The 71,445-nt window shown below is 47.5% G+C and overlaps 2 protein-coding genes across 4 annotated transcripts; one reads left to right on the forward strand and one right to left on the reverse strand.

Annotated features, from left to right (window-relative positions):
- The first annotated feature begins 30,637 nt into the window (after positions 1 to 30,637).
- On the forward strand, positions 30,638 to 38,864 carry LOC123110773 (uncharacterized). 2 transcript variants are annotated; one of them, XM_044531380.1, is made up of 11 exons: positions 30,638 to 30,925; positions 31,058 to 31,452; positions 31,536 to 31,732; positions 32,010 to 32,459; positions 32,686 to 33,043; positions 33,122 to 33,207; positions 33,398 to 33,489; positions 33,914 to 34,130; positions 36,710 to 37,465; positions 37,570 to 37,765; positions 38,111 to 38,864. In XM_044531380.1, the coding sequence occupies exons 2-11, from the start codon at positions 31,131 to 31,133 to the stop codon at positions 38,647 to 38,649; spliced, it is 3,213 nt and encodes a 1,070-aa protein (XP_044387315.1). In that variant the 5' UTR covers positions 30,638 to 30,925; positions 31,058 to 31,130; the 3' UTR covers positions 38,650 to 38,864. The 2 variants fall into 2 exon arrangements, with proteins under 2 accessions (XP_044387315.1, XP_044387316.1); XM_044531381.1 differs by having other exon boundaries at positions 31,140 to 31,452.
- A 1,360-nt stretch (positions 38,865 to 40,224) lies between these two features.
- On the reverse strand, positions 40,225 to 44,900 carry LOC123110774 (calmodulin-binding protein 60 B). 2 transcript variants are annotated; one of them, XM_044531383.1, is made up of 10 exons: positions 44,546 to 44,900; positions 44,293 to 44,392; positions 43,629 to 43,681; positions 43,002 to 43,486; positions 42,752 to 42,912; positions 42,469 to 42,666; positions 41,803 to 41,959; positions 41,595 to 41,710; positions 40,876 to 41,071; positions 40,225 to 40,638 (listed from the first exon to the last, which is right to left on the reverse strand). In XM_044531383.1, the coding sequence occupies exons 1-10, from the start codon at positions 44,641 to 44,643 to the stop codon at positions 40,505 to 40,507; spliced, it is 1,698 nt and encodes a 565-aa protein (XP_044387318.1). In that variant the 5' UTR covers positions 44,644 to 44,900; the 3' UTR covers positions 40,225 to 40,504. The 2 variants fall into 2 exon arrangements, with proteins under 2 accessions (XP_044387318.1, XP_044387319.1); XM_044531384.1 differs by lacking the exons at positions 44,293 to 44,392; positions 44,546 to 44,900 and adding an exon at positions 43,905 to 44,033.
- Between the last annotated feature and the right edge of the window lie 26,545 nt (positions 44,901 to 71,445).

The following is a 71,445-nucleotide window of genomic DNA, read 5'->3' on the forward strand; positions in this document are numbered from 1 at the left end:
AATCCATCAACATGGAGCTTCTTCATGCATTTTATACCAATATGACTTACATGGCAGTGCCACAAGTAAGTGGTGCTATCTTATATCTTTTGGCATGAAAATGTGTATCACTACGATCGAGATTCAATTAGCCATTCGTTTCAGGTGCAAGACCATTGAAGGCATTATTCAAATAAACAGAGTAACCATTATTCTCCTTAAATGAATAACCGTATTGCGATAGACATAATCCAATCATGTCTATGCTCAACGCAAACACCAAATCTCGATGGTAGAGGGAGCGTGCGATGCTTGATCACATCAACCTTGGAAACACTTCCAACACATATCGTCAGCTCACCTAGTCTCCGTTTATTCCGTAGTTTTATTTCGAGTTACTAACACTTAGCAACCGAACCGGTATCTTAATACCCTGGTGCTAACTAGTAAAGTACACATTAACATAATGTATATCCAATATACTTCTATCGACCTTGCCATCCTTCTCATCTACCAAGTATCTAGGGTAATTCCGCTCTAGTGACTATTCCCCTTATCACAGAAGCACTTAGTCTCGGGTTTGGGTTCAACCTTGGGTTTCTTCACTGGAGTAGCAGCTGATTTGTCGTTTCATGAAGTATCCCTTCTTGCCCTTGCCCTTCTTGAAACTAGTGGTTTCACCAACCATCAAAAATTGATGCTCCTTCTTGATTTCTACTTTCGCGGTTTCAAACATCGTGAATACCTCAAGGATCATCATATCTATCCCTGATATGTTATAGTTCATCACGAAGCTCTAGCAGCTTGGTGGCAATGACTTTGGAGAAACATCACTATCTCATCTGGAAGATCAACTCCCACTTGATTCAAGTGATTGTTGCACTCAGACAATTTGAGCACAAGCTCAACAACTGAGCTTTTCTCCCTTAGTTTGCAGGCTAAGAAAATTGTCGGAGGTCTTATACCTCTTGACGTGGGCACGAGCCTGAAATCCCAATTTCAGCCCTCAAAAACATCTCATATGTTCCGCAATGTTTCGAAAACATCTTTGGTGCCTCAACTCTAAACCGTTTAACTGAACTATCACGTAGTTATCAAAACGTGTATGTCCGATGTTCGCAACATCCACAAACGACGTTTGGGGTTCAGCACACTGAGCGGTGCATTAAGGACATAAGCTTTCTACTGTCCGCATAATCGCTACTGTCAACTTTCAACTATATTTTCTCTAGGAACATATCTAAACAGTGGAACTAAAGCGCGAGCTTACGACATAATTTGCAAAGATCTTTTGACTATGTTTAGGATAATTAAGTTCATCTTATGAACTCCCACTCAGATAGACATCCCTCTAGTCATCTAAGTGATTACATGATCCGAGTCAACTAGGCTGTGTCCGATCATCACGTGAGACGGACTAGTCATCATCAGTGAACATCTTCATGTTGATCGTATCTACTATACGACTCATGCTCGACCTTTCGGTCTCTTGTGTTCCGAGGCCATGTCTGTACATGCTAGGCTCGTCAAGTTAACCTAAGTGTTTCGCGTGTGTAAATCTGGCTTACACCCGTTGTATGTGAACGTAAGGATCTATCACACCCGATCATCACGTGGTGCTTCGAAACGATGAACTTTCGCAACGGTGCACAGTTAGGGGGAACACTTTCTTGAAATTTTAATGAGGGATCATCTTATTTACTACCATCGTTCTAAGCAAATAAGATGTATAAACATGATAAACATCACATGCAATCAGATAGTGACATGATATGGCCAATATCACATTGCTCCTTTTGATCTCCATCTTCGGGGCTCCATGATCATCATCGTCACCGGCATGACACCATGATCTCCATCATCGTGTCTCCATGAAGTTGTCTCGCCAACTCATTACTTCTACTACTATGGCTACCGGTTAGCAATAAAGTAAAGTAATTACATGGCGTTGTTCAATGACACGCAGGTCATACAATAAATAAAGACAACTCCTATGGCTCCTGCCGGTTGTCATACTCATCGACATGCAAGTCGTGATTCCTATTACAAGAACATGATCAATCTCATACATCACATATCATTCATCACATTCTTCTTGGCCATATCACATCACATAGCATACCCTGCAAAAACAAGTTAGACGTCCTCTAATTGTTGTTTGCATGTTTTACGTGGCTGCTATGGGTTTTCAGCAAGAATGTTTCTTATCCATGCAAAACCACAACGTGATATGCCAATTGCTATTTACCCTTCATAAGGACCCTTTTCATCGAATCCGTTCCGACTAAAGTGGGAGAGACTAGCACCCGCTAGCCACCTTATGCACCAAGTGCATGTCAGTCGGTGGAACCTGTCTCACGTAAGTGTACGTGTAAGGTCGGCCCGGGCCGCTTCATCCCACAATACCGTCAAAACAAGATTGGACTAGTAATGGTAAGCATATTGAACAAAATCAACGCCCACAACTACTTTGTGTTCTACTCGTGCAAAGAATCTACGCAATAGACCTAGCTCATGATGCCACTATTGGGGAACGTAGCAGAAATTCAAAATTTTCCTACGTGTCACCAAGATCTATCTATGGAGAAACCAGCAACGAGGGGAAGGAGAGTGCATCTACATACCCTTGTAGATCGCTAAGCGGAAGCGTTCAAGAGAATGGGGTTGAAGGAGTCGTACTCGTCGTGATCCAAATCACCGGAGATCCTAGTGCCGAACGGACGGCACCTCCGCGTTCAACACACGTACAGCCTGGTGACGTCTCCCATGCCTTGATCCAGCAAGGAGAGAGGGAGAGGTTGAGGAAGACTCCGTCCAGCAGCAGCAGAACGGCGTGGTGGTGATGGAGGAGCGTGGTGATCCAGCAGGGCTTCGCCAAGCACCGCGGGAGAGGAGAAGGGAGAGAGGTAGGGCTGCGCCAGGGAGAGGTCAAAACTCATATGTTGGCAGCCCTCAAGACCTCAACTATATATAGGGGAGAGGGAGGGGGTGCGCCCCCTCTAGGGTTTCCACCCCAAGGGGTGCGGCCACCCCAATCCCATCTAGGGTGGCGGCCAAGGGAGGGGAGAGGGGAAACTTGCCCCCCAAGTTAGGTGGAAGCACCCCCTCCCCAAACCCTAGGTGCCTTGGGCCCTTGTGGGGGGAGCACCAGCCCACCTGGGGCTGGTCCCCTTCCACACTTGGCCCATGTAGCCCTCCGGGGTTGGTGGCCCCACTTGGTGGACCCCCGGGACCCTCCCGGTGGTCCCGGTACGTTACCGATAAAACCCGAAACTTTTCTGGTGACCAAAACAGGACTTCCCATATATAAATCTTTACCTCCGGACCATTCCAGGACTCCTCGTGACGTCCGGGATCTCATCCGGGACTCCGAACAACATTCGGTAACCACATACAAACTTCCTTTATAACCCTAGCGTCATAGAACCTTAAGTGTGTAGACCCTACGGGTTCGGGAGACATGTAGACATGACCGAGACGTTCTCCGGTCAATAACCAACAGCGGGATCTGGATACCCATGTTGGCTCCCACATGTTCCACGATGATCTCATCGGATGAACCATGATGTCAAGGACTCAATCGATCCCGTATACAATTCCCTTTGTCTAGCGGTATTGTACTTGCCCGAGATTCGATCGTCGGTATGCCGATACCTTGTTCAGTCTCATTACCGGCAAGTCTCTTTACTCATTTTGTAACACATCATCCCGTGATCAACTCTTTGATCACATTGTGCACATAATGATGATGTCCTACCGAGTGGGCCCAGAGATACCTCTCCGTCACACGGAGTGACAAATCCCAGTCTTGATTCATGCCAACCCAACAGACACTTTCGGAGATACCTATAGTGCACCTTTATAGCCACCCAGTTACTTGTGACGTTTGGTACATGTCGGTGTCAAAACCGGCGGATCTCGGGTAGGGGGTCCCGAACTGTGCGTCTAGGCGGATGGTAACAGGAGACAAGGGACACGATGTTTTTACCCAGGTTCGGGCCCTCTCGATGGAGGTAAAACCCTACTCCTGCTTGATTGACATTGATGATATGGGTGGTACAAGAGTGGATCTACCACAAGATCAAGGAGGCTAAACCCTAGAAGCTAGCCTATGGTATGATTGTTGTAATGGTTGTGTCCTACGGACTAAAGCCCTCCGGTTTATATAGACACCGAAGAGGGCTAGGGTTACACAGAGTCGGTTACAATGGTAGGAGATCTACATATCCGTATCACCAAGCTTGCCTTCCACGCCAAGGAAAGTCCCATCCGGACACGGGACGGAGTCTTCAATCTTGTATCTTCGTAGTCTTGGAGTCCGGTTGACGATGATAGTCCGGCTGTACGGACACCCCCTAGTCCAGGACTCCCTCAGTAGCCCCCGAACCAGGCTTCAATGACGATAAGTCCAGTGCGTATATAGTCTTCGGCATTGCAAGGCGGGTTCCCCTCCACATTCCGTGTGTTTGCCGAACAGTGTCCGGCTTCCTTATCAATGTTGCGCTTCTTGGCTTCCACGCCCAATAATGGCCTATCTTCCACGCGTCGCATGAATGCGAAAAGCCAGGGTATCTTTTATGTTTTACCCCCTAGCTGTGCAAATAATCTGCCTATAAGAGAGGCAAGAATCCAGATCCAAATAACACCATCTTCCTTCCGCGAGTACTCATCGGAGCGCTCCGACCAAAAATCCATTCCATCATGGACCGTCGACGCGGCTCCTCTTCTCGCGCTCCCAGCCCTCTGCCAGGAGACTGGCGGAGATGTTCTGTCCCGCACAGCGAGCTGGTGACGCTCCAAGCAAAGGGATATCTCCCTCCGGCCTTCATGGTCCGGTTCGAGCCGGGCTGGCCACCTACAAAGGTGGGAAGCAAGCGGAGGCTACCCCAAGTCCCAACAAAGGGGAGCGGGTATGCTTCGTCCCCTATCTGATAAGGGGGCTCGGATTTCCTGTACATCCGTTCCTCCGCGGGCTCCTGGAGTTCTACGGACTCCAGCTCCATCACCTCACGCCCGCCTCTATCCTGCATATTGCGGGTTACGTAGCTCTTTGCGAGCTATTTCTGGGCGTCGAGCCCCATTTCGCGCTGTGGAAGAGGTTGTTCTGCCTTGTACCCCGCTCTCACGAGGGGTCCATATATCAAGTGGGCGGCGCCGAAATATGGCGCATTGCCGGGACCGGATATCCATCCGGAACCCCTAAGAAGGCGTCCGAAGACTGGCCTTCGGAATGGTTTTACATAGAAGACGCTCCGCTGCCGGACCCTGTTCGGAGCCTCCCGGAGTTCAGTAATGCTCCTCTGAAGAAATGCCTTAGTTGGCGTCCGCGGAGCCCCCAACTGGAGGAAGACAAGAGCGTCCATTATTTGATGGGCCGGATAAGGTTACTGGCCCATTCCGGGTTGACCATGATTGGAGTCATGGCAACATGCATTATGCGGGGGTGCAGCCACTACAATACAGGGGCCACCCCATGTGGGATTTCAACGGGGAGGACGATGCCACCCGTCATGGCCGCAAAGGGCCGGGTTCGGCCGAGGACCTGGCGAAGATCCTGTCCGGCCTGTACAAGGGGGAGAAGGAGGACTTCCTCCAGACGAACCCGTTGAATGGGTTCTCCATGAATAACCCTCGGCGTTGGGTAAGCGAACACTTTACGTGCCCGACCCATGCTTTCAAAGTTTAAGTTTCTTATATTGTGTTTTTCGACGCAGGAGCTGCGTCGGGTTGTGGAGGACATGCTAAGTCCAGCTCCGCAACCCGAGGATCCAGAGAGATCCCAGGATCCGGCCTCCGAAGAGGATCCGGACATAAAGGTGGAGCTAATCGACGGGGTGTTCCACCAGCTCAGCATGGATAATGCTTTAGTCGCCATTACGGCTGACTACCCCGGACTATATCCGGCTTCCCAGGTGATTGTGAACGAAGTCCCGACACCATTATTTCTTCCTTGCTCATTTCTGACCGTCGCATACGATGGTGTTTTGCAGGAAGCGCCTTCAAGGCGGGAAGCCGAGCCCACGGCGGCTGACCAACAAAGGCCAGTCCGGACCAGTAGGCGGAAGAGGAGCGCGGCGCGGATTGAAACGTCGCCGCAAAGGTATAGCTCACAGTTCATTATTTGGAGCAACGTTCCTAGGAAGCGTTTGAGTGCTCATGACTTTTGTAGGAGAAAAAGCGCCCACTGGACTGCGGGCATAGAGGTTGCCAATCCAACCTCTACCAGCCAGGCTCCAGTACCTGGTCTGGAGGGGGAGGCGAGCGCAAGGCGCGAGCCGGACACTCCTCCAACGGAGGATGCCAACAGACTGTCCGTCACCAAGTCTGAGGTGGAGAGCGCCATGAACCACAGGCGCCGCCGGACAGTATTTCATGACGCGTGCTTCTCCCCTGAGGCGTTGAATGCCTTTGACGCAGGGGACGCGCACCTCCGTGCTGCTCAAGATGGTTTTACCAGAGTCACGGAGCAGTATGTAAAAGACATACGGGTAAGAGAATTTAATAGTTGTATATGCCAGTAGCCCCTGAGACTTAAAGTAGTTATATTAACTGATTTAAGGATCATTTGAAATGCAGGATCTTACGGAGAAGAATACCCAACTGTCTCAGGAGCTGCAAGAGTGCAAGGCCCAACTCGAGGCCGCACTTGCTGCCGCAGGAGGAAACACAGAGACCCCTCCTGGTAACACATTATTTTAAAAATATAAGCGGTGTGCGGCGTGCGCGCAAGTCTAATAATGACATTGCAGGTGCTGCCGGACAAGATCCGGACAGGCAAGAACTACTGCGCCAGCTGAAGGCCGGCGAGAGGGTGCTGAATAAAGTGCAGCAGAAAGGAACAAGCTCCAGGATGCCCACGCCCAGCTCGGAGAAGAGCTGAAAGGTGTTCGGGCCGAGCTGTCTGGCTCCGTTAAGGAGAATCAGCGGCTTCGTCGCGGCATCTATAGTAAGTGCTTGAGCGAACTCCTTTGAAAAGAAGAGTTCGGCGAGGAAGTCAATTGACAAAATATGTCTGTAGGTATACTCACAGGTCGCCCTGCGGAGGAGATGCCCGTATCGACGGGTGATCAACTTCCCGAACTGTTGCAGCTGCTCGAACGAGTTCGGCAGGCAATGAGCGGCGTCGTCCAGGCTTTATGGCCGGCCCTTTCCCTGCCCGAGGGCCTTGGGGAGCTTGCGGAGAAGCTTCAGGGAGTGCGGCAGCGCTTCCGTTTATGGAAGATTTCGGCCTGCCGCCAAGGTGCCAGGGAGGCCTGGGCCATGGTGAAGACGCGGTACAAGAAGGCGGATCCCAACCATATGGCCGAGGTCGGACCTGTGGGGCCCGATGGGAAGGAGATCCCTGTGAGTTTAGTATACGGCCAAGTAGAGTTGGCCGCTAAATTTTCCCAACGGGACTGTAAATTAGACAGCCTGTTAGACGGGATTGAGGAGGAATACAGTCAGTCGATTTGACAATGTATTTTAAAATGACATGTAAAATGCCTTCTAGCCGGATTGTAGATCGTTTGTCTTTGCCGACCTTTTCGCTTCAACCTCGGGACCCTAGAGTCCGGAGTGTGTCCGAATACCTTCTCGGTTAAGAAACAACCGGGGCATGCATGGAGACCAGGCGTAGGGGTCATTAGTGCTTTATCAGACAAGTGCCCAACTAGTTATGTTATATTACATGGTTAGTAAGAAACATCTTCCAGGGAGAATAGTTCCGTTAAGGGTTCCTTTCCCTGGGAGGCATGCCCTAAAGTGCATGTCCGGACTGCGAAAAGAGCAGAAAAACATCTGGGGGCAGATAAATAAGTAGGTAAAAATCATCTTTCAAGTCACCGACCGAATATTCCCTTAAGAACGCTAGCTTTCGGCTTCACCCAGTCTGAGGTACACATCCGGCTGACCCGGCAGTAACAATCGCAGAGGTGCTCCCTTTACCTCCTAGCCGAACAATCGGGAACGTAGGGGTAAGCACAGGAGCCAGGCAACCCAGCATGGCCAAAACTTAAGTCATATCGATGCATATAATGGTGAATAAAAGGTACATGTGGAAGCTTGACACATGTGCTGGGCATGAAGCCCTTATAATTAAGCTTCTGGTAAAGAAGCCCCCAGGTATAATGAGTGCGTATGGCACATCAAGTGTGTGCGAACAATGCGCAAGTAGGCCCTTAAGGGCTTTTTAGGAAAAGGGTTGAGAGAAGAAAGAGAAACAAAAGACAGCTGAAGTGTAAAAGTTTGGACGGGGGAAGGGGACGAACTCTTAGTCCGGCGCTAGGCATAGAATCTTCGGAGGCGGGCTGCGTTCCATGGGTTCGGCTCCAGTCAGTTGTCCGACGCATTTCGTAGACGGTATGCTCCGCCGGTCAGGACTTGATCGATAATGAAGGGGCCCTCCCATTTGGGCTTGAGCTTGTCCTTTTTCTTGTCCGGCAGGCGTAGAACTAGTTCGCCAACGTTGTAAGTCTTGGCCCGTACTTCTCTGCTTTGATATCTTTGAGCCTGCTGTTGATAGAATGCAGAACGAGCCTTGGCGACGTCGCGTTCTTCCTCCAATGCGTCCAAGTTGTCCTGCCGATCCAGCTCGGCTTCTCTTTCTTCGTACATGCGCACTCGAGGTGAGTCATGAATGATGTCACAGGGCAGAACTGCCTCTGCGCCGTATACCATAAAAAATGGTGTGAATCCGGTAGTACGGTTGGGCGTTGTCCGTAGCCCCCAGAGTACGGAGTCTAGCTCCTCTACCCAGTGCGTGTCAGATTTCGTAAGTGACCGCACTAGTCTGGGTTTGATGCCGCTCATTATTAGACCATTTGCTCGTTCCACTTGACCGTTGGTTTGAGGATGATAGACTGAAGCGTAATCGAGCTTAATGCCCATATTTTTGCACCATGATTTAACCTCGTCGGCCGTGAAGTTTGTGTCGTTATCGATGATGATGATGTGGGGGACACCATAACGGTGTACTACCCCGGAGATAAAGTCTATCACTGGTCCGGACTCTGCCGTTTTGACTGGCTTGGCCTCTATCCATTTGGTGAATTTGTCCACCATGACCAATAGGTACCTTTGCTTGTGGGTTCCTCCTTTAAGGGGTCCAACCATGTCAAGCCCCCAGACCGCGAACGGCCAGGTAATGGGTATAGTTTTGAGGGCGGTGGGTGGCATATGGCTCTGATTAGCAAAGAGCTTACAACCGACGCATCTTTGGACTAAGTCCTGAGCATTTGCCCGGGCCATCGGCCAATAAAATCCTGTACGGAATGCCTTTCCTACAAGGGCCCGAGCTGCAGCGTGGTGTCCGCCTAGTCCGGCATGAATTTCAGCCAGAAGGTTTCGCCCTTCCTCTTCGGAGATACACCTTTGAAGGACTCCGGTTGTGCTTTTCTTATAAGGTTCTCCCTCATGGACCTTGTAGGCTTTAGATCGTCGGACAATGCAGCGGGCCTCATTTTGGTCTTCGGGAAGTTCCTGCCTAAGCAAGTAGGCTAGGAATGGTTCTGTCCACGGGGCGATTACTGCCATTATGTCGTGGGCTGAAGGTGTTATTTCATCGGCTGCATCGTCGGTTATGTCAGATTGCTCTGCGTCGGTTGGTGCGGCTGTTTCTGGTTTGTTATTTCCGGACTCCTCTTCCCATAGTACGGATGGCTTAAAGAGCCGTTCCAGGAAGATGTTTGGAGGGACAGCGTCACATTTTGCGCCGATGCGTGCCAGTACGTTGGCTGCTTGGTTATTATCCTGGGCTACGTGATGGAATTCAAGTCCTTCAAACCGAGCTGACATTTTTAGGACAGCGTTGCGATATGCTGCCATTTTTGGATCCTTGGCATCAAAGTCTCCATTTATTTGGGATATTGCAAGGTTTGAATCCCCGCGCACCTCTAGGCGTTGAATGCCCATGGAGATTGCCATCCGGAGGCCATGTAAAAGGGCCTCGTATTCGGTTGCGTTGTTGGAGTCCGTGTACATTATCTGAAGTACGTATTAGACTGTGTCCCTGGTTGGGGACGTCAATACGATGCCAGCCCCCAATCCGGCCAACATTTTAGAGCCGTCGAAGTGCATAATCCAATTGGAGTATGCGCCGTACTCTTTAGGGAGTTCGGCTTCGGTCCATTCAGTGACAAAGTCAGCCAAAACTTGTGACTTTATAGCTCGCCGAGGTTTGTAGGTTATATCGAATGGTAAGAGCTCAATGGCCCATTTTGCAATCCTGCCCATCGCGTCGCGGTTGTTTATAATGTCGTTGAGGGGTACTTCGGAGGCCACTGTTCTCGAACACTCTTGAAAGTAGTGTCGGAGCTTCCGGGATGCCATGAACACCGCATACGCTATCTTTTGATAGTGCGGGTAACGGGACTTGCAGGGGGTTAACACAGTGGATACGTAGTACACTGGTTTTTGAAGAGGGAATTTATGCCCTTCTGTCTCTCGTTCGACGACGAGTACCGCGCTTATAAGTTGATGTGTTGCCGCGATGTATAACAACATTGGTTTGCCCAGATTGGGCGCAGCTAGGACCGGATTCGTTGCCAATATGGCTTTTATTTCTTCGAGTTCGGCAGTGGCAGCATCCGTCCACTCGAAGTGTTCGGTGCGCCTAAGGAGGCGATAGAGGGGCAATGCCTTTTCTCCTAGGCGGGAGATAAAGCGGCTTAGAACCGCCACGCATCCAGTCAATTTTTGTATTTGTTTGAGGTCTTTTGGAATATCTAGCTGTGACAGGGCTCGGATTTTGGCTGGGTTTGCTTCAATTCCTCTATCGGATACAATGAAGCCCAGGAGCTTTCCGGCTGGTACACCGAAAATGCATTTTTCTGGATTCAGCTTGATGTCATATGCTCTGAGGTTGTCGAATGTGAGCCTCAAGTCGTCTACTAGAGTTTCGACGTGTTTGGTTTTGACGACTACGTCATCTACGTATGCCTCTACTGTTTTGCTGATCTGGGTGGCCAGACATGTTTGAATCATGCGCTGATATGTTGTGCCGGCGTTTTTAAGTCCGAAGGGCATCGTGTTGAAGCAGAATGGTCCATATGGAGTGATGAATGCCGTTGCGGCTTGGTCTGCTTCTGCCATCTTGATTTGATGGTAGTAGGAGTATGCGTCAAGGAAGCACAGTGAATCGTGTCCTGCGGTAGCGTCGATTATCTGGTCGATGCGGGGGAGGGGGAAGGGATCCTTTGGGCAGGCCTTGTTGAGGTCTTTAAAATCGACACATAGGCGCCAGGATTTGACCTTCTTTGGTACCATTACCAGGTTTGCTAGCCAATCTGGATGTTTGATATCTCTGATGAATCCGGCTTCCAATAGTTTGGCTAGCTCTTCTCCCATTGCCTGTCTTTTGGGTTCGGAAAATCGTCGAAGAGCCTGTTTGACTGGCTTGAATCCTTTTAGGATGTTTAGGTTGTGTTCTGCCAATCTGCGTGGGATTCCGGGCATATCCGAAGGGTGCCAGGCGAAAATGTCCCAATTTTCCCGAAGGAATTCTCACAGTGCGGCGTCTACGTCAGGGTTCAACTGTGCCCCGATGGAAGCCGTCTTTGTCGGGTCCGTTGGATGGACCTGGAATTTTACTATTTCGTCCGCTGGTTTAAAGGAGGTGGACTTGGATCTCTTATCGAGTATCACATCGTCCCTATTCACAGTAGAGCGCAGCACGGTGAGTTCTTCTGCCGCTAGGGCTTCGGATAGTGCCTCCAGGGCTAATGCGGCTGTCTTGTTTTCGGCGCGGAGTGCTATGTCCGGATCACTAACGAGAGTGATTATTCCGTCGGGCCCAGGCATTTTGAGCTTCATGTACCCGTAATGGGGTACGGCTTGAAAAATTGTGAATGCCTCTCGTCCTAATATAGCGTGATATCCGCTGTTGAACGGGGCCACTTGGAACGTGACTTCTTCAGATCTGTAATTGTCAGGCAAGCCGAACACCACATCGAGTGTGATTTTTCCGGTGCAGCGCGCTTCCCGGCTAGGGATTATTCCTCTGAAGGTTGTGCTGCTTCGCTCAATGCGGCTCCAGCCTATTTCCATTTTTTGAAGAGTTTCCTCGTAGATGAGGTTTAATCCACTGCCACCATCCATGAGGACCTTTGTAAGTCGAAAGTCGTCCACTATTGGACTAAGTACCAGTGCGGCCGGTGCTTGGGCTGTTCGAAATTTAGGTTCGTCGCTGGCGTTGAAGGTGATGGCTGTGTTGCTCCATGGATTTGTTGTTGCTACTTGGTAGACTTTGGCGAGGCTGCGTAATGTTCGTTTCCGCATATTATTTGATGCGAAAGTCTCGAAGACTGTTGATACCGTACCGGTATTGTTGGAGTGGTTTTCCAGGGCTAGAAGCTCCTCGCCACTTTTGGCCACCTGCCGTAATATCCAACATGCTCGAAGGCTATGTGTTGGGATGGCGCCCACTGTACTGTGAATTTTACAGGGTCCGCTAAGCCATCCCTCCAGTACGGTTCCGTGCCCTTTATGGGGTTTTTGCTTTTTGGTTTTTGTATCTGGTGCCTGAGTGTAATGCACCCTTTTGTTGCAGACTAGGGTAGTATTCGGGGCCAGATTGTCCCAAAACTTATTTTCGGTTGTCCAGAAACTCTCGATCGCACAGTACTTTCGTACTATGGATGCCAGGTCGGCGAAGCATGTAATTTCACGACGGCTGACGGCGTTCAAGATTCCCTCGTCCGTGCAATTATTGCAAAAAATTGAGATTGCGTTTTCCTCTCGGCAGTCCTTTATCCTGTCCATAACCAGGAGGAATCTGGCCCAGTAGTGATGTACTGTCTCAGCGGGTTCTTGCCGGATTAGAGATAGATCGCATATGTCTAGGCGGGTGAGTGGAATTAAGTCTGGAACCCTACCCATCTCAAGGCTCGAAGGCCGAGAAGTTTCCAAATTTGGAAGCTTGGATTGCTGGACGTTGTCCAACGAGTCTGGTCCGATGCCTGACTTTAAGTTCAGTGCTTGATCGAAGTCCGTCCCTCCGTGGGAATCCGGCATGGAGGGTTCGGGAGCCCGGACATGACTAGTTTTCAATACAGGAGAAGAGTCACCGCATTGTTCCTCTACCACTGCAACATGGTGGGTGACCTGGGGAGAGTTAATCTCTCTCAGATCGGTTTTAAGCCCAATCTAATTGTAGTCTGTAGCGACTCCCAGGGCGGCAATGCGATCCAAGAGCTCGTTTACGGACGAGAGCTCTATTGGATCCAGCCGCTCGGCGAATTCCGAGCTGACGTGAAGATTGCTTTTGACGACTTGAGAGGTCATTGTCGAAGTGGTGGCCGGACAGGCGTTCATAAGAAAACCACCTAGCCGGATAGTTTGGCCGGTGGCCAAGGCTCCTTTGGCGAAAATACCGTCCTTGAAGATGGGAGGAGGCATCCTTCCTATCGGTGACGGCACAGAGGAACTCTCAATGAAAGCACCAATGTCGGTGTCAAAACCGGCGGATCTTGGGTAGGGGGTCCCGAACTGTGTGTCTAGGCGGATGGTAACAGGAGACAAGGGACACGATGTTTTTACCCAGGTTCGGGCCCTCTCGATGGAGGTAAAACCCTACTCCTGCTTGATTGATATTGATGATATGGGTGGTACAAGAGTGGATCTACCACGAGATCAAGGAGGCTAAACCCTAGAAGCTAGCCTATGATATGATTGTTGTAATGGTTGTGTCCTACGGACTAAAGCCCTCCGGTTTATATAGACATCGGAGAGGGCTAGGGTTACACAGAGTCGGTTACAATGGTAGGAGATCTACATATCCGTATCGCCAAGCTTGCCTTCCACGCCAAGGAAAGTCCCATCCGGACACGGGACGAAGTCTTCAATCTTGTATCTTCGTAGTCTTGGAGTCCGGCTGACGATGATAGTCCGGCTGTTCGGACACCCCCTAGTCCAGGACTCCCTCAGTACACCCAAAGCATTCCTACGGTATCCGGGAGTTGCACAATCTCATGGTCTAAGGAAATGATACTTGACATTAGAAAAGCTTTATCATATGAACTACGATCTTTGTGCTAGGCTTAGGATTGGGTCTTGTCCATCACATCATTCTGCTAATGATGTGATCTCGTTATCAATGACATCTAATGTCCATGGTCAGGAAACCGTAAACATCTGTTGATCAACGAGCTAGTCAACTAGAGGCTTACTAGGGACATGGTGTTGTCTATGCATCCACACATGTATCTGAGTTTCCTATCAATACAATTATAGCATGGATAATAAACGATTATCATGAACAAGGAAATATAATAATAACTAATTTATTATTGCCTCTAGGGCATATTTCCAACAATTATCACTAGGTTCATGTTCATCACCTGATTGTGTTTCAGCATCAGAAATAGAAATATCATTGGGATTCTCAGGTGTGTCTACAGTAGGTTCACTGGAAGCATGCAAAGTCCTATTGTTTTTCTTCTTCTTCTTTTTAGAAGAACTAGGTGCCTCTAAATTATTTCTCTGAGAATCTTGCTCGATTCTCTTAGGGTGGCCTTCAGGATACAAAGGTTCCTGAGTCATTCTACCAGTTCTAGTAGCCACTCTAACAACAAAGTCATTTTTATTATTTAATTCATCAAGCAAATCATTCTGAGCTTTAAGTACTTGCTCAGCTTGAGTAACAACCATAGAAGCATATTTGCTAACGAGTTTGAGTTCATCTTTAACTCTAGCCAGATTATCGCTTACACGTCCTATCTCGAAAGCATTATTCTTTAACTCTCTACCCACATAAGCATTAAAACTTTCTTGTCTAGCCATAAAGTCATCAAATTCATCTAAGCATGGGCTATGAAATTTAGTAGACGGGATTTCAACTTTATCATATCTATAGAGAGAATTTACCTTTACTACCTGTGTCGGGTTATCAAGACAATATGGTTCTTCAACAGGCGGTATATTAAGACCATGTATTTCTTCAATAGGAGGTAAATTCTTAACACCTTCAGCTTTAATACCTTTTTCTTTCATTGATTTCTTTGCCTCTTGCATATCTTCAGGACTGAGAAATAAAACACCTCTCTTTTTCAGAGTGGGTTTAGGAATAGGCTCAGGAGTTGGCTCAATTGGTTCAGGAATTGCCTCAGGAATTGGCTCAGGAAGAGTCCAATTATTTTCATTAGTCAACATATTATTCAATAATGTTTCAGCTTCGTCGACTGTTCTTTCCCTGAAAACACAACCTGCACAACTATCCAAGTAGTCCTTGGAAGCATCGGTTAGTCCATTATAAAAGATATCAAGTATTTCATTTTTCTTGAGAGGATGATCAGGCAAAGCATTAAGTAACCGGAGAAGCCTCCCCCAAGCTTGTGGGAGACTCTCTTCTTTGATTTTCACAAAATTATATATTTCCCGCAAGGCAGCTTGTTTCTTATGAGCAGGGAAATATTTAGCAGAGAAGTAATAAATCATATCCTGGGGACTACGCACACAACCAGGAGCAAGAGAATTATACCAAGTATTAGCATCACCCTTTAATGAGAACGGAAATATCTTAAGAATATAATAATAGCAAGACTTCTCATCATTAGTAAACAGGGTAGCTATATCATTCAACTTGGTAAGATGTGCCACAACAGTTTCAGATTCAAGGCCATAAAAAGGATCAGATTCAACTAAAGTAATAATCTCAGGATCAACAGAGAATTCATAATCCTTATAAGTAACACAGATAGGTGAAGTAGCAAAAGCAGGGTCAGGTTTCATTCTAGCATTAAGAGACTGCTACTTCCATTTAGCTAATAATTTCTTAAGATCATATCTATCATTGCAAGCAAAGATTTCCCTAGCAGCTTCTTCATTCATAACATAACCCTTACGAACAACAGGCAATACATAATCATTGGGAGAACCTTCATCGTCACTATCATCAATAATAGCATCTTCAATAATTTCATTCCCCCTAACTCTTGCAAGTTGTTCATCAAGAAATTCACCTAATGGCAAAGTAGTATCACGCACAGAAGTAGTTTCATCATGCATAGCAGAAGTGGCATCATCAATAACAGGCGACATATCAGAATTCATAACAGTAGCAGGTTTAGGAGTCGCAAGCTTACTAATAAAGGAAGGAGAATCTAGTGCAGAGCTAGATGGCAGTTCCTTACCTCCCCTCGTAGTTGAGGGAAAAATAGTAGTTTGGTCGTATTTCAAGTTCTTCATAGTGATCAACAGATATAAATCCCAAGTGACTCAGAGAATAGATTTATGCTCCCTGGCAACGGCGCCAGAAATTAGTCTTGATAACCCACAAGTGTAGGGGATCGCAACAGCTTTCGAGGGTAAAGTATTCAACCCAAATTTATTGATTCGACACAAGGGGAGCCAAAGAATATTCTTGAGTATTAGCAGTTGAGTTGTCAATTCAACCACACCTGGATAACTTAGTATGTGCAGCAAAGTATTTAGTAGCAAAGTAGTATGATAATAAAGGTAATGGTAGCAAAAGTAAATATAATTGTTTGGGGGTTTTTGTAGTAGTTGTAACAGTAGCAACGAAAAAGTAAATAAGCGAAGAACAATATGTGAAAAGCTCGTAGGCAATGGATCAGTGATGGATAATTATGCCGGATGCGATTCCTCATGTAATAGTTATAACATAGGGTGACACAGAACTAGCTCCAGTTCATCAATGTAATGTAGGCATGTATTCCGTAAATAGTCATACGTGCTGATGGAAAAGAACTTGCATGACATCTTTTGTCCTACCCCCCATGGCAGCGGGGTCCTAGCGGAACCTAAGGGATATTAAGGCCTCCTTTTAATAGAGAACCATAACAAAGCATTAGCACATAGTGAATACATGAACTCCTCAAACTACGGTCATCACCGAGAAGTATCCCGATTATTGTCACTTCGGGGTTGTTGGATCATAACACATAATAGGTGACTATAGACTTGCAAGATAGGATCAAGACCACACATATATTCATGAAAACAAAATAGGTTCAGATCTGAAATCATGGCACTCGGGCCCTAGTGACAAGCATTAAGCATAGCAAAGTCATAGCAACATCAATCTCAGAACATAGTGGATACTAGGGATCAAACCCTAACAAAACTAACTTGATTGCATGGTAAATCTCATCCAACCCATCACCGTCCAGCAAGCCTACGATGGAATTACTCACGCACGGTGTTGAGCATCATGAAATTGGTGATGGAGGATGGTTGATGATGATGACGGTGACGAATCCCCCTCTCCGGAGCCCCGAACGGACTCCAGATTAGCCCTCCCGGGAGAGATTAGGGCTTGGCTGTGGCTCCGTGTCGTAAAACGCGATGAAACTTTCTCTCTGATTTTTTTCTCCCCGAACGTGAATATATGGAGTTGGAGTTGAGGTCGGTGGAGGTCCCGGGGGGACCACGAGATAGGGGGCGCACCCTACAGTGGGGGCGCCCCCCTGTCTCGTGGACAGTCCCTGGGCCCCCTGATGTATTTCTTTCGCCCATAAATTCTTATTAATTCCAAAAAGTGCCTCTATGGATTTTCAGGACATTCCGAGGACTTTTCTTTTCTACACATAAAACAACATCATGGCAGTTTTGCTGAAAACAGCGTCAGTCCGGGTTAGTTTCATTCAAATTATGCAAGTTAGAGTCCAAAACAAGGGCAAAAGTGTTTGGAAAAGTAGATACGTTGGAGACGTATCAGCGGACATAGGCATCTCCTCTTCGGGGCGACCTGTCAGCATACCTACAGACATAACTCTGTTAGCCCACTTCTTCGCGGAACTATATAAAGGTTCATTCAAGCACTTACTAAAAATGCTACGTCGAAGCCTCTTATTCTCCTTCACGGAGTCAGCAAGTTGGGCCCGAACATCTTTTAGTTCAACGCTCAGCCGGGTATGGGCATCCTGGAGAACATTTTTCTCTCGAATAACCCGTGTCAGCACGCGCTCGCCAGCCTCTAGCTGTCGTTGAGGATGTTTCTCATCCCCCGATATGGTCTCCGGATTACCTCCGGGATTGTCGAGGCTCCGGGATTGTCTGCATAATCTATTGTTAGATTTGCATGCATGCCGAATACTAACTGGTACATGTCATTATATTCTTTTCAATCAAGACAAGTATTACCAGATGAGGCCTTCTTGGACTCCTCCATTCCAGCAACTGCGGCCCGTAGCTGGGCTTTGCACTCCTCCAGCTCTTTAGACAACTGGCTATTCTTCTCCGTAAGAACCTATGCATACAATGATCCTTAAATCAGTTGTGCCAACTGCTTCAAGTCTCAGGGGCTACTGGTATACATAATTATCTGTTTTTCTTACCCGTATATCCTTCACATACTGGTCCGTGGCCCTAGCAAGACCATCTTGAGCAGCTCGGATGTACACATCTCCTGAGTTGAAGACGTTGAACGCCTCTTCGGAAAAATTAGGGTCGCGGAGTATGGCCCGTTGACGCCTGTGATTCATGGCGCTCTCCACTTCGGAATTAGTAGCGGACATTCTATCCGCATCCTCTGTAGGAGGACCGTCCGGCGTTGTCCCCGCGTTAGCCTCCGCCCCTGAGTCCGGCTCTGGAATCCGGCTGGTGGAGGCGTGGCCGGCAGGCTCTCCAGACACTGTCCGGTGAGCGTTTTTTCTGCCAGGGACCACAGACATTGTTATATTTTAGAGACGATAATCACGGAGCAGGTTTTTACTCATACCTCTACGACGGCGTCTCGGTCCTGACTGCCTTCCTTTTAAGCCTACCCGGCTTCGGTGCCCCTTGTTGGCGAGTCACCGCGGGTTCGGCACGGCGCCCTGATGGCCTTCCCTGTAAAACGCAATACATGGGCTGTGGGTAAAGTGCAAAGAAGGGATCCTTCTCGGAAGTTAGGACTCCGGTTTTACTTACCTGTGACGCAGGGAGTAGGCCAGGATAATCAGCTATGATGGGCACCAAGGCACCGTCATGGCTTAGCTGATAGAACATCCTGTCGACGAGCTCCACAAATACGTCCGGATCTTCTTTGAGTCCGGGGTCAAGGGCCCTGGCAGGGTCCTCTGGCAGTGGAGACGGGCTGTGGACCTCCCTCACAGCTTTTCGCAGTTCCTTCTATGAATTAGCAGGGTAAATATTTGTGATGAAGAATGCGGGAGTGAATGGAATTGAGTAAAGGATAGCAGCTCACCCAGCTTGGGGGGTTGTACATGGAAAATCCATCCCGTGGCTTAACATGGAGGAACTCCTCTTCTTCTCCTTTGTATAAATCGGACAGTATTTTCGCCAGAGCGGTGGCGAAGTCCGGACCTTTACGACCGCAGCGGGTGGCATCGTCTTCTCCGTTGAAGTGCCACATGGGTTTCCTCCGATACTGAAGTGGCTGCACCCCCCGCATTATGCATATTGACATAACCTCGATTATTGTTAGTCCTGATTTGGCCAGTGTTTTTATCCTGCCCATCAGGTAAGGGACCTCTCTGTTATCTTCCTCCTGGGGGCTCCGGGGGCGCCAGCTGTGGCGTTTCTTCAGCGGGGCATTAGCAAACTCAGGAAGACCCATCCGAATAGGGTCCGGAAGGGGGACGTCCTCCATATAGAACCACTCCGAAGGCCAGTCTTCGGATGTATTCTTCGGAGTACCGGACAGGTATCCGGTCCCGGTGATACGCCATATGTCGGCTCCGCCCACTTGATATATTGATCCCTCCTGAGTGCGGGGGACAAGGAAGAATAGCCTCTTCCATAGCTCGAAATGAGCTTCGCAGCCCAGAAATAGCTCGCAAAGGGCGATGTAGCCTGTGATGTGCAGTATGGAGGCGGGAGTGAAGTTATGCAGGTGGAGGCTGTAGTACTCCAGGAGCCTGCGGAGGAACGGATGGATTGGAAATCCGAGTCCCCTCAGCAAGTAACGGACAAGGCATACCCGTTCCCCCCTGGATGGGTTGGGAAAACTCTCCGCTTGCTCCCCGCCATTGTAAGTGGCTAGTCCGGCTCGGACGGGGACCATATATGCAGGCGGGAGAAACCCCTGGGTCTGCAACTCTACCAATCGATCGTGGGGGACAGAACACTTCTCCCAATCACCTGGCTTAGTGCTACGGGAGCGAGAGGAGGAGCTGCGGCGCTGGCCATGATGGAATGGCTTTCTCGAGCGCGCTCTGATGGATACTCACTTGGGGAAGATGGTGTGATTTGGATCTGAGGATCCCCGTCTCTTTAAATAGACGATTTACTTACATGGTCGGGGTGGCAAATGTAAAAATGCCCCGACTTCTCGCATTCGCTCAACACGTGGAGACTGCCATTATTAAGGCACAGAAGTCGAGGAGTGCAACATTAATGGGAAGCCGAACACTGCTCATTACAACAGGTACTCAGGGATTTTGGAGAAGAACCCGCCTTGCAATGCCTAAGACAATCTGCGCACCGGACTCATCGTCATTGAAGCCTGGTTCAGGGGCTACTGAGGGAATCCTGGATTAGGGGGTCCTCGGATAGCCGGACTATATTGGCCGGACTGTTGGACAATGAAGATACAAGAGATTGAAGACTTCGTCCCGTGTCCGGGTGGGACTCTCCTTTGCGTGGAAGGCAAGCTTGGCAATTCGGATATGTAGATCTCCTTCTCTGTAACCGACTCTGTGTAACCCTAGCCCCCTCCAGTGTTTATATAAACCGGAGGGTTTAGTCCGTAGGACAACAACAATCATAACCATAGGCTAGCTTCTAGGGTTTAGCCTCTACGATCTCGTGGTAGATCAACTCTTGTAATACTCATATCATCAAGATCAATCAAACAGGAAGTAGGGTATTACCTCCATCGAGAGGGCCCGAACCTGGGTAAGCATTGTGTCCCTGCCTCCTGTTACCATTAGCCTTAGACGCACAGTTCGGGACCCCCTACCCAAGATCCGCCGGTTTTGACACCGACAACAAGCGCACAAGAAAGCTACCTCAAGAAGATGCATGAAGACACAAGGCACACCATCAAGCGCCAAGTACAATGACTCACGACCAAGCTTAACATCAACAAGCAACCCATGATATTCAACATCGGAGATCTTGTGTGGCTACACCTTCGCAAGGAACACTTCCCCAACGAACACAAGTCCAAACTTCTACCCCGAGCCAATGGACCCTTCAAGGTGCTAGCATGCTACAACAACAACACTTACAAGATCGACCTCCCAAGCGACAAGTACAACATGAGCGACATCTTCAATGTCCAAGACCTCTTGCCATACCATGGTGATGAAGCTTTCGATCCGAGGTCGGATCTTTCCCAAGGGGGGGGGGAGATGATGCGGAGCATCCCACGATCATCCCCATGGACGCATCTACATCTCCTACAACACCACTTGGACCAATGACAAGAGCTCGAGCAAAGGCTATCGAAGATAAGGTGAACTCACTCCTCTCCGAACTACCACTCTCTACACATGAGACATGGCTACTACCTCAAGTGGAAACACTATGTGTGATCAGGTACTTTGAGGAAGGCCATGGAGCATCTACATCTAATGGACAAGACGGCGAGGACACCAAGCATGAGGGACAAGAAGAAGAGCTACCGAAGAAGCTATATCGAGTGGATGTCCGCCCAGGACCGGACGTCCGGCGCCTGACGCTCCAGCCAGCGGACGTCCAACCAGGACCGGACGTACGGCGCCTGAAGGCCCAGCCGACCCACGTCTCAGCCGACGCCAGCTACAGTGAGCGAATGTCCGGCCCCACCGAACGACTAACAGTTCCACACCCGAATGTTTCAGCGGGAATCCAATGCGACCGGACGACTGGCGACCGGACGAACGGCCATCTCCGGATGTCCGTTACCACTGTTATAGAATGTAATTAGCGGAAGTCCGAGCCTATCGGATGTCCAAGCCCTCGCGAGCCACAGGACGACCGGTAAGGACCAGACGTCCGCTGCCTGTGTGTGCGCAGCTTCAGGCCCGAGGGCCATGTGCCCTTTCATTTCGCCCCCTTTTGCACTTAGACTATAAATAGACCTCCTCCTCCTAGTTAGGGTTAGCAAAGGATTAGCTCATATTTGTGTGAGAGCTAATTTGCTCATCCACTTGGTTACTTCTCCATTGGAGTTCACGACCTCTTCGGAGAAGATCCCCCAAGCGGATTCAAGACCACTTTAGGGGAAGACCCCCTCAAGAGCTCCTCATGGAGAAGAACTACCGCCACTTGTATCGTCCCTTGTTGGATTCGGATCGTGTATGTTTCGAGGATCTAGCATATGTGTGACCAAATCTTGTTGGTTGAGTGATTTCTCTCGTGTTTGCCCTCGTGATTTCTCCTCGTGTTCTTCATAGGATTCCCTCCAGTCGTGAAAGATCGGGTATCTAGGGTTCTACCCTACATCAATTTCATTTGGGACATGCAATAACGCTTTTACTTCCTGTTTAACAATATTTGGGCAAGCTTTGCTAAAGAAGATAGATGACTTATCATGATTTATGCATTGCCCAGATGCTTAGCAATAAGTGTTGACCACCTGATTTATCTCATTAGCTCCACCGACACTTGCCTTGAAGAACAACAAGCTGTCATCAGCGAATAATAAATGGTTGACTGGCAGCGCCGAAGTAGCCACTTAAAGGCCATTCAAGTTGGACGACTCATCTGTAGATTTTAGGAGGCACAAAAGTCCCTCTGCTACTATCAAGAAAAGGTATGGAGAAATAGGGTCTCCTTGTCGAATCCCGCGAGATGGTTTAAACTCCAGTGATTTCTTACAATTAAAGAGCACTAATTTTTTTACTGAACTCACCATGCTCATCACAATTTCCACCCACTTTTCAGAAAACCCATCTTCAACATTATTGCTTGCAAGTAATCCCACTCTCTATCATATGTGTTCATCATATCCAACTTCAGGGCACAATACCTGTTTCTCTCGGTTGTATTCCTCGTCATAAAATGAAGGCATTCATAGGCCGCAATTATATTGTCAGTAGAGTTTACCTGGGATGAAGGCAAACTGCTCCTCTGAGATAATGTTTGGCAATACTAATTTCATCCTGTTGAATATGACTTTGGAAGCAATCATGACAACACGTTGCAGAAGGAAGTAGGTCTAAATTGTATCAATTGGGTGACTCGCCTTTGGTATTAGAACCAGAATAGTCTCATTAATATTTTCAGCTGACTCAGTACCTTCGATGATGCGAAGAATAGTCTGGGTGACGTCAGCCCCACATACCTTCGAGTACGAAACATCTGAAATAATCTGCTTTAACTTCCTCTTGAGTGTACGTGGCATTTAAAATATAATTCATTGCCAGAGTGACTCTAACTGGTACCGCATTTAACACCTGATCCATGTCTAGAACTCCCTCAGATGCAGAATACTTATAGTGGGAGTAACATAGATGACACTTAAGCAGGAAATATGATGTGGCAGCTAAATAATGAGAAGAGAGACAAATTAAGTGATATAGCTAGTTACTCACACTATAAGTAACATGACACATACCAAAAACAAGATGAGTCTACAACCTAATGAAGTGTTGCATGATACCACACATATGTTATTCCCCACTATAGATGTAGTAACATAGACTAGTAACATATGCATGTTACTCTTTCCGTCCAGGTTTATTTAGGCCCCCTTATTTTGGGCTAAAGTTTGACCTAAAATTTTTACTAACAAAATGAAAACTATATGTCACAAAAATTATATTGTCAGAAAGCTCTTTCAAATATAAATCCAACAGTATAATTTTTATAGCATGTACTTTATATTTAGTAGTCTAAGCCTGACCCAAAATACGAAGAGACCCAATAAATCGAACAGAGGTTGCTGGAATTTAGTCTATTTTGGGCAGCCCAATAACTATTTCAGAAATTCCTAATAAATCCTAGAGGCCCACTCAGCCCATTTGTGCAAGGCAAGGGATACTACTAAAGTTTAGTACCACATTGCTAGTTTAGTGGGAGTTGGACCTCCTTATAAGGGAGGTTCTTTACCTACTTGTATGAGCATGAGAACAAGAGGGACATCCACGCGTGCTCCTCCGCCGCCGCCCGCCTCGCCACGCCACGCCTCATCACGACGTGCCGCGGGTTGCGGGTTGCAGGAATGAGCCGAGCCGATGTCTAATTTTTGCCACGCACTACGGGCATACGAAAGGTCATTTGGGAGCTGAAAAGTTTTTGTGGTAGTGGATAATGAATACGAACGGCGCACCTCTTCGTGTGCTGCCTGTTCACTTCGTCTCCCTCCGTTGCTTCACCTCCCGTCGCAGCCTGTTCGCGTCCCTCTCCTGTGCCTATATAAGAGAGGTCGCTCCTCTTCAGAGAGACACATCAGAAGGTCCTCTTCCTCTCGCCACACAGTTCCAATCTCTGCGCTGCTGCTGTCTTCCTCATCCCGGCTTGCGGCATGCACCGTGAGTCGGGACAGTAGGCCTCCGAAACCGCACCTTTTGAGTCCTGTACGGGAGAAGGGTGATAAGGTGTTTGGGGAGCGCTCTGCGTGACTACTGGCTTCTTCGTCACGGACGCCCCGAACACCGACGACTACTTCCCCGACGTCAACGACCTCCTCGACGACATGGCAGGCGAGGACACCGACCCCAAGTCCAGCGCTTCTGCTGCTGCTATGCCATACGTGTTCTTCTCCTTTCTGTTAGAAGTCCTGCTACAGTTCTTGGCTCTGGTTTCTGCCCTACGTATGTTAGGTTCTATGTCGTATAAGCAACTTCATCTAGTGTCTGTTCTAGATGTGTTTAGCTTAAGTTCATATATGCAGACGATGATTACCTTCTCTCTGTCAGATTGCATGACTTGCTTTATATTTGCTATTTTAGTCATGCTTTATCTAGTATTTCCGTTAGCAAAAAATTTGTGTAAATTGCTCACATTTCCAACAATCCAAAAACCTTATTATAGGCAATTTACCCCGAGTGGTTTTGCTGCTTCCATGAGACCTCCTATGTTTGAGGGTGTCCACTATAAGAGGTGGCGCGTAAGAGCAGTCTTATGGTTTCAGACCATGAGCTGTTATGACGCCACTCTTGGCAAACCTGAAGGAGAGCAAGATGCCCAACATGCACAAGCTTTTCAGAAAATGGATACTCTATTTAAGGCTTCTCTCTTGAGTGTTCTTGGTGAGAACATAGTTGATGCTTATGTGTCAATTGACAATGGAAAAGATATGTGGGACGCACTCGAGGCCAAGTTTGGGGTCTCGAATGTCGGCACTGAGCTGTACATCATGGAGCAATTCTATGATTACAGGATGACTGAAGAGCGCTCTATGGTTGAGCAGGCTCATGAGATACAGTCATTTGCTAAAGAACTTGAGCACTTCAATTGCATGCTACCAGTCAAGTTTGTCGCCGGGGGTATCATCACTAAGCTTCCTCCTTCATGGAGGAACTTTGCTACCTTACTGAAGCATAAGAGACAGGAGTTTTCCGTTTCGGATCTCATTGGTACTCTTGATGTGGAAGAAAAGGCGAGAGCAAAGGACACACGTGCTCGAGGTATTGAGGGAGGATCTAGTGCCAATCTGGTACAGAAGAAAAACTTCCAGTCCCACAAGTTCAAGAACAAGGGCAAGCTTGATGGTAAAGCAAAGTTTGATGGGAAGAACAAGGCTATGCAGCACACGAACTTCAAGAAGAAGAATGACAAGAGGAAAGGTGTTTGTCATGTGTGTGGAGATCCTGATCATTGGGCTCCTAGTTGTCCCAATCGCTATGACAAGCGTCATCCTGGGAAAGGCGGCAAGACCGCTAATGTTGTCATTGGAGACACTGACATGAAGGATGCTAGGTATGGTATATTTCCCACTATTCTTTCAGTATGTCATTCTCCTGATTAGTTGATTGACACAGGTGCTAATGTGCATGTATGCGGTGATATTTCCATGTTTTCGTCTTATCAGACCGCAGGGACTTCAACCGTGCTGATAGGCAACGGTTCAAGTGCTTCTGTTCGTGGTGTTGGCACGGTCAATCTGAAGTTTACTTCGGGGAAGATCGTGCGGCTGAAGAACGTGCATTATGTCCCCTCCGTCGATAAAAATCTTGTTAGCGGATCTCTTCTGTATAGAGATGGATATAAGCTTGTCTTTGAGTCGAATAAATTTGTAATATCCAAGTATGGAACCTTTGTTGGTAAAGGCTATGAGTCAGGAGGCCTGTTTTGTTTATCCTTATCAGACGTTTGCAATAAAGTTGTTAATCATATTTGCAACAGTAGTGAATCAAATGTGTGGCATTCACGTCTTTGTCATGTTAACTTTGGTTGCATGTCGCGACTAGCGAAGTTGAACTTAATCCCTAGTTTCACCATTGTCAAGGGATCTAAGTGTCAAGTGTGTGTGCAAGCTAAGCAACCTCGTAAGTCTCACATGACTGCGGAGACGAGAAATCTTGCACCACTAGAACTTATACATTCAGATCTATGTGAAATGAATGGTGTTTTGACAAAAGGTGGAAAGAAATATTTCATGATGTTAATTGACGACTCCACTAGATATTGCCGTGTGTATCTTCTGAAATCTAAGGATGAGGCTTTGAACTTTTTCAAGATCTATAAAGCTGAAGTGAAAAACCAACTTGATCGAAAAATCAAGAGGCTTAGGTCCGACCGTGGCGGAGAGTATTTTTCCAATGAATTTGATGCTTTTTGTGCGGAACATGGTATAATCCATGAGAGGACGCCTCCCTACTCACCTCAGTCAAATGGGGTGGCCGAAAGAAAGAACCGTACTCTAATTGATTTGGTTAATGCCATGTTAGACACATCGGGTCTCTCCAAGGCATGGTGGGGGGAGGCGATATTGACTGCATGTCATGTCCTAAGCCGAGTTCCCACAAAGAACAAAGAGATAACTCCATTCGAGGAATGGGAGAAGAAAAGGTTAAAGCTCTCTTATCTATGAACCTGGGGTTGTTTGGTGAAAGTCAATGTGCCAATTCCAAAAAAGCGGAAGCTGGGACCAAAAATTGTGGATTCTGTTTTCCTGGGATATGCTTTTCATAGCATTGGCTATAGATTCTTGGTTGTAAAATTTGAGGTACCTGACATGCATGTCGGTACGATCATGGAGTCAAATGATGTGACTTTCTTTGAAGATATCTTTCCCATGAAGGATATGGCTACCTCATCTAATCAGGAGATGCCTAGTTCATCGAATCAGGAACCAGTTACAATTACTGAACCTTCCATTTCGATGGAACACTTTGAAAGTCCTGTGGAGGAGAACAACGAAGTTCCTACTAGGAGCAAGAGACAGAGGACTGTAAAGTCCTTTGGTGATGATTTTCTTGTGTATCTCATAGAAGACACTCCCAGCTCTATTTCAGAGGCCTATGCATCTGAAGATGCTGACTACTGGAAGGAAGCAGTTCGTAGCGAGATGGATTCCATCTTGACGAATGAAACTTGGGAGATAACTGATCGTCCTTATGGGTGCAAACCTATAGGATGCAAATGGGTATTCAAGAAGAAGCTTAGGCCTGATGGTACTATTGAAAAGTACAAGGCTCGGCTCGTGGCTAAGGGTTATACCCAAAAGGAAGGTGAAGACTTCTTTGATACTTACTCACTTGTGGCTCGACTGACCACTATTCGAGTTCTACTTTCACTAGCTGCCTCACATGGTCTTCTCGTTCATCAAATGGATGTTAAGACTGCTTTCCTAAATGGAGAGTTGGATGAGGAAATTTATATGGAACAACCAGATGGGTTTGTAATAGATGGCCAGGAAGGGAAAGTGTGCAAGTTGCTGAAGTCTTTGTATGGACTCAAGCAAGCACCCAAACAGTGGCATGAGAAGTTCGAAAGAACTTTAACAGCTGCAGGATTTGTTGTGAACGAAGCTGACGAATGTGCGTACTATCGCCATGGTGGGGGCGAGGGAGTTATGCTTTGCTTGTATGTTGATGACATACTAATTTTTGGAACAAATCTGAATGTTATTAAGGAGGTCAAGGAGTTCCTATCTCGCTGTTTTGAGATGAAGGATTTAGGAGTGGCTGATGTCATTCTGAACATCAAGTTGTTGAGAGACGACGATGGTGGGATTACATTGCTTCAATCTCACTATGTGGAAAAGATCTTGAGTCGCTTTGGCTACAGTGACTGCAAGCCCTCTCCAACACCATATGATGCTAGTGTGTTGCTTCGAAAGAATCGAAGAATTGCTAGAGATCAATTGAAATATTCTCAGATTATTGGCTCGCTTATGTACTTAGCCAGTGCTACAAGACCTGACATCTCTTTTGCTGTTAGCAAACTGAGTCGGTTTGTATCAAAACCAGGAGATGTGCATTGGAAAGCTCTAGAGAGAGTTTTGCGTTATTTGAAAGGCACTGCGAATTATGGAATTCACTACACCGGGCACCCAAAGGTGCTTGAAGGATATAGTGACTCAAACTGGATCTCAGATGCTGATGAGATAAAGGCCATGAGCGGATATGTATTTACTCATGGAGGCGGCGCTGTTTCTTGGAAGTCTTGCAAGCAGACCATCTTAACGAGGTCAACAATGGAATCAGAACTCACAACACTAGATACAACTACGGTCGAAGCAGATTGGCTTCGCTGTCTCTTGAATGACTTGCCGGTTGTTGAGAAATCTGTACCGGGTATCCTTATGAACTGCGACAATCAAACTGTGATCACGAAAGTGAACAGCTCAAAGGATAACATGAAGTCATCAAGACACGTTCAGAGAAGGTTAAAGTCTGTCAAAAAAATGAGAAACTCCGGAGTTATTGCATTGGATTATATCCAAACGTCTAAAAATCTGGCAGATCGTTTCACTAAGGGTCTATCACGTAATGTGATAGATAATGCATTGAGGGAGATGGGTATGAGACCCACAATATGAGTTGTTCACAGTGGTAACCTATTCTTTGTGATCGAAGATCCCGTGAATTAGATGTGGAAGACAAGCTGTTGGTCAACTGGGAGGAGAGTATCCTTACTGTTAAAAATACCACTCCATGAAGATGCAATACTCTCCTAATCTGCATGGTAGGTTGATGTATATCTTAATGTGTTCTAAGTGGCTCTTTGAAGCAGAGATGTTGTCCTGCAGAACATTTTTTGAAGAACACACCTATATGAGTCTGATTGTCAAACTCACAATCTATGAGAGTAGGGTTCTCTCTAGTAAACTCATGCAAGGTCACGGAGCATGACGCATAAGCTCCACCCGCGGGGAAGACCCACGGTAGCCACGTATCGGTCAAGGCTTTATGTGAAGCTAGATTCGCAGAAAACTTGCAGTTCAAGGCCCAATCCACTGTTCAAGTTGCTTACTAGTGTAGCATAGAGTTCTAGGTGGAAGTTCAACTTAACAGTCTCCACTGCAGTGCCGGTATATAAAACAGTGTTTTGAAACTAAAGACAAATTTCTATGTGCCTCTAGGATCTAGTGGGGGATTGCTGGAATTTAGTCTATTTTGGGCAGCCCAATAACTATTTCAAAAATTCCTAATAAATCCTAGAGGCCCACCCAGCCCATTTGTGCAAGGCAAGGGATACTACTAAATTTTAGTCCCACATTGCTAGTTTAGTGGGAGTTGGACCTCCTTATAAGGGAGGTTCTTTCCCTACTTGTATGAGCATGAGAACAAGAGGGACATCCACGCGCGCTCCTCCTCCGCCGCCCGTCGCGGGTTGCGGGTTGCGGGAATAAGCTGGGCCGATGTCTAATTTTTGCCACGCACTACGGGTATACGAAAGGTCATTTGGGAGCTGAAAAGTTTTTGCGCTAGTGGATAATGAATACAAACGGCGCACCTCTTCGCGTGCTGCCTGTTCACTTCGTCTCCCTCCGTTGCTTCACCTCCCGTCGCAGCCTGTTCGCGTCCCTCTCCTGTGCCTATATAAGAGAGGTCGCTCCTCTTCAGAGAGACACATCAGAAGGTCCTCTTCCTCTCGCCACACAGTTCCAATCTCTGCGCTGCTGCTGTCTTCCTCATCCCGGCCTGCGGCGTGCACCGCGAGTCGGGACAGTAGACCTCCGAAACCGCACCTTTTGAGTCCTGTACGGGAGAAGGGTGATAAGGTTTTTGGGGAGCGCTCTGCGCGACTACTGGCTTCTTCGTCACGGACACCCCGGACTCCGACGACTACTTCCCCGACGACGACTACTTCCCCGACGTCGACGACCTCCTCGACGACATGGCAGGCGAGGACACCGACCCCAAGTCCAGCGCTTCTGCTGCTGTTGTGCCGTACGTGTTCTTCTCCTTTCTGTTAGAAGTCCTGCTACAGGTCTTGGCTCTAGTTTCTGCCCTATGTATGTTAAGTTCTATGTCGTATAAGCAACTTCATCTAGTGTCTGTTCTAGATGTGTTTAGCTCAAGTTCATATATGCAGACGATGTTTACCTTCTCTCTGTCAGATTGCATGACTTGCTTTATATTTGCTATTTTAGTCATGCTTTATCTAGTATTTCCGTTAGCAAAATTATTTGGTAAATTGCTCACATTTCCAACAGAGGTTAGTTTAAGTTACTCCGCTATGGGTAGTTCGTATACAAAGTTTTATAAATGCTCCCAGGAAAAACGTTTCCGAAAAACACGAATAAAAACCAGCTCACTGCGCCGCGCTACTGGACCGGCCCGCCTCGGGCACAGGCGAGATGGGCCTATTCGGGCGTGCGAGTGTCACGTTCGTGGGCTGGGGTTTATCCGAGGTCGTCACCGGTTCGGGTTCAGTCGGAGGGGTTTGCCGTTCCTAATAAAAATAAAAAAAATAAAGGCCGGGGAGGTTTGCCATTGCCATTGCCCTTCTCCGGCCGCTCTTGTGCGGTCGTGCGTTCGGTTTTTCCGCTTCTCGAGGTTCGGCCGTGCGGTAGTTGTTCGGTTCGGTGGGCGGTCCCGCGGCTGCGCGGGGTCGCTTCTGCGGGCTTGGTCGCCGTCGGCGGCGGCTGCTCGGTCGTCGTGGTCGGCGCGGTCGCCGGTCCTCCTTCTTGCCCCGCCCTTTGTTCTCCGTTCGGTGCCGTCGACGGGCAGTCGGGCCGTCCTTGGTGAGCGCCTTCGCTTCTCTATATTGTATTTTCCCCATTGATTTGGGTGAACAGATTTGGGCTCGATAGCGGTGGGTGTTCGTTACTACTATTATATTCGGTATTGATAGGCAATTTAGGGATTTTTTTTAGGCGTTTGGGCATTGCTATTTGTCTAAGCATTGTTGGTCTATGCTGATCCTCGTATCTTTGGGCCTGCATTCACATGCACCAGACGCCGCCATACCCAGGCGCAGCGGAGGGCGCCGTTCCTTCTAGTTCGATGGATGCGCCTCTTACCGAGGAAAGAAGGGCGGCTAGGCGAGTTCGCCGGAGGGTTTGCTCCTCTGGCTTGCCAACTTCTCTGAACCATGGCGAGTCAGACAATGCACAAGAAACGAGCACACATTCCACCGAGATATCAAGCAGTGATTGCTATACTCAGTTGTCAAGTGAAAGTTCAGACGAAGGATGCGAAAATAGAAGCTCAGGCCATCGCAGAAAACGACGCAAGACATCTGTCATATCCTCTGCATCCGAGCAATCAGGTAATGTTGTTTACTTGCTTGCACATCCGTGTCGAACTTTAAATTGCTATTATAGTCCATTTACCTGTGAACATTTTGTACAGGGCAAGACAGTCCTTCTGCATGCGAGTCTCTTGAGTCGGATGATGTTCAGATAACTCCAGGGAAAGATTATGTGTTACCGCAAAGGTGTGATCTATCTGACGCAGAAAAGAATAGAGTAGTTGCGCTTATAAAGGAAATCAAAGCTAAAGTTACTGTTTTTGTGGCTATCATGTTCAGGTCTTACTCTTCATATGTGGTAAGTTCACTGTTCTTTTCTGTTGAATGCACAGCTCACTGCTTTCAGTCTCAACTCTTTGTTGCTTGCTGATGTGCTACATTCATGTTTTCAATATTATTGAAGAATTGTATTATCTGCAAACTTTCATGAACTTTTGGAGAACTTATGGATAAAAATATATATTTTTCCTGCTTGTCAGTGGAAACAATACACTTTTGGGTTCCAAGCTTAAGTTTGGTATATTTATATTTTTTTGTTTGAAAGCGGCATAATATTCTGTTCCATCTGTGGTCAGACCATTCCTAAGGAATATGCTGCTGTGCACTTTCCACATGAAAGTGCAACCATCACGCTTCGGAGTCCAGGCAAGAACAAGAAGTGGCATCCCAGATTCTACAAGAAAGGAACTATGATCAAGCTCACGGGCAGTTGGATACACTTTGTGCGTGACAATGACGTGCATGAGGGAGATATCTGCATTTTTGTACCGGCAAAAGGTGGAAAACCATTCATGTTTACAGTCCATCTACTTCGCAAAGAAACAACTGATTCTCAAACTGAAGTTTCTCATGAATCTTCGGAGTGTGAGGACTCTCATGGTCAGCCGCCCTACATTTTACCATATGGAGCCCGTCTATCTCCCTCTCAGAGGAGTGCTGTTCAAAAGAAAGTGGACTCCATCCAATCTGAAGTTCCAATTTACGTGTCAATCATGACAAAGAGCAACCTTGGTTCCAGACACATGGTAGTAAGCTAATTCCTTTTTAATATTGAATGAATTTTACCTTTTGATCTTTATTAACTTTTATGAGTATATGATTCTGGACCTTCCTACAAGAAACTATATTTGGTTAACTATATAACTCCAAATTAAACCTAGACATACAGTTTCTGATGTTTTAATGGAAAATTATTCAGTCTGTGACTAAAATCTATACCATGTATCTAACTATCTATCTATGGAATACCAGGAATTGAGTAAACGATATGCCGCTGAACATCTTCCCCACAGAAATGTAACTTTGATGTTCCAGTACATGGGAAAGATATGGAATATCAATATGTTGTTTCATGATCGGAAGTACCCCAAAAGGTGGTACCTTATCGGAGGTTGGTCCAAATTTATCTCTGACAACAGTCTGCGATTAGGAGATATCTGTCTCTTTGAACTGAAAAAGGACGAGAAGGAGCTTACCGTGATAGTCCATCTACTTCGCAAAGAGAGTATTGATCACCCCTCTGGTGGAAGTCCTGTTCTGGACTCGAATTATGTGAGGGCAAGCACAATGATTGCCTCAACAGTGCGTGTTGGGGAGGAGCCAGATGACGGTATGACAGTATTACACAAGTATTAGTACTATAAAAATTCACATATTTTATTTCTGATTTATGTGAAAACTTGTTCAGAAGAAGAAACCGCCTCTTCAGGGCGTGAAGAACAAGGATTCCATGATGAGCCTATCGAGCATAACCATTCCGAGGGAGCCTCTAAGGTCCCCTATATGCTTTTCTATGCCAACTTCACTTCTCTTAAATATTATGTTTGATATTCTTTAATAACATTCTGGTCCTTTTAAACGTGTTGTTGAGTTGGTTTTTGTAATATCCTGGTTCGTTTCTCTTACAATCATTTCATGTTTATCAGGCGACATAAAAGTTGTATTGTCATTTTTTTTTGTACAGGCACACATGCCTACTGCTCCATGCTCAGAGAGTAACGCGTCTGGAATCAGCCCGTCATCGGAAGCTAGAGAGCAAGCTGCTGGTTGTTCAAAGTAATTCACTTAGCCATGCATAAATGCTTGTATTCATTTAATTACTATAAATGCTACCTTGATGTCACTTGGCATGCATTTAATAGCCTACTCCCTCCGTCCTCAAATAAGTGGACGTTTAGCATTCCAAATTTGTCCACAAAAGAGTGTACTTTTATCTTCTCGATGCACTTTAAAGTAGAAAAAAATGCTTCTTTTTCATCACACGAGAATCAAACCCAATAACATTCAACACATGGTCTCCACATTTTTTACATGCACTTAGCTCATTGGAGGTGATGGAATAAAAGAGGAGAGAGGTGGTGGCTTGCACCTTCCCAATGCATTTTCTACTCCACTCCATAATTTGTGTTGAAATTTCTATGTGTACACTTATTTGAGGACGGAGGGAGTAACTGATTTTTTGATCACCTTATGTTTGCAGCAAAAGTTTTGCAACAGAATTTCCAAATAAGCTTAGCTCCACTATGGAACACAACAGGATTATCCACACTGACAGAGCGGCAGCATCAGAAGTTATTGGTTTGTCAGATTACAGGATCCACAACAGTTGTGATAGTATTGATTCACAAGGAGGAGAGTCTCTTGCTGTTCAACAGCAATCGAGTCCTAGTCCTGAAATTGGCAATTCAGTTAATCGGGTATGGGATAGCTTATTCTCTGGAACACCTTCAAAATGTTGTTTTTGCTTGTTTATATAATCCTCTTATTTCATCAGAGCAGGTGTTCTATTTTTAGAAGTTTTTTTGTGCAGTGTCATATTTCTAGCATATGAGTTTTGTCAGAGCAGGTGTTCTATGATATGCAACAGATTTTTGAGTTTTGACCGTGACATATTCACAACCAATGTCGTGTGTATATAAGACTAGCAATATTGAACCTCCAGTAAAGTCTCCATGAGCTGTGTTGTTGATAGACGGCAGATTAGTTGTTTACAAGTTCTTGTTCTTCGTGACATACCAAAATACGAATTTAGGAGGCTAATATAGCATATGGTCTTTTTTGGCGTTCAAACATAGCAATGTGAATTTAGTTAGTCAGTCCCTTCCCAGCATTGCACAGCATAGCCATCAAGCTAGAACTGTGTGTTGTATGTTCCTTTACCGAAAAAGGCTTTCGCCCTGCTTTATAGATAAAGCAAACCGTCCGAGCCAAACATCCAACATAGTTCACACACACACACACAGACACTCAAAGTCACACCAGCACAAGGGTTAATGCTGAGGGCACAGCTCAACAAGCCCTAAGAACAAAAGGACACACACAAAGACCGCCACGAACGAGTCCAGCCTAATCAGGCTCCAGCGGCGGTGGCGGAAGCGGGGGCGCCATGCGGAAGGCCATCGATCGAAGGTCGGTGAGGAGGGTGTCGATGACGCTCCGGTCCTGGGGGCGGCTAAGCGGCCGCCAAAGCTGCAAATAGCCACACATTTTGAAGATCGCGTCAGTCGCACGTCGCAGAGGCACTTTCTGAATAACGAGCTTGTTGCGAATATTCCAGAGCGTCCAAGCTAGGATCCCAATGCACAGTCATCTAATATGGCGGTAACGTGGGGAGGAGGCATGGATCTCCGCGAGTAGGTCGGGGAAGTTGGTATTGCACCATTGTCCACCGACCGTTTCACGGAAGCACGACCACAGGAACTGGGCAGTGGAGCAGTTGAAGAAAATATGGTTCGAGTCCTCAACTGTGGCGCACAGGGGACACATCCCGTCCCCAGGTCCATTACGCTTGCGGACTTCAACCCCAGAGGGGAGACGTCCCCGGATCCACTGCCAGAGGAATATCCGGATCTTGAGGGGGAGTCGGATGTCCCAGATCAGGCTAAAGGGCTCAGGGGCCGGCGAAGGGGCGATGGCAGCGTACAAGGACTTCGTGGAGAAGCATCCCGAGGGCTCCAGGCGCCACGCCATGGAGTCATCGGCGCCCTCTACATCCATCGGCAAGAGAGCGATGTCCTGTAGAAGGGCGTCCCATGCGTCAACCTCCTGAGGGCCAAAGGTGCGCCGAAAGGCGAGGCGCCCTAAGTCAATAAGGGCCGTCTCGACGGAAATCCTGGGGTCAGCCGCAATGGCAAATAAGCCCGGGAAGCGGGTGGCCAGAGGGAATCCCCAAGCCAGCGGTCGAACCAAAACAGGGTCGAGGACCCAGAACCCACCGAGATAGAAGTGCCAATTCGGAGCACGGGGAGGAGCTAGATGACAGCCTGCCAGAACTGGGATCCCCCAGAGCGCTGGCAGAAAGCAAGAGGTTGTCCTCGGAGGTACTTATTCTTGATGATGGTAAGCCAGAGGCCGCCCTCTCCGTTGGCGATACGCCATAGCCATCGGGTCAGGAGCGCGATGTTCATCCGACGGGAGGACAAGATCCCCAGACCTCCCTGGTCTTTGGGTTTGCAAATGTCCGGCCAGCTCACCATATGGTATTTTTGCTTATCCCCCTCGCCAGCCCAGAAAAACCTAGACTGATATTTGGCCACCTCCTGGTGAAGCGTCTCATGGAGTCTATAGAAGCTCATGAGGAACCAGAGGAGGCTTGCCAGCGAGGAGTTGATGAGGATTACCCGCGCCGTCTTCGAAAGCCATCGGCCCTTCCAGGGCTCGACCCGGTGTTGCATTCGGGTCACGGAAGGGCGGAGGTCCGCTACGGTGAGGCGCGAGTCACTAATGGGGATCCCCAGATAAGTCGTGGGGAAAGAACCCAGGCGGCAATTAAGCCGGTCCGCAATGTCCTGGGCCTCCTCCGGTGGGTATCCCAGTACCATCACTTCGCTCTTATCAAAGTTGATGGTCAGACCGGACATTTGTTGGAAGCAGAGGAGGAGGAACTTCAGGTTGGCAATATCAGACGCGGAGCCCTCTACCATTATTATGGTGTCGTCAGCATATTGTAGGAGGGAGACCCCCCCCCCCCTCCTACAAGGTGTGGGACCATGCCGTGAATGTATGTTCCTTTTCATATGGAACACTCTTCGGAGCATGACTTTGCCCATTTGTTTGATTGTACTTAAGTTGTGGATATTCTGTCTGGTGCAGATTACAGTTTATCTATCTCTCAGGGTCAGTGCTGAGCAGTGTTCATGTTTTAATTGGTGTTAATTCAGTGCTTCGTGGAGCCCTGTGGTGTACATTTCTTATCATTCTGCACGTATTTTATTTTCTTGCTATTCTATTGTATACTCCGTACGTTCCAGAATAATTCATTGTATGACATTATCAGGATTCTTCAAGTGTTACAGGCCAGAATGGTGTTGCTTTACAGTCATTAGTAAGAGTTACAGGCCAGCAGGTAGGCGATGCTGAAAAGGAAGTTAATGCCAGCGGTGGAGAAAATACTCTTGCAGATCTACGTCATTTAGAGCCTCAAAATGCGGCAGCTGTGCCCAGCCAGGCTGCCTTGCCCATGCCTAAGGAAAAAACTGATACACAGACAAATCGATCTGCCCAACCAGATGTAGCGCAAGCACAACCTCCACAAGGAGAGGTAGAGCAAGCAGGTCTGTCTGGTGTGGCATCGCCTCAGCCTTTACAACCAGCACAACTTGCGCAAGGAGAGGCAGAACAAGATCTATCTGGTGTAGCTTTGCCTTCACAACCTGAAACCCGACCGTCAATATCTGGGTTTGTCAAAACTCGGTCCAATCTTGAAACTCAGTCTGTCCAACAAAGTATAGCACCCGTACAATTTCCACAAGAACAAGCAGGTCTGTCTGGTGTAGCATCTGCTCAGCCTTTGGTGCCTGAAATGCGGCCATCAAACCCCTTGTCAAATATTCCGCTTGAAAGAGCACACCCAAATCGGGGTCAATCAAGTCGTCAACCAGAGGTCGCAGCTGGTCCTGCCCAGCCTGCACAACTCTTTCCGGTGCCGTCGATGATGTTTAATCACCCACCAATTGGTGATGAACCACTGAAAAATGAGCTGCACAGGTTACGGTTACACATTGACTCACTTGATAAAATCTATGAATTAAAGGTTTGCATTTTTTCCTCTTGCTTGCATACATCTTGAGTTTGAATTTGTCATGCTAATTCTGGATTCATCATGTTCTCATTGATTCCACTTTCACTTATGAACAGCAATCACAGCTTCAGACAGAGTGCAGCCAAGAAATTGAGAAGATAAAACAAAAGTATGATTTGTTACTTGAGGAACGGGATTCTGTTCACCTTGAGCAAATGAAGACACTTGATGGTTTATTGGAGAAAGTTGTCTTCCACCAATCACTAGCTGCCGATTTCCGAGCGAAATTCATATCATCATCTGCAGCACAAGGTAATCAATATAGGCAATCATATTTAATGTGTAGAGAAGGATTTTGTGAGCCAAATTTCTGCTGCCACTTCTTTTTTTTATCGTGGGTTTTGGATTCGAAGATTCAGTTTTCCTCCCTACATATTTGTTTTCTGTTCTTCAGTTTTTGGATGATCAATTATGTTTAACGCTTTATTACTTTGTTTTCATAATGAGTTTCTGAGCGCAAACGCCAAGCGTGTATGCTTGTCAAGTTGTCGTGCTCATGGTTTGAATAGGCTCGTGCTGAAAATATTAACAGTAGTTGTGAATTAAGTTTATCCTCACAGATTTATTGATCACTAATGCTCATTTCTTTCTTTGCAGCAAAAGCCTATAGCCGTCCAATTCATCAGACACCCCAGGCTTCTCAGCAAGCACCCATGAGGCCGCCAGGTGTGACATCGATTTCGCCGCCAGTTGCGTGGTCATCAGCTGGTCGACCAGTAGTGCCGGGAGGTGCACAGCCATCACAGGTGGATCGACCATCAACGCCGGCATCATCACAGGTGCCTCGTCCGCCATTGCCATCTACACCAGTAGTCCGGCCTCCCATAAACCCTGGCAACCTTGTCAGAACAACAGGTGCTCCCATGCCTCGAGTTCCACCACGTGGAAGCCATGGAGTTCCGAGTGCATCCGCTCCTCATCTTCAGCGCAGATTGCCGCCTCGGGCGCATTCCACGGCCCCTGCAAATCAGAGGCAGCAGCAGCAGCAGCATGCCACATCTGTAAGCCCGCAGTCTTCACATGCAGTTCCCCCTGTGAGCTCATCACCCTTGCCGCCGTCAAGTTCACAAGCAACTCACCATGGTTCGTCGACTCGGATGGATGTGGATGTGGTATGCCTGTCTGATGATGAGTGAGGAAGAGGACCTAGACTAATGACTAGAGAGTAGGGGTAGGGGAGCCTGACAAGGAATGGACGATCAACCCATTCATTCGGCTCCATGTTTGTGCACCGCCGTAGTACCGCGCCCTGTATATGACCGTCCTACCTTCTGTTGCTGTAAATTGCGAACCACCAGGTGTTAAGAATGTGTACTTGTTCGTCCATGTTTAATTATGGGTCCTCATCTCATCCTGAATTTCTTATGTTATTAATAGTTGTGTTACGGCATTGATAAATTTGATACACCAATGACCCAAGGAGGAAGCAAACTCCACACAACAGAGCAAGCCATTCTAATTTAATTTATGAACAAACATGAAAATCACCTTATTTATTTTGGTTTCCAAAGTTTTACCTGAACTATCTTGCCTTTGCTGGTTTTTTTCTTTCTATTTTCACTTCTAAAAGGTCCCATGGTTTTCAATGTTTTACTCATATCTAAAAAATAATCACACGTTTTTTTAAATGAAATTTGATTGCTGGGAAAGATTTTTTTACTTGTTTTATGTACTCCCTCGGATCCATATTAATTTGTGAAGTAGTTGTACCGGCCAAAGCCATTTTAAAAATTGTAGATCAGTGTTGTACAACTCAAACTGGCATTCAACCCTCACATGCTCCCATGATACCAACTTAAAAATTTCAAATTTAAACATCTCAAAAAATTCTGAAAAAAATCATGCATGTTCACAACACATATGTCGACAACCCTAAAAAATTTAGATCAAAATTCGAAATACACATGGAGAAACAAAAATGACAAATTCAGACGTGAATAGTGTCATTTTTGCTTTTATCTTCTTTTGACACTATTCATGAAAGATTTGTCTTTTTTGTTTCTCGGTGTATATTTTGGATTTGGATCTAAATTTTTAGGGGATGTCTACATATATGGTGTGAACATCCATGATTTTTTGCAGATTTTTTTAAAACGTCTAAATTTGAATTTTTTAAGGTGGTAGCATGGGAGCATTTATGGGTTGGTATCACCTGATACAAACATGTTCACCATGACATAACCTGTTCATCTAGCGCAAAAAAATACTCCCTCTGTCCCATAATGTAAGAGGGAGTACTAGTGTTTTCTCTCTTAGTTTATGAAAGTATGAAATCTTGCACTGATCTCAATGTTAAATCGGTCGGTCTTCGATGCGACTAAGATTTAACTAATTCTCAGGCGAATGAGAATGAGCATATGAGATAAGAACTAGTTTATGTAAGTAGAACAAAAAAAAGGACAGAAACCACCATGTACAAATTAAACTATTGCAATAACAGAATGCCAATACAAGAATGAAGAATATAACCACCGTTATTTAAAAAAATTTCTCTGTGCTTTAGGTTGTGGTTCATTCCTGTGCCGACTGCCAGCTCTTAGAAACCATTAGATATGTCTTATCTGGGTTACTTTGAATTAGATGACACAATTTAATCCGACCCTTTCTAAAAGAGGTTCTAACTCAAACCTCTCTACTATCTAATAATGTCAAAGCTAGTATTTTATGTCTGCATGTCTCAGTTAAGCAGAAGTGCACTTGAAGCAGGAACACAAGATCGAAATTCTTTCAGACTTACCAAGAGCAGCTAGTTCAGTAAAATACAGATTGCATTCGCGTGCAATACTTGGAGCTTCTTTTATGAATTTACAAGACATTAACAATTCAATATATAGTACATCACAAACCAAACAATGCCGTCCATCACCGCTGACAAATTTAACAGAAATGTCAAAATAGCATGACTATGTAAAGTGTCAACTATAGTTATATATGTTACTCAGGGAATCCTTTAAGATCTGATCAATGTCGTTGCAGTGCCGGTCGTATTTTTCAAACAGATGGTTCTGCTCCCAATGCTAGCATCTCGTGACAGTCGCTCTCTCTGAAGCTGACATGCCTCGAGTAAATAGGCTCATCTGTGAAAGCGCCTAAAGCAGACACATCAAACAGATGGAGTGAAGCATCTGCAAAGGAAGTATCAGTGAGTTTGGAACTTGTTCTAGGGATTTGCTATACAGAAGAATGCATACTACTCTAGCCGAATCATGTAATATCATCTTGACAAATAACATTGGGAGGTTGTTGATTAAAGAGGGGGAAATCGACAAAAGCTTTGGGCGTTGATGCACCAAGGAGAAGAAAATGCTACAGGGGGTATTTTATATTTGCAAACAGAAGATTAAAATGTACTGAGTAATTACCACTGGTTACAAAAGGTATGTCATAGTCCTCATCGACCATTGTCAAGGATGCTTGCTTTAATAACACGGATCCTGAAAATTCATCTGCAGCGGGGCAATGGAGCGTGACTGAACCGGGTATGTCATTTGCAGCGGTGCTTCCATGGTATTGTTCGGAGCCAGAACCAAGGTAAACACTGATGTCAAAAGACGCATCCTGGGAGAGTACGATGCACATAATGATATCAGATGACAGATTATAGACCAACTGAGTTATTAAACATAGAGGAAATTTTGGGCCACCTTTGAATGTATTCTGTGTTCCTGTTTTGAAAGAGATAGTAAGAGCCCTCCCATCCATTAAAGAGAGATGGCAGGAAACAAAGCACAACTTTTGCAAACAAAGGAAAGAGGATATTCTATTGCAGCGCCAGTTTGAGCAATCCCCCCGGTTTCAAGTAAACGAGGAAAGTAAAGAAGAAGCTAGCTACATATGTGCCTTAATACTTGCTCTATTTTTTCCCGAAAAGAAAACTTCCCTTGGGCTTCATAGCCAGAGTATAACAAAGACAATTCTATACAAAAGTAATTCTGATGAAATGTACTACAAAATCACAAAAATAGTATAGTCCCGAGTAAGATTGGGAATAATGACAATTCACTCTGGAGGATATGAAAGTAGCTGAATTGCATTACAAATATACTTTTTGCAGGACCTATTATATAACAGCATTACTTACTTCTTCATTTGGTGTCACTCGTATGGATCCAAGCCTTTTTAATGTGCACTGCTTGGGATGACTGCCTGAAGTACCTTGATGACCATCAGCTTCATGAACATTTCGCTCTGCACAATCTAAGTTTTCATGCCAATAAAGCACTTCAGTTGCTTGTTAAGAAGTTAATATTGTTGTCAAAAAAGATGACAGGCATGTGGACAGTATTTACTCTGTTGATGTCCTTGCATAAATTTAGGTTCCAGCATGATCGACCCTTGGGAAATACTCTGGTTGATTGGTCTTGGTTTTCCATTATCCATTACATAATCAGGCTGAAGGTTGGTCCAAGTTTCATATGCAACTTTGCTCCATTGTTCCACCCGCCCCTGCAAACGTGAACCCCGATAAGTGTACATATACTTCAGAACATGTTTGTGAAACCAAAGCAAGATTAACAACCTTTTCATCTTTCTGCAACACTAAGTTCGGAACTTCGAGGCCTTTTTTGACGATAAAGAAAATATTCGCTGGCCTGCATCCTGAGATGCACACAGCCAAGAACTTCATGTACCCAAATTATATGTGCATGTTATAAAGTGCATTGAGATAGCTCATAGCTGACTGATTGAGGTTATACGTTTGCAGAATGTATCTGTTGTTTGATCTTTTTGTCAAAGTCAACAACTGTCATGAGTAAAAAAATACTAGATTTCCAAAAACTAATGATAATTTGTTATAAGAAGAGATGTATGTCCATACAAAACTTATTTATTCTGAATTCTTATGCATTTCTCTTGTATGCATGGAGCTGTTATGTTAAAATGGCAAATTCATTATGCACAACCTGCAATTCAGAAATTTCTAGGAGAAGCTCAAAATAGTATGAGAGGAACACCTGCATCCGTTGATCGAGGTTCTTGAAGGGAGTGTACTGGTCACTGGATGTGACTCCAACAATCCTATAGAAACAGTTGAAGAACAGAACAACATCATGGCCTTCCACGATGAAAGAGTAAAGCTCCTTTCCAGGATCACACTTTTTAGCATGATCAACAATAGTCGTCCATACTAGCTTTGTGGCCTTTTTGAGAACCTAAATGCAGCGGGAAATAAACTTAACTTGCTATCATACTCAGTATCAAAGTGAGCAAGTAGTACAGAAGGAATTCATTTCTTACTTTGCGGAGAGTATGTTCATCCTTGTAATATGACGTCAAGAAATCCTTCACAGAAAAGATGCCACTCCCTTTGAGTGCCTCATGGAAGACACCATCCTTTGAAATTTTCTGCAGGCGCCAAACATCATCATCCAATGATGGAATGCCATGCTTTTGGGATCCTGCAAGTACAAGAAATAGATTGATCGCTAGTTTCAACATCGCAAAAAAACTAAGTTAACAAAAAATCAAATTTTAAATCCAAGCCTACCTTCTCCGCGACGATCCTTTACTGTGAAAGGTTCAGTTACCCCTTCTAGGATCCGTTCACCAAGCTCGTCAACAACCATTACCCCAAGCCTGAACTTGCCACTCCTCGTGAACTTGGAGTTATCAATAAAAGTAGCGTCACGGAGATCAGCCTTGCCATTCTTCAGGCTAAGCTCGAGCTCTCCCGTCAGCACTGCCCCAATTTTGTCCCGTGGACGTACGATATGTCTGCTGAAATTCTCTAATATCCAGCAATCTTCATTATCTATGTTGAAGTCGCCATCGAGAACAACAATTTTTATCTTGGCAGAAAGAAGGCGATGAGAATTGTTCTCTTGTTGGTTGTTGTCCTCCAGACATATCTTGAGAGGATCGCCATTTGCTGCGCGGATTCCCTTCTTTGTGAAAATTTCATTACTCAAGCCATTCAGGAACCTAAGCTTGTATCTTGGAGGCTGGTTTTGGTCAACCACCGTTCTGCACAAACTGTGTAACGCAGCACATGAGAAGGTCAAGGCAACCATAAATGGTATTTAAAGGGCAAAAATTTAGTAAAACAAAAACTTATATTATTACTACTATTTTATGGTTGGACAGAAAAGTGGTGTTTGTAGTCAGGAAATGGTACCTAGGAGCACGGCTTAAGTAGCCTGTAATCGCTTTAGTCACCGCTTCTGGTATCTGTCGAAAGGAAGAGGAAAACTTTGAGTGGTTGACCTTCCGAAAAAGTCCAGAAATTGCCATAATAAAGTAAACTACTACCTCCATTCCTAAATATAATACGTTTTGGCAGTTTAAATTGAACCAACAAAACGTCTTATATTTATTTTTTTAGGAACAGAGGGAATACAAAAGAACAGGATCACAAAAGACTGCTATCTTCATAGTATTATGCATCACTAACATCAATAGCACCCTCTGTTAATGAAACATATAGCACATATCCTCTCATCTTGATTTTGGTTTAAACCAATTTCGACGGCCACTGGAATTAGCTAAGGTCTTCAATTTGGCCGAAGATCCAGCATTTTCGTCTGGATCTCACTGAAATGAAATCACCGCAATTTCCAGAAAATATCTCTTTGCAGAATGTCAATGGAATTTGAAATGGCCAACCTACTAAATGGCGCCTAGTGTTCCGTCACATCAGATTGCATTGCAGACAAATAGGTTCCGTTCAATAGACTAGTTAGTGAACCGCGTGCTACTGCTACATGATCAACGAAAAGGTCAATCAATATATACCATGTAGTTTATCAAGAATCTTCATGGAGTGTGAGATGATTGATTACCCGGCTGATGGCAGACTCAATCACGGACTCAACCGCAGCCTCCACCCTCTGCACGCAGTTGGTGACCATCTCCTCCAGATGCCTGCATCCCCTGATCTCTCTGCAGAGTAATCAATCAAACGGTCAATATCTCTTACGAGTCGAGAGTTGAGACAAGAACGGATCAAGAAAGGGACGGAACGCGAGGGAAAGAAGAAGAAGAAGAAGAAGAAGAAGAAGAAGAAGAAGAAGAAGAAGAAGACGGGAGACTCACAGGTCGAAGGAGCGACACCTCTTCTTCAGCGCTGGCGAACGCGCCGGCGACGGGGAGTCCCCTCCGCCGCCGCCCTCCAGCAGCCGCTTCGCCGGCATGGGCGGGCGCTAGCTAACTGGCTGCTCAGCGCGGCGGGAATCGGCTGCAGGTCAAGCCAGGTAGTCTCGCTCGCTCGCTCGCTTGCTTGATTGCTGCTCTAGACTCTAGTCAATGTCAATGTGTGTGCTTCTGGTGCGGTGGGGAGTGAGGAGTGGGGAGTATCGGCGCTCATGTTTATATATGGCCCCGCTTGAGACAGGAAGGGAAATGTTCCGCACTTGTCCTCCTCTCCCCCTCCGGGGCGGGCGAGGCGAGCGACGCGGCCGGGGAGAAGATTCCTAGGAGAGACGCGGCCGGGGCGAGCCGATGTGTGATATCTTCATCCATCAGGATCCAAGTCCAAAACTTAAAATTGATGCTCATATTATTTCTAAATTTATTTTAGGTTTTTGGCAATATTTGGTAAGAGCACCTTCAACAGACGCGCGGTTACGCTGCGTGCTAATTTTTTTGCAGCGCCGAAATAGCATTTTCAAAAAAAAAAAACGCGAATACGCTAAGGATGCGTATCTTTCCATTGATAGAAGGAGAGTGTTTACAGCATGGGATTAGGACGACACACTATGCCATGTACACAAAAGGGAGGCATGGAAGTGGACGTCGAGCAAACAGAAGGGGTTGCTCATCCCCAAGAAAATCCTAGCCTAGCGCTCTGGGATGATGTTGGCGATCACGGCGGCGCCGGCCTGGGCCCAAAGGCGCGCTTCGTCCTTGATGGTGGAGCACAGGTGGGAGACAGAGGGTCGGTCCCCGTCGAAGGTGCAACTGTTTCTATGCTTCCAAATCCACCAAGCGGTGACGATGATGAGGGAGGACAGGCCTTTCCTCATGGCAGCGGGCGCGAGAGCACAAGAAGAGGCCCACCAGGTGAGGAAGTCGGTGTCTCCAGTCGGCAGATTGGTGGGAAGGCGAGCCCAAGCAAGAACATCGTACCACACCTGGCGGGAGAAGGAGCAGCCAGCCAACAGGTGTTGCATCGTTTCATCTTCTTGGTCGCAGAGGGCACATGCGGGCTCATGGGGCAGGCCATGCCTCGCAAGACGCTCTGTCGTCCAGCATCTATCTTGGAGGGCAAGCCACATCAAGAACTTAACGCGAAGTGGTGCCCAAGATTTCCATGTGAGCCTCCAGTGTGGCTCCTCGCAGGCACCAAGGAAAAGGGCCTGGTAACACGAACTGGCAGAGTAGGTGCCTGAAGAGGTCCAGCGCCAACGGATGATGTCCGGAGAGTCGGTAAGCTGAAAGTGCCGAAGCGCCCGCCAAAGCTGCACGTACTGCACCATGGCCTTCGGGCCGAGAGCGCCGTGGATGTCATGAACCCAGGAGCGTTGGGACAGACCATCACGGACCGTGCAAATCTTGCGCCATCTCTTCGGGATCAGTTGAAAGAGCTGAGGAGCGATCTCAGAGACCGAACGACCATCTATCCAGTGGTCCGTCCAGAACATGCACTTGTCGCCGCGGCCAACGCTCCAAGTGGTCGAGGCGCGGAAGATGGCGCCGACAATGGCATCATGCGGGATATGCAAGTGGCTCCAGGGGCGCGAGGGATCGGTGCGCTGGAGCCAAAGCCAGCGAGCACGGAGGGCGATGACCACACGCTGCAGGTCGCGGACGTCCAGCCCACCGAGATGGATAGGCCGGCAAACTCGCTGCCAGTTGACCATACATTGACCGCCATTGGCATCCTTACATCCGGCCCAAAGGAATCCACGGATGATGCGGTTGACCTTCTTGAGAAAGGTCTGGTTGAAGGCGATGACCGCGAGGAAGTGAGTAGGGATAGCGCAAAGGACGTGGCGAACGAGGGCCAGCCGGTCACCACAAGAGAGGATGGAGGCGTGCCATGTAGATAGCTTCCGCTCAAGCTTGAGCACGATGGGCAACAGGCTGGACGAAGACGGCTTGCGGATGGAGAGAGGCAGGCCAAGGTATTGCACGGGGAACTGCGTCATGGGGCAGTGCATCTCGTCGGCAATGAGGGCCGTGTGCTCGTCGATGCACCTGATCGGAGTGGAAGAGCATTTGGTGAAGTTGGTCCGCAGGCCGGACGCGACGCCAAAAACGTGCAGGATCTCCGTGATAGCCGTCAAGTCATGGCGGTCGGGGTGGCAGAAGATGACGACGTCATCGGCATATAGCGAGATGCTGGAACTGGCGTGCCGGGGCGTGAGACGACGGAGAAGCCCAAGATCAACCGAGCGGAGAAGCATGGAGTTGAGGACGTCAATGACGATGGTGAATAGCATAGGGGAGACGGGGTCTCCCTGCCGCAGCCCGCAAGCGTGGTCGATGGGCGGCCCGGGTTGCCCGTTGATCAAGACCCTAGTCGAGGCGGTAGATAGGAGGATCGAGATCCAGTCCCTCCAGCGTTGCCCGAAGCCAAGGTGTCTTAGTGTCTCCAGGAGGAAAGGCCACGAGACGCCATCGAAGGCCCTAGCGATGTCGAGCTTGAGCAGCATGCGCGGTGACTTGAGGTTGTGGAGGAGGCGGGCCGTCTGCTGAACCAGGAGGAAGTTGTCGTGGATGCATCTCCCGGCAATGAATGCGCTCTGGTTAGTCGAAACCATGCCACCGAGCTTTGGGGCGAGGCGAAGCGATAGAACCTTCGCGAAGATCTTGGCGATAAGGTGTATGAGGCTAATGGGGCGATACTCTGAGAGTGCCGCTGCGTCCGCGCGCTTGGGGAGGAGGGTGAGAAGCACCTCATTGAGCTTTTGGAAGCCGCGCCCATTGGCGGTGTAGAACTTGTTGAACGCATCATGGATATCTTGCTTGATGATGTCCCAGGAGGCTCGAAGAAACTCGGCCGTGAAACCATCCGACCCTGGCGCTTTGCCGTATGGTAAGCACTGCACCGCGCGCCAAATTTCCTCCTCGAAAAAAGGTCCGTCGAGGTCATCAAGAGGGGAGGCGTACTGCCGAAGGATTGATTGATCAATGGAGAACTCCCGCGCCTCAGTCGTGCCAAGGACGCCCGACAAGTGGCTGAAGGCGGCCTCGGCCATGGCGTCGTGGCTAGTGACAGTCAGCGCGCCAACCTGGAGGGAGGTAATGGCGGTCCGTTGCTTCCTATGAGAGGCGTGGATCTTCATGTAGGAGACGACCATGTCGTCGCCGCGAAGCCAGGCGAGACGGACACGCTGACGCGTGATGGACCGCTCAAGGGAGGCCAACCCAAGGTAGGAACACTTAAGCTTCCAATGCAACCAAGCCTCGCCGTGGCTGAGCGGCCGGAAGTCTTGGGCGGCATCAAGCCTAGCGACGATCTCACGAGCCACCTTGAGCTGGAGGGAGACGTTGCCAATGGTGCGCGCACTCCAAGATTGCATGCGACGAGCGGTGATCTTGAGGCGCGCCACGATGCGCCGGTAGGGGCCAGGGGCCCGATGGATGGAGTTCCACGCCTCGGAGACCACGTGGTGGAACCCGTCGAGCTTCGGCCAGAAGCGCTCGAAGTGGAAGCAGCGCGCGCTAGGCGGGCGGGAGACACAATCCACGAGCAGGGGGCAGTGGTCGAAGGCCGCAAAGGAGAGACATTGGAGCAAGCAGTTTGGATGGGCGATCTCCCAACCGGATGTGCAAAGCACGCGGTCAATGCGGACAAGCGTTGGAGCCTCGCGCTCACTAGACCTGGTATAACGGCGACCGTGAAGGTAAAGGTCATGAAGCTCCTCTTCAGCAATGAACCGCCGAAATCTGTTCATGCAGCGATGATTGATACGCTGGTTGTTCTTCTCATCGGGCGCAACACATGTTGAAATCACCCCCAAGAAGCCACGGGCCAATGCGGGATGCACACACATCGCGGAGGTCGTTGAGGAAGTCGAGTTTGGCCGCGTCCTCCTACGGTCCATAGACTCCGGTGAGCCACCAATGGCCACCGTCGTCCGACGGGGTGACAAGAGCCATGATGTGGTGATCTCCAATATGGGGGTTCGAGATAGAAACGTCGGGGCTACGCCAGGCGAGGATGATGCCACCGCGAGTGCCATCTGCAGGCAGGGAGTAGAATCCCTCATAGAGAGGGCCGAGAGTGTCTAGAACAAGAGAATCGGTGACGGCCGCTAGCTTGGTTTCTTGCAGGCACACAATAGAGGGCAAAGTAGCGGTGATCACGCTACGGACAGCAGTGCGCTTAGCGCCATTGTTCAAACCACACACATTCCAAAAAAGAATCTTTTGATTACACTCCATAGAGAGGGATGTGGGGGGGGGGGGCGTAGCGTTCCGAAGCAGAACGAGGGGCCTATGCCTCGATGCGGCAAGGCGCGCGCGGGGGGGGGGGGGGCTCGGCAGCATGGACGACGTGGGTCGAGGCACGCTCCACCCGAAGAAATCGGCGAACGCCTCGATGACGTCTTCAGCGAGAGGCCGCTTGAAGAGTTGAGCATATTTGGCCAGGATCTCGTCGGAGATCGGCGCGCTATCATCACTGATCAGCCCGAGGCGACGGAGGAGCACACGCTTGGCCTTCATCTCAGATCCCAAACCTCGGTCGGCTTTCGCAATTCGGAAACTGCGTCGAGGAATGAAATTGGCGGGGATCTCCTTCCGGCGGCGGAGAGCCGGTGGAGTCGGCAGGATAGGCTAGGGGCAGACAGCTAGCGCGTCTACAAAGTCAGCCAGGGTGCCTCGATCAGCATCCACGTGAGGGGCCAGGCCTGAGCTGATTACCAGATCAGTGCAAACAGCGGTTTGCACGGTACCATCATGCGGGGGAGGAGGGGGAGCTGAAGGGGTTTGCATGGCGTTGCAATTCGCGCCCCCAGCGGCCGGCACGATTGGCGCGATCGGTGCACATGCACCAGCTCAAAGGGGCTGGCCAGTTGCTCAGCATCCAAGGGCAGGTGGGGGGTTGGCACTAGTGGGGCGGAGGGGGGCCCATGGGCAACGGATCCGAGGCGACAACTGGAAGTGGCCCCGGCAGCATCGGATCAGGTGTGGGAGTAGCTTGGGGGGGCGGTGTCGACTCATGATTGGTTGGGGTAGGGGAGTGGCCCAGGATATGGTCCGGGATGGCGACAGGGGCGGCATCAGCGGCGGGACATGGTGGAGAGTTGTCTCTATCTCCAGGCCACACATCGCACGCCTCAGGCGGAGAGAGGAGCGGGGCATCAGTGCGTGGCTCTTGCGCAGCCACGTCGGTGGCTTCCATGTTTGAATTTGAAGCCTGGACGGTCATAGACGTGGAGGCGGTTAGCGGGGAAGGACGCGCCAAAGCGGTCTCCGGAGCGGTGACGATTGGTGGCGCAACTTTATCCAAAGCCGGCGGAGAGGACGGGCCCAGGCGCTCCTTTGCAAGGATCTGGTCGGGTGCCACGGCACCAGGGTGGGGCCCAAGGATGCCCTCCCAAGTGCGGCACATGGGCGGGCCGTGCGCGCGGCGGCAGTGGCCTCGGCGACCAGCACGGCCAGCCGGCAGGTCACGCGTCGACGGGGCGGCGGGAGGGAAGTCGTGGTGCTGAGACCAGCGCGAGGGGAGCGGGGGCGAGTCCAGGTCCGAGCCTTCATCCTGGCCGGCTGGAGGCCGCGGAGGAGGCGGCAGTGGGCAGCGGAAGTCATCGCACGCCGCGATGTGGATGCAGACGGGGAAGCGCGCGAGGCCAAGGGAGAGCCGTTTGGCGCGATCCGGGTCGGTGTCAGGGGAGACCACATCATCGTCGGGGACGAGGAGCTCGGAGGCGCGCGGTATGGCATCTAGGTTGGTAGTCCAGGCGGTGAGCTTGAAGACTGACATGTCCGCCATGGACCGGGTCTCAGGTGCGAGATTCTCGACCTTGCAGAACGGCGAAAGCACGAACTCGGCAGAAGAGCGATACCACGCGTGGTCGGGGATGCCGTAAAGCTCAATGGAGAGGAGGAAAGGATCCACCACCAGCTTGGAGCCCACCGTCCGGCCCCAAGGGTGGAAGATGAGACGAAACTGGGGGGTACGCGCCCGGCCCGCGGTAGCAGCACGCGCGCGAAGCTCCTGGCTCGAGAATCGGAGAAGGAACTCCTCAGGTGCGTGCTTGTGCACGGAGAACCCGTGTGCAGGCAAGTCAAACCTGGAGCGAAGAACGGCAGCAACTTCGTCGCAGGTGATGCCAGAGCGGTAGCCGGCCACCATGGCAAGGAGGGCGAGGCCCAGCGCCCACTGCGCCGCAATCATCTCCTCATAGCGGGGGAGGTAGCAGATGGCGGCCGCAGGGCGGCGCGTTGGGTGCCCGGAGAACGGCGTGGCACACGAGGAGGCCGAGTCCATCGGTGACAAAGAGCGCGAGGAGGTCGCCGGCCTGGATGACGTAGGCGCGGCGGGACTGGGGCTCACTCGAAACACATCGACTGCCGGCCCGGCAGACACGGGCGTCGGCAGCCAGTGGCGGAGCGGGTGGAGGCCGCGAATCCAGAAGACTCTGGTGTCAGGAGGTCGGGGTGGAGCGGGTGGAGGCAGCGGAGTGCACGCCCGGGGCACCGACCGGCGAATGCACGCGACGACGCTGAGGAAGCGGGGACGAGCTGCCCGACGAGGCAGAGAGGCTGGCAGTGCACTGCTTCGCCTTGTGGCCGAAGAAGCGGCAGCGCGCACATCAAATCTCACGGCGGCACTCGATGCGCGGATGGGCGGTGCTGAAGCACCGGGGGCACTCCACTTCACGGAGCCAGGAGGGGCACTGGCGAGGGCCGTCACCAGGCCCGCACCGCGGGCGGCGGGGTGCACGCTGGCGAGGCCGCTTCCGCCCACGGGCAACCTGCCAGGCCGGCTGCTGGGCGGGGAGCTTGTCCGCTGAGCGGCAGATCTCGGAGCAGATGGCGGGTCGCGTGGGCGGAGAGGAGGACGCGGCGGGGGACGGAGAGGATCCGAAGCCGGCCAGGGAGGCGACCGGAGAGGGCGCAGGGGACCGGCAGAGGGCCTCGCGGTAGCTGGCGGGCAGGGAGCCGACCAAGCCACCGGAGGAGGGGATGGACTCCAACCAGCGGGTCTCGCGCGAGCGACCCATGGTCGACGGAGGGGGGAGGACATGGCTGTGGGGCTGGTGTTTTGCTTTACCAGAAGCACTATATTTCACGCCGTACGTAGCACTTCAGCAGGCGCGCTATATTACAGAGTGCCCTAACACAAACAACACTTCTCATTCAATATAGAACAAAAAAAATGAAACACACACAAATAAATCAACAATAAATAGTTCAATTATTATTAGAACTCAAACAAATAGTTTATCTTCAATGCAACAAATAGTCCATGACCACCATTTCTCAATTAGATCCTTTGAAGGTCATCATGCGTTTCGCCATGTCTAATGGCATGATAGGAGGCAACAAAGTGGGCCACCCATGCAACCCTCCTTCGCACTCGCACGGGATGTCCCATCAACTCATACTAGGAATAGTCTAAATCTTCCCCATGCTCATTCTCGATGATCATGTTATGCATGATCACACAAGCATTCATTGTGTACCAAATGATCTTTTGATCAGAAAATCTAGTCGGTCCTCTCATAATAGCAAATTGGGCTTACAAAATCCCAAAGATCTCTCCACATCTTTCCTAGCCGCCGCCTGAGCATTGTGAGAATCAATATTTTTCTTACCTTGCGGTGCCGTCAACGGCTTCACAAATGTTTGCCACCTTGGGTAGATGCCATCCGCAAGATATAGCCATAGTTGTATATATGGCCATTTTTACAAACTCCACCGGTGGAGTTTCACCATTTGCAATCATATTCATGAGTGGTGACCGTTGAAGAACATTGATGTCATTACAAGATCCAGGCATTCCAAAAAAAGCATGCCAAATCCAAGTCTCATAATCGGCCACTACTTCAACGATTATAGTGGAACCCTTTTTCTGGCCGTGGAATTGTCCATGCCATGCCTTAGGACGGTTCTTCCAACTACAATGCATGCAATCTATTGAGCCAAGCATACCTGGGAACCTGCGAGCTTTGTTCGTCGCCAAAAGCCTTGCGGTGTCTTCAGCATTGGGAGCTCTCAAATATTCCAGACCAAACACTTACACGATTCCAACTATGAAGCGCTTGACACACATGATGGCTTGACTTTCACCCATGGCCAAGTGGTCATCAACTAGATCCGTCGGAATACCATATGCCAACATACGCAAAGCGGCGGTCACCTTTTGAAAGGTGCTATGCCCGAGTTCTCAGGTGGCAAAAACGATCATGGCTCGTTAGTTTCTCCGCATTGTGTTTGGACAACTTGATGCTCATCCTAAAACGGCTCTGAAAGTAGGACTTGGGGTATGTGGGATTCTCCACAAAATAGTTCCTCATAAATTTGTTGCGGGCATTGATCCTTCCCGTCCATAATTTCTGACGACCGAAAACCGAACCACTGTGCTTTGGCTTTTTATTGACGTGCATAGCTAGGATCATTGCGATGCCCCCCTCCTCTTGAAGATCAAATTCTTCGTCGGAAGAATCATAGGACGAACCCATCTACAAACTTTAATTTAAACTAATTTAAAACTACAAACAAAATGCACCAAATTCATCTACAAATGTAAAGTTAGAAGCAATATATACCTTGCAAGTATTTTTCAAGCACCTTGTGGGCACCGAGCTGCAAACGGCCGCCGTGCACTTTTCGTCCGAGGAACGGTGCGCTCAAGGGGCGTCGGCAAGGAGAGAAGCAGCTTCAGCCACCGGGAGAAGCAGGGGAAGCGGCGGCGCGCTGGGCATAGGCGAGGGAAGCGCAGACGGATCACCGGAGCGAATGGGGGAAGGTGTGGGCGGAGGCGCCAGCGCCTGGAGGTTTCAGATCCGATGGTTGGTGAGATTCGCGTGCCCGATTGGCTTGTCCAGCGCGCGTGAGCGGGCGCACAAAATACATAGCGCGTGATGCCATTTTCCTCAGCGCGCTGAACCTACTTTACCATGCGCGCGATATTAACGTGCTGCTAGAGCGCTAGTTTCGGTCGCGCGCGCGTTGTATAGCCATTTTTTTAGCGCGCGACTTATCTAGCGCGTCTGTTGGAGATACTCTAAGTGGGAGGAGACGTTCTCGTCGACTGCGAGGTGTGTGTGGTGACTTCGTAAAATCTAAGATGTTATGTTGACTTAGTCTCTGAAGGTGCTCATAGGGGTAGGATATGCGTGCATGCATCTATAGGGGTGAGCGTATACTTGTACATGTGAGCGACTTTGATTGTATTGTATTAAAAAAGTTGGCTCGTGGGAGTGTCCAACTGCTCTTTTCCTCGTCGATTTCCCCATGATAATGGAAAAAATCATCAACATAACCCATCTCCAAACTCATCCTTGACACCCTTAACCCTCTCAAGTCTCAAGCATAAAATCCTGGTGACTAGACTTCTAAAGTCTGTAGAGCACCATGCCATTCAAATTCCAAAAAATAAAAAATGATCAGAAATACATGAAACCTTATTTGACGTAATATCATGCCACCAAGATGATGTGGTAAAATAATTGGTCTGTTTGACGAAAGTTTGGCATGTTTGATAACGAGCGGGCAATAGTTTTCTCTTATGGGCTTCAAAAAAATTCTATAGTTAATGTGCACTAATACAACTGTCATGTCAAAATTTGGAAAATTTCAGGGGTCATTTGACCTTTTGAAGACATTTAATTGATTTTCTAGCCATTTAATGACCATATTCCAAATTTGAACTACATCTACATGCAGCTGCTAACCATAACAGTTTAAAAAAAATATTTGTGTACTTGTGTGCGAGTTAATTCCATGTGCAGAAATTGGAACGAATTTTCGAACATATTGGTGTCACGGCTTGGACACATGCATGGAGTGACATTGTGTTTAAATTTAAAAAAAATCATCAGACGATGTAAATATCTGGTGTTCAAAAGAGAAAATGTAAAGATCTGGCAAGACAACCAGGCCCCACACGATTGGCACTCTACGTGGGTTATTAATCAGACACGGTTCTGTATTGGAAACTGTCGGCTATTAAGTCCACACACGAATTTTGCTGCGGGAATCATGTGTAATTCAAACTACAGTACACATAAATTCCGGCGACCGGCGTGTGTACTGTTCCCGTCGATCTAGATTACGGCCGCCAATAAATACTACCTTTCTCACGTCGTCCCTCCTGCATTCTCATCTACATCCTTCCCTCGCTCTCTCTCTCTCTCTCTCTCAAATCTCGGCCATGGCACCGTCGATCTGGCCCCGTGCTGATGAAGAGGCGCCGTCCCCCGAGGACGCTCAATCAAAGAGCAGCAACGAGGAGGACCCTACGCGCCGCCGGACGAGGTTGCGCTGGACCCCCCAACTTTGGAGTGGATTTGGGGCCAGTGCAATCATTGTATGTGGAAGTCGCTACCGCCGGTTGAGAAAGCCATGCAAGTGGCGTTCAAGAAGGAGATGGCGGAGGAGGAAGCCAGGTACCAGGCGGCCTGTGAAGCACGTGATGCCGCCTGGAAAAAGGAGGTGATGGAGCTTTAGGGGCGGGCGCGTCATCGTGCGGAGGAGGTGTACGAAGAAGGGTACTTCATGAGGAAGGTCAAAGGTGCTAGGCGCCTCATCATTGCGTGGAGGTGGGCCGATAAGCTACAGTGTGCCACCGACGAGGAGCTCGTGGGTGCCCAACGAAATGGCAAGATCTTTCACGCTCGTCCGCCAGCAAGAGGCAGATCAGTACGTCAAGTGCTGTGAGGCGGAGTACTGCCTCCGCGCTGGGAAAACGCCGTGCACCAAGGAACTGCTGGCGAGGGGCTGCCGGAATACTGCCCCCAGGAGGGATTATTAGTTCTAGTACTGTTCGTTTCCAATTTTATGCATTGTACCTACTAGTTAAGTATCATCATGTATATGTGATGATATTATATATATATTCTATGATGAACTAATGAATAATTAATATATATTATAAATTCCATTTTCTATTTGTTTTTTATACTAATTTGTATCTACCTGTTATCATCTACATATACATAATGGAAAGCATATATACACATTGAAATAGAACATATAAAAACGGAAAACAAAGTACACACATTGAAACAGAGCAATAAACAGAGCAATATTATGATTGTTGTGAATACATAGCGATCCACGTCGAAACGACTCAACAAAATAAAACGCGTCCATAAGACCATGACCAGTAGCCCTTGCCTACGGTAGCTCTTGACTCTGCCTGAACTCGTGCAGGCGTTCGTCCAAGCGGTCGACACGCTTGTGGTACATCTGGAGCGCGACCTTGAGCTTCAAGTTTGCTATTTCATCAGAGATCACCAGCTCGAGGATGCGACGATCATGTTCTTGATCTAGGGCGGAACCCTAGGGGCCGATCTTTCATGTTTGGAGAGGATCCCTACGGGTAGTACGAAGAACGCGCGGAAGAACACGAGGGAAATCACGAGGGGAAAACAAGAGAAACACTCAACCAACACGAAATTGATCACACAAGTGCTAGATCATCGAGGCACAAAGTAACACGAGATCCAAAGTCAACAAGGGACGATACAAGAGTAACCGTTCTTCTCCGTGAGGAGGTCTTGATTGTCTTCTCCGGATGGAGGCCTTGAATCTGGATGGATCTTCTCTGAAGAGGTGCGGTCCCTCACGAGGAGTAGATCCGGTACGGATGATCAATGCTCTATCTCAAATTAGCTAAACCAATGCTAACCCTAAAACGTAGGTGGAGATGGAGTATATATAGTCGAGGGGCGAAGGGGGGTACATGGGCCACGACCCTTACACTGTTCATAGACAGGGAAGGCCGGATGTCCGGGCGCTCGCGAGGGGCCAGATGTCCGGGCTGGTGGAGACGGCCGTGCTGCTCTCTGGATGGGCGGCGCCGGATGTCCGGGGCTTCGGGAGGCGCCGAATGTCCGGGGTGATGATCGGATGTCCGGGCTGTCTGGGCAGCCTTCTGTGCTCCCTGGATGGTGCCTCCGGATGTCTGGGCTGGAGGCCGGATTTTCGGTGAGGAGGGCCGGATGTCCAGGCTGGATGCCGAATGTCCGAGCCCTGTAGCTTCTGCTGCATACTCCTGGCCATGTAGATCTCCAGGCGCCGAATCTCCGGGGCCATGGCCGGATGTCCAGTGCCTGGAGGCTGTTCGCCTTCTTCCGTTGGTTCTCTTCTTCCGTGGACTTGGGGTCTTGACCATCTTCATGTACATCCTCAGGAGGGTCCTCTTGGTACCTAATCATGCACAACATTCCTAATTTAGGTAGTAACCGTGTCTCGAGAGGATCATATGAGATATCACTAAGAAGAGAAGTCACCTCGGTCTCGAGAGCTCTAGCTCGTGCTCTAGTCATGGGTCCTCTTGGTGCTTGGTGAGACGATGGAAGGTCCATGGGGATGACCGAAGGATGCTCGTATCATCTCCCCCCCCCTTGGGAAAGATCCTACCTCGGATCGAAATCCTCATCACCATGGTACGGGGAGAGATCGGAGACGTTGAAGATGTCGCTCACGTTGTACTTGTCGCGTGGGAGATCGATCTTGTAAGCGTTGTTGTTGTAGCGTGCTAGCACCTTGAAGGGTCCATCGGCTCGAGGGAGAAGTTTGGACTTGCGTTCGTTGGGGAAGCGGTCCTTGTGAAGGTGTAGCCACACGAGGTCTCCAATGTGGAATATCATGGGATGCTTGTTGATGTTGAGCTTGGTTGCGAGTTGTTGTACTTGGCGCTCTATGGTGTGCCTTGTATCCTCATGCATCTTCTTGATGTAGCTTGCGCATGCACTCGCATCCATGTTGGTGCGCTCTTGTAGTGGAAGAGGTCGAATGTCCAATGTGGACAACGGGTTGAAGCCGTAGACGACCTCGAAAGGGGACTTGCCGGTAGTCGAATGTCTTGCACGGTTGTATGCGTACTCGGCGATTGGTAGACACTCCTCCCACTCCTTGATGTTCTTCTTGATCAACACGCGAAGTAGGGTGGAGAGCGTACGGTTCGTCACCTCTGTTTGGCCATCGGTTTGAGGATGGTATGCGGATGAGAACAAGAGTTTGATTCCGAGCTTGGCGCATAACGTCTTCCAAAAGTAACTCAAGAACTTGACATCGCGGTCGGAGACGATTGTCTTTGGTACTCCATGGAGGCGCAAGATTTCCCTACCAAAGAGATTTGCAACATGTGAAGCATCGTCTATCTTGTTGCAAGGAATGAAATGTGCCATCTTAGAAAATCGGTCCACAACAACAAACACGGAATCCTTTCCATTTTGAGTTCTAGGCAAACAAAGTACAAAATCCATGCTATGTCTTCCCAAGGTTGATAAGGAATAGGAATAGGCATGTAGAGACCATGGGATTGAGCTTTAGACTTAGCTTTGCGACATGTGGAGCATCGGTTGGTGAAGCGTGAGACGTCGGGGAACATCTTGGGCCAAAAGTAATTCTTGGAGAGCGTGGCGAATGTCTTGTCGCGTCCAAAGTGTCCCATGAGTCCACCTCCATGAGCCTCTTGCAAAAGGAGCAAACGAAGAGAAGAATCGGGAATGCAAAGTTTGTTAGCTCTCATAAGATAATCATCCTTTATTTAATATTGTTCCCAAGATGTATGCGTCAAACACTTAGCATAAGGAGTAGCAAAAGATGGGTCATTAGCATACAAGTCTTTTATGTGCTCAAAGCCAATAACATTCAACTCAAGTTTAGTGACAAGAGTGCATATGCATGAAAGTGCATCCGCAACTACATTTTCCTTACCCATAATGTACTTGATCACATAGGGGAAAGATTCAATAAATTCACTCCATTTGGCATGACGCTTGTTCAACTTAGTTTGACCTTTTAAGTACTTAAGCGTTTCATGATCGGTATGGATGACAAACTCATGAGGTCTAAGATAATGTTCCCAAACATGTAGCACACGCACTAAAGCATATAATTCTTTGTCATAGATGGGATAGTTAAGTTGAGCACCGGAGAGTTTTTCACTAAAATAGGCAGTGGCTCGTTTTTCTTGCATCAAAACTCCGCCAATTCCGGTACCACTTGCATCACAATGAACCTCAAAAGTTTTGTCAAAATTGGGCAAAGCAAGAATCAGAGCATGAGTAAGCAAAGATTTGAGCTCATCAAAAGCGGTGGATTGCAAAGATCCCCAAACAAAAGGAGCATTCTTCTTACTCAAGGCATGCAAAGGAGCGGCAATAGTGCTAAAGTCTTTCACAAAGAGACGGTAAAAACCCGCAAGACCAAGAAAGCTACACACTTGTTGCAAATTGGTGGGTTGGGGCCAAGTTTTAATTGCTTCAATTTTAGATTCATCAACATGGACACCCTTGGAAGAAACGACAAAACCCAAGAAAACTAGCTTGTCAACACCAAACATGCACTTTTTCATGTTGGCATAAAGACCTTCCTTGCAAAGCGTTTGCAAAACAGCCCTAACATGCTTTAGATGCTCTTTCATGGATTTGCTAAACACAAGAATATCATCAAAGTAAACCACAACAAACACTCCGATATAAGGTCGAAGCACAAAATGCATAAGACGCATGAAAGTTCCGGGAGCTTCCAACAAACCCATAGGCATAACCAACCACTCATACAAGCCAAATTTGATTTTGAAAGCAGTTTTCCATTCATCACCTCTTGTATGCGGATTTGATAATAGCCACTTTTAAGATCCATTTTTGAGAAAATGGTGGCACCACTAAGTTCATCAAGCATATCATCTAAGCGAGGAATGGGATGCCTATAGCAAACGGTGATAGCATTTATAGGTCTACAATTGGAGCACATGCAAAAACTACCATCCTGTTTGGGCACAAGTATAACGGGAATGGCACAAGGGCTTAAGCTTTCACGTACATGACCGCTGTCGATTAGTTGTTGTACTTGTCGTTGGATCTTTTTAGTTTCTTCGGGGTTGACACGGTATGGAGCTTTGTTTGGTAGGGGCGCTCCAGGGATGAGGTCGATTCGATGCTTAATGCCTCGTAGTGGAGGTAGACCCGGAGGTAGCTCATCAGGGAAAACATCTTGGAATTCCTGCAAAAGAGTTTGAAACACTAGAGGTAGATCATGAGAGGTGTTAGTTTTTGGGTCCCCATCCTTGCACACAAGGACAAAGTGCATAACACTCGATGGGTTCTCACACACTTCTCTCATCTCACTTTTGGTGGCAAATAGGACTAGGTTTTTCTCTCTAGGTGAAGAGGCGCTCAAGTTTGGCTTGTGGCTCTCACTCACTTTTTGGTGGATCACTTTCTCACTGTTCTCTCCACGATGGGTGGCTTGCTTATCGGCTATCACTTGACTAGGAGACATAGGTCGTAGCACATACTCCTTTCCTTTCATCTTGAAGCTATAGTGATTGGTACGCCCGTTGTGGATGACACCAAGGTCGAATTGCGATGGTCGACCAAGAAGGAGGTGGCAAACGGACATTGGGATGACATCACACTCCAAAGTGTCCTCATATGCACCAATTTTGAAGGAGACTTGGACCGTATGCTCAACTCGTATAGTGCTAGAGTCACTTAGCCATTGGACTTTGTATGGGTGCGGGTGCTTCATCTTTACCGATTGAAGCTTGGAGCATAATTCTTCACTTGCCAAGTTGTGGCAACTACCTCCATCGATGATGACCTTGACGGACCTTCCATTGATGCTGGCCTTTGTGTGGAAGATGTGGCATCATTGGTCTTCTTCTTGTTGATGTTGAAGAGTCATGACTTTGGAGACAACGAGAGCGGGGCTCGAATCCTCATCACAAAAAACTTAATCATCTTCATCGTCGTTCACGCGTCGGTGCATGGCCACTTGCTCAAGGGCTTCCATCTCCTCTTCACTCATGGAGTCATAGGTTCCATCATCGTTGAGGATCATGGTGCGCTTGTTGGTGCATTCGAAAGACTTGTGGCCTCGGCCGCCGCAAGTAAAACACTTGAAGGAGCTTGTCTTGACGGTCTCATCGGTCGGAGTAGATGATAAATCACGCGGCTTGAAGTTGCTTGTAGTAGGAGGAAGACGACTCGAGCTTGTCAAAGTTTTCTTGTAACTTGACTTGTCGTCATTGCTTGTAGATGGCTTAGTTGAGTTAGAAGTTGGAGGAGTAGTTGAAGCTTGGTTGTTGGAGAAGCCGTAGGTCTTGGATGAGTACTTGGTGTATTTGAAGTCATCTTGCACTTGACGTTCGGCCTTAGTAGCTTGATGTAAGAGCTCAATGAGGTTGGAGTAGGGTTGGAAGTCGGCAATCTTCTTGATGGGATGATTGAGTCCATTCAAGAAATGTGCCATAGTTTGTTCATCATCTTCCATGACATTGGCTCGAATCATGGCTATCTCCATTTCCTTGTAGTATTCTTCAACACTCTTTGTTCCTTGCTTGAGGAGTTGGAGCTTCTTGAAGAGATCGCGATTGTAGTAGGTTGGCACAAAAGGTGCTCACATGACATCCTTCATTTGAGCGCAAGTGGTGATAGGTGGTTCACCTCTCGCTTCTCGGTGCTCGAGGACTTGTTCCCACCATATGAGCACATAGTCTTGGAAATCAAGTGATGCCATAGCGATCTTCTTCTCTTCTGCATAGTTGTGCAAACGAAAGATTTTGTCGACCTTCAATGCCCATGATAGGTACTCTTCAGGATCATTGCTTCCATTGAACTTGGGCATTGTGAATCTTAGCTTGCCATAGCGTTGCTCTTCATTGTGTTGTTGGCAATGGTGATGATGACGCCCTTGACGTGGAGGGTAATCATCCTCATGTTGCTCTTGGCATGGAGGAAGTCCATGATCAACTTGCTCTTGTTGAACTTGAGGTTGTGGAGGAGCTTGAGGAACTTGACATTGCACACGCGGTTGGTAGTTTCGCTCTTGGATTTCTTCTCAAAGTGCTTCCTCTTGATTGCGCCGATCGCGGTTGCGGTTGGCAATGTCTCGACTTGATTCTTTAAGGGCACATTGCGCCTCAAGAGCTTGTGCTTCACATTGTTGTTGTTGAAGACGTTGAGCCTCGGCGTCTTATTCCTCTTGATGTAGACGCGCTCGTTCTTCCTCTTGGCGATGTTGACATTGTCGATCTTGAGCTTGAGCAAACGCAACTTGGTGTGGTGGAGGACGAAGTACTTGCTCGTCAACTTGCTCTTGTGAATGCTTGTCGTGTAGAGGATTGTGAGATGCATGACAGTCTTGACGTGTGGCTCGTCAAAGAGTGTTCGATGTCGGTGTACTTGAGCCGGAGAAGGTGTCGTCGGAGTGTCACTTTGTGGCTATCTCGCACGAGAAGCTTGGCTGGGGTTTGGTTAAGGTCTGGTGGGTTGGTTTGTCTAAGTTTTTCGACCTGGCTAAGATAGGATTAGCCAATGGTCAGCCTGGCTCTGATACCAAGTTTGTCACGACCAGTTTTCCGGGTATTAATTTCCAGAAAATGGCCATTGTGCTCACCAGCCCCAGGATTACTGTTAGCTGATGAGGCACCAAATTGATACAGAAATTCCAAGCAAAATACAAAATATGTAGTACAAGACCATTCTGGCCTGTGAGTACAACAAATGGTTTCTAGTGATTGAGGGCGGAAGCGGTTTGTGGATCATCGGTGTCTATGGGACTCCATTTCCCAACAGGAACAGCTGACCAGGTTAACTCCTATCTTCACGAGGCTGCCATCACCGTTGCTTAGGTTCCGGGGCTGTCATCGCGTCGCTCCTCTCCGTGCAAGAAAATCTGGCCAAGACAATAGCCAGGGACAAGCCAGTGAGTACTTTGAATGTACTCGCAAACATTACGAACACTGGGATAATATAAATGATAATCATGCACTGAAATATTCTATGATCACATCGTCAGTCATAAATAAAATCTCTTATGCATGCAAACAGGTTCTTTATATGCAACATGAATGAGCAATAATGGAGTGGAAATAAAATGTCGCAGTCGGGCGTCTGTGCGACACCACGTAAAGGGCTTATAAAGTAAATAAATAACAAGCAATGCCGCAGTCGGGCGTCTCAGCGACACCACATAAAGGGCTTGTAAAGTAAATAAATAACAAGCAATGCCACAGTCGGGCGTCTCAGTGACACCGCATAAAGGGCTTATAATGTAAATAAATAACAAGCAATGCCACAGTCGGGCGTCTCAGCGACACCGCATAAAGGGCTTATAAAGTAATAAATAACAAGCAATGCCACAGTCGGGCGTCTCAGCGACACCGCATAAAGGACTTATAAAGTAAATAAATAACAAGCAATGCCACAGTCGGGCGTCTCAGTGACACCGCATAAAGGGCTTATAAAACAAATAATCACAATGAATATCTCGGGGGTAGAACCGTCCCAGGGATACTCAATAATTCAAATAATATAGTGGGATAGTCCATAATAATAATCAAAATTATCATAATCAGCACAAGTCATGATCCAAGTTTTGTTTTAACGGTTTCTCCTCCGAAGACCGACACTAAGACCAACACTTGACCCAACCCAGACTTTAGTCCTTAACCATGGACACGGCTACTCGAATAGGTTTAATCTCTGCAGAGGGTGTACTCTTTACCCACGAGTAACGGATTCCTTTAGTCCATCGGGACTAATTCTGTCTACAGTCTTTTAAATGAAAACGCACCCGACTTGCACACACCAGCTTAACTTACCGGTGTCTGGAATCACCCACGACACTCGTTAAGCAAAACTCTAAGTGGGGAGGCTACAACCTCGATTAGCATGGGATCACAAAATTTATACCGCTCGCAAAACTGGGGAAGCTACCCCCTCGGCTACAACCGAAACACCCATGCCCCCTGACCGGATGGCTGGCTTTAATCCATGGCCATGGTACCCTCATCCCGGCCCCTCTGTACGGTGTGTGCTAGAAAGGGGTTGACAAATTACTGAACCGTACCCTACCTGTGGCAGGGACAAGTGGTAGCACGAAACAAGTGTGGGGGTTACTGGAACAAGACTCGATCTACAGTCGACTCAGGAGGTTTATAAATTCCCTGCATGACATGTATAACAAATATATTTCAACCAACACACCGCTCATTACACCTTACTATGCCATACCGTACATAACCGTCCCGACGGAGACCGGCGACAAGCTCACGCCTACCCAAGGCAGAGGCTTTCGCGGATTCCTTTCCGGCATGCATGCAAGGCACATGAGGATGATCACCATCACCAGTATATTCATTTCCAACAGCAAGGAAATCACTAATATGCATTCATGCAAAGGATCATATCACCACATAAAATAACGAGTTTTCCGAAATAAGGTGGTGTTATAATCGCGTCAACCAACACATCAAAAATATTATACCAGGGTTCAGGATGCTTGCCTTCAAGTTGTGGGGAGGCAAGGTGCACTCCAAAAGTTTTTGAAGGCTTTCTCCTTTCTCCAAAAATCCTATTTAAAAGATTTTTGAATCAATATATAGTTTCAAAAACAGTACCAAAAAGTTGTCTGAATTTTTCTGAAATAAATCTTAAAATAAACTAGACAATATTTGGGAGAGGTAGGAAAAAGAATCAATTCATTTGGAGTTATATTTAAAAAGTTATAGACAGTCAAAGTTTTGGTCAAAATCTGTTATTTAAAATAAAACAGAAAAAGAAAACGGTTCGAATATATGTACATGTCGAAGGCGTATTCTGGAAATACGTTTCCACTTAACCAGCATGGACCGCGCAGGGAGTCATTGACAGTGGGTCCAGGTGGCCCACTAGTCAGGTTTGACTAGTCCACCTTCCCTCCTCTTCCTCTGCCCGAGAGGGGGCGGGACTCTGGCGACGCTCGCTGGCGAACGGCGGCACCGTTCGAGAAACAGAGGTCACCCGCGGGCTCAGGGGGTCGAGGCGGTCACTCTGGTGGTCGCTTTGGAATCTGGGGTGGACGGAGCTGCCGGCGGCGAGCTCCGCAGCGGACGGTGGCCGTCGGGAAGAGTGAGTTTTCGCCCACGGGAGTCCTAATCAAAATTGAGTAGGGGGGTGGACTCACGAGAGGGAGAGGGGGTTCCTGGTGAAGAGAGTGGAGAGGGGGAGGCCCTGATGGCGCCGGAATGGCCGAGACAGTGGCGGCGGCTGTGGTTGCCGGAGATGGGGAAGAAGACCTCCTCGGGTCGGTTGGCTGCCACGGGGAAATGAGGGGGTGATTTGAGGCTACCTGGGGAACGGGACGTGCTCAGGGCCTCTTTTTATAGCACATCCAAGTCGGTTCGCGGCGGCCGTGGATAAGCTCATCGGCGACCGTCTTTCTGTAGCATCTGGGGAACGTGGCGGCGACGAGCGCTAGGGAACACGCTTGTGGATGAGCTCGCGCTGCTCTAGGGGGCAGGTGGCGAGCGGGAGAGGCTCGGGCGGCGCCGAACAGAGAAGGGGCTGTCGGGCGGCCGTGGCGGCTAGCTCCTGGCTTGCCGGAGGCGTGGCGAGGGGCTGCTTGGCGTGTTCTAGTGAGAGGGAGAGTGCGTGGCGCGGCTCTGTAGTGTGGGCAAAACCAGGGGGGCGACGCAGCGGCTCGGGCGTGGCACGTGCAAAACGCGTGCTCTGCTCGCGCCCAGAGCACGCACGGAATGTGCTCGACAAAATGCTAATGCATGCTTGGGGGCTCTAAACCACAAGAGGGTTAGCAGGGTGGGGTTGTAGGCTAGGGCAAAACCATGGGACATGCTGGTCTTGTCAGGGGATCAGGTTCACAATGTAAACAAAAACTCATGCCCAATCTGTCCATGCTCTCAAGGTGTTTGAAAAAATGCCACAGGCACCTAGGCAGTTCTTGGAGTGGTCAAATCTTCCATATTGGGGTCTCTTTAGATTCATAAGAGGGTGGTGAGGTTAGTTTGTAAAAAGAACAAACTTGTTAGTGCAAGTTTTGCAAAACTTCAGATTAGGACAAAAAGAACAGGGCATGATTGCAAGAACTAGAATTGCTCCAATGAGTCCAACCTCTTGGACTTAAGGGTTTAGCAGGGAGGACTACAAGTAGGAAAAGAAATCATGGATGAAGGAGCAATTTAAAATATAGTTGCTGTACAAATCAACAAGTTGGATCAGAATGGAAAAGAGGTTGATTCACTCAAATTTTTCAAAGGACAACACTTGGTTTTTGCAAAAAGTTAATTAACATACTCATATTGACATCCCAAAATTTTGGTGGAAGTTCTAAAGAAATATTTAAATAGGTTGTAGTGTAAAATTGCCCACTGGACCAGATTTGAAAATATGGTGTAGAACTCCAAATATCCAATGAATGAAATATCTTTTTGCATAAAAGTTATTTAGAAACATCACATGACATCTCCAAATTTTGGTGGGATTTTAAAATAAATTTATAAAAGGGTTGCAGTGCAAATGGGCCCTAAAACTCATGAAAAAACTATTTTAGAGGGATGAAGGTTAGGGGAAAAATAATTATATAAATAATTCTACTGATAAAAGAATTGTTTTATTTGAGAGGGTAAGAGAGTCCAATGAAATTGGGAAGTTTTTCACTTGAGGTAAAAACTCCATAAAAATAAAGGGAAGAATGGTTCTGAAATCAAAAGAAAAATCCAAAAAACAGAAGTTTAAGTTCCTGGCCAAATTTTAGTTAATAAAACAAGGTTAAAAATTTTGGGGTGTCACATTCAGTGACCGCCCTCAAGGGTCCCTTAGTGGAATCATGACATCTTGCATTGTGCGAGGGCGTGAGGAGATTACGGTGGCCCTAATGGCTTCTTGGGGAGCATTGTGCCTCCACACCGCTCCAAACGGAGATTAGGATCCGCAAGGGTGTGAACTTTGGGATACATCGTCGTCTCCGCGTGCCTCGGTTATCTCTTACCCGAGCCCTTTACTTATGCACCTTAGTTTGTAATAGCCATATTGTTCTTTGTCATATATCTTGCTATCACATAGTTGCTCATCTTGCTTAGCATAAGTTGTTGGTGCACATAGGTGAGCCTAGTTGTTTTAGGTTTTGTGCTTGACAAATTAACCGCTAGGTTTATTCCGCATTTCTTCAAGCCTAAACCGTAATTATTTTAAAGCGCCTATTCACCCCCCTCTAGGCGACATCCTCGATCTTTCAAAGGCAAAACAAGCATAACTTCAAAACTTTTAACACATAGAGAAGAAACTTGATATTGTTGCAATTCCTACAAGCATATATTCCCCCCTCACAATAATTTTCAGTAGCATCATGAATAAATTCAACAATATAACCATCACATAAAGTGTTCTTTTCATGAGCTACAAGCATAGAAATTTTATTACTCTCCACATAAGAAAAATTCTTCTCATTCGGAATAGTGGGAGTATCATAAGAAACTCGAATACTATAAATTGTTTCCACATTAAAAGAGTAATGTTCAGAAAAAGGGTTAACCATGACAAGTTTTATAAATATAATCATCACTACTTTTTATAGCATAAGTTTCATCACAATAATCATCATAAATAGGATTCATGCTATCATCATAATAAATTTGCTCATCAAAACTTGGGAGGCTAAAAATATCATCTTCATTAAACATAGCATCCCCAAGCTTGGGACAAACATTAATTGCAGCAAATAAATTCTCAAACATGTCATTCTCATCAAACATAGCATCCCCAAGCTTGGGCCTTTTCATATCATAAGCATAATCACTCTCATCATTAATAATATGGATAGCACCAATAGTATAACAATTATCATCATCACAATGAGTAATAGGAGCAACATCATTTGGGAGGGATACCTTTTTACCTTTGCTTCTCCGTCTTTTCTTTTTCTTCTTCGCATCATGTGTGGGTTTAATCCTCTTTTTGGAGCTCCTTATTAATGAGATTGGTTGAATAGAAGGCTCCTCCTTGTTACCTGATTCATCATAAGAAATAATAGGAGAATATTGGGAAGTCTCTTCCCTTTCATTAGTATTCTCTTCATCATCTATTTGTTTTCTTGTCTTTATGTAATTGGCAATGTAAGGATTTTCAATGCAATTCACCGCACAATACATAAAAATTTCTTCTAGATCAAAATCAAGAACTCTCTCAAGGGAAAATTCTGGAATATCCTTAGTTATACGTTTGATTTCTTCATAATCCAAAAGCAAACTAAGTTCATTATGATGCGCAAGGGAAATCAAGTCATCACAATTTTTGGACATGATTCGATCATGAAACAATTTGCATTGATATTTAAATGACCACGTTCATTGCAAAGTTCACAAGGATGGCTAAGAAAATTTAAATTTTCAGCACAAACATCTAGCCTTTCTTGCAACCATTTAGTTTCTAAATACTTATGCCTCTTGCAAAATCTATCTTCCCTATTAGGTGTGTACTTGCAAACTCTATGTACTCCACAAAAGTTGACATGCTTATAAGAGACATTTTCATCATGAATAGTGCAATCATCATTAGTACTATGGATATTCAAAGAGCTTATACTAACAACATTGCAATCATGATCATCATTCAAAGATCTAGTGCCAAACATTATAATGCATTCTTCCTCTAGCAATTGAGCACAATTATCAGGATCCTTATTTTCACGGAAGACATTAAAAAGATGAAGCATATGAGGCACCCTCAATTCCATTTTTTTGTAGTTTTCTTTTATAAACTAAACTAGTGATAAAACAAGAAAACAAGAAAATGGTGGCACCACTAAGTTCATCAAGCATATCATCTAAGCGAGGAATGGGATGCCTATAGCAAACGGTGATAGCATTTATAGGTCTACAATTGGAGCACATGCAAAAACTACCATCCTGTTTGGGCACAAGTATAACGGGAACGGCACAAGGGCTTAAGCTTTCACGTACATGACCGCTGTCGATTAGTTGTTGTACTTGTCGTTGGATCTTTTTAGTTTCTTCGGGGTTGACACGGTATGGAGCTTTGTTTGGTAGGGGCGCTCCAGGGATGAGGTCGATTCGATGCTTAATGCCTCGTAGTGGAGGTAGACCCGGAGGTAGCTCATCAGGGAAAACATCTTGGAATTCCTGCAAAAGAGTTTGAAACACTAGAGGTAGATCATGAGAGGTGTTAGTTTTTGGGTCCCCATCCTTGCACACAAGGACAAAGTGCATAACACTCGATGGGTTCTCACACACTTCTCTCATCTCACTTTTGGTGGCAAATAGGACTAGGTTTTTCTCTCTAGGTGAAGAGGCGCTCAAGTTTGGCTTGTGGCTCTCACTCACTTTTTGGTGGATCACTTTCTCACTGTTCTCTCCACGATGGGTGGCTTGCTTGTCGGCTATCACTTGACTAGGAGACATAGGTCGTAGCACATACTCCTTTCCTTTCATCTTGAAGCTATAGTGATTGGTACGCCCGTTGTGGATGACACCAAGGTCGAATTGCGATGGTCGACCAAGAAGGAGGTGGCAAACGGACATTGGGATGACATCACACTCCAAAGTGTCCTCATATGCACCAATTTTGAAGGAGACTTGGACCGTATGCTCAACTCGTATAGTGCTAGAGTCACTTAGCCATTGGACTTTGTATGGGTGCAGGTGCTTCATCTTTACCGATTGAAGCTTGGAGCATAATTCTTCACTTGCCAAGTTGTGGCAACTACCTCCATCGATGATGACCTTGACGGACCTTCCATTGATGCTGGCCTTTGTGTGGAAGATGTGGCATCGTTGGTCTTCTTCTTGTTGATGTTGAAGAGTCATGACTTTGGAGACAACGAGAGCAGGGCTCGAATCCTCATCACAAAAAACTTAATCATCTTCATCGTCGTTCACGCGTCGGTGCATGGCCACTTTCTCAAGGGCTTCCATCTCCTCTTCACTCATGGAGTCATAGGTTCCATCATCGTTGAGGATCATGGTGCGCTTGTTGGTGCATTCGAAAGACTTGTGGCCTCGGCCGCCGCAAGTAAAACACTTGAAGGAGCTTGTCTTGACGGTCTCATCGGTCGGAGTAGATGATAAATCACGCGGCTTGAAGTTGCTTGTAGTAGGAGGAAGACGACTCGAGCTTGTCAAAGTTTTCTTGTAACTTGACTTGTCGTCATTGCTTGTAGATGGCTTAGTTGAGTTAGAAGTTGGAGGAGTAGTTGAAGCTTGGTTGTTGGAGAAGCCGTAGGTCTTGGATGAGTACTTGGTGTATTTGAAGTCATCTTGCACTTGACGTTCGGCCTTAGTAGCTTGATGTAAGAGCTCAATGAGGTTGGAGTAGGGTTGGAAGTCGGCAATCTTCTTGATGGGATGATTGAGTCCATTCAAGAAATGTGCCATAGTTTGTTCATCATCTTCCGTGACATTGGCTCGAATCATGGCTATCTCCATTTCCTTGTAGTATTCTTCAACACTCTTTGTTCCTTGCTTGAGGAGTTGGAGCTTCTTGAAGAGATCGCGGTTGTAGTAGGTTGGCACAAAAGGTGCTCACATGACATCCTTCATTTGAGCGCAAGTGGTGATAGGTGGTTCACCTCTCGCTTCTCGGTGCTCGAGGACTTGTTCCCACCATATGAGCACATAGTCTTGGAAATCAAGTGATGCCATAGCGATCTTCTTCTCTTCTGCATAGTTGTGCAAACGAAAGATTTTGTCGACCTTCAATGCCCATGATAGGTACTCTTCAGGATCATTGCTTCCATTGAACTTGGGCATTGTGAATTTTAGCTTGCCATAGCGTTGCTCTTCATTGTGTTGTTGGCAATGGTGATGATGACGCCCTTGACGTGGAGGGTAATCATCCTCATGTTGCTCTTGGCATGGAGGAAGTCCATGATCAACTTGCTCTTGTTGAACTTGAGGTTGTGGAGGAGCTTGAGGAACTTGACGTTGCACACGCGGTTGGTAGTTTCGCTCTTGGATTTCTTCTCAAAGTGCTTCCTCTTGATTGCGCCGATCGCGGTTGCGGTTGGCAATGTCTCGACTTGATTCTTTAAGGGCACATTGCGCCTCAAGAGCTTGTGCTTCACATTGTTGTTGTTGAAGACGTTGAGCCTCGGCGTCTTATTCCTCTTGATGTAGACGCGCTCGTTCTTCCTCTTGGCGATGTTGACATTGTCGATCTTGAGCTTGAGCAAACGCAACTTGGTGTGGTGGAGGACGAAGTACTTGCTCCTCAACTTGCTCTTGTGAATGCTTGTCGTGTAGAGGATTGCGAGATGCATGACAGTCTTGACGTGTGGCTCGTCAAAGAGTGTTCGATGTCGGTGTACTTGAGCCGGAGAAGGTGTCGTCGGAGTGTCGACTTGAGCGGCTTCGTCTTGAGTATGAAGAAATTGAAGGAGGACGGTTCACCAACAAGGCGCGGATCTCGTCCATCCTTGCATCGTTCTCTTGCTTGTGAGCGTCGAGCTTGTTGTCTAAGTAGTCCTTGGTACGTTGCTCGAAGAGGCGCAAGTCGGTGGCGAGGTTGTCGATGCGGTCGGTCATATCTTGTTGCTCTTGATGCAACGCTCGTTGTGCACCAAAGAGGTGGCTCTTGGTGATGTATGATGACATGTCGTCGTCTTGCTCGATGATTTGAGTGGGTTGGTAGAAGTACTTGGCCTATCCATCATTCCAAGCAAAAATGTGAGTGGTAGAAGGAGAAGAACTTATACCAATTGTACCTTGACCGATGTTGACGATGAATCAAGTTCACTCAAATGCGGACAATGAAATAGCACTATTGGTACCAATTCTTGTCGGTTCTCACACCTACACAATTAAAAGCTTATGGTGGAGCTTGGTTAGGATGGTGGCACAAAATTTGATGCAATTGTAAGTGAGCTTCAATAATGTTGGAAAAGATTCACAAATTTGCAAATGCAACAAGTAGACCAAGCAAGTAGTGGTACACAGAAACACACACACAAATAGATAAGTGGGATTGTGCAAACCAAAAGTGAGCCAAAATGTGGAATCCACGAAAATGCTCTTGTTGCACAATACACGAGAGACGCTAGCACGATTGCACAATAGGCGGATACAG

Source organism: Triticum aestivum, chromosome 5B, assembly GCF_018294505.1.
Source record: "Triticum aestivum cultivar Chinese Spring chromosome 5B, IWGSC CS RefSeq v2.1, whole genome shotgun sequence".
In the NCBI taxonomy this organism is placed as follows: domain Eukaryota; kingdom Viridiplantae; phylum Streptophyta; class Magnoliopsida; order Poales; family Poaceae; genus Triticum; species Triticum aestivum.

What these genes read in the sequence shown, in the direction of transcription:
- LOC123110774 (XM_044531383.1), bottom strand. Translation starts at nt 44,643, where the DNA reads ATGCCGGCGAAGCGGCTGCTGGAGGGCGGCGGCGGAGGGGACTCCCCG. An exon ending in ATGAACATACTCTCCGCAAA is followed by an intron (nt 42,667 to 42,751) that starts GTAAGAAATGAA and finishes CGCTGCATTTAG; the next exon opens with GTTCTCAAAAAGGCCACAAA. An exon ending in CATACCTTTTGTAACCAGTG is followed by an intron (nt 40,639 to 40,875) that starts GTAATTACTCAG and finishes CTTCCTTTGCAG; the next exon opens with ATGCTTCACTCCATCTGTTT.
- LOC123110773 (XM_044531380.1), top strand. Translation starts at nt 31,131, where the DNA reads ATGCACCAGACGCCGCCATACCCAGGCGCAGCGGAGGGCGCCGTTCCT. An exon ending in GGTCTTACTCTTCATATGTG is followed by an intron (nt 31,733 to 32,009) that starts GTAAGTTCACTG and finishes ATCTGTGGTCAG; the next exon opens with ACCATTCCTAAGGAATATGC. An exon ending in ATAAAATCTATGAATTAAAG is followed by an intron (nt 37,466 to 37,569) that starts GTTTGCATTTTT and finishes ACTTATGAACAG; the next exon opens with CAATCACAGCTTCAGACAGA.